This window comes from Carassius gibelio, chromosome B22 (genome assembly GCF_023724105.1).
Source record: "Carassius gibelio isolate Cgi1373 ecotype wild population from Czech Republic chromosome B22, carGib1.2-hapl.c, whole genome shotgun sequence".
In the NCBI taxonomy this organism is placed as follows: domain Eukaryota; kingdom Metazoa; phylum Chordata; class Actinopteri; order Cypriniformes; family Cyprinidae; genus Carassius; species Carassius gibelio.
The window spans coordinates 13,878,089-13,950,177 of NC_068417.1; the positions used below are offsets into that span (position 1 = coordinate 13,878,089).

Genomic DNA, 72,089 nt, shown 5'->3' on the forward strand with positions numbered 1-72,089 from the left:
ACAGACAAACAAACAAACACTCAAATGAACACAACTAACTTTGGTTTATTTCCTGCTATAGGACCTGAAGACAAACCTGATGCTGCAAAAATCAATTAAAAATTATTAAAAATTATTATTATTATTATTATTATTATTATTATTATTATTATTATCATAGATGGACTTAGATTGACAATCGATTGGACCAATATCTTTGACACCTCTCTGCTGTCATCACTTTCATTCACTGTATCAGTGGCGCCATCTGGTGGGTTTTGATTAACAGAAGCAAAAACAACATCACAACATTAAACAACAGGTGATTGGAAGATAACATAATGTTTAAGTAAGAGATTTTAATTTATCTTAAAGTTATGCCTGTGCAGTTCATGGTTATTGTTATCTATAATTTTTACTGATGATCTGTAGTTTTAACTGTCTTGAGTCAGTGGTTCTGGTGATGGTCAGAGATCCAGTCTGTAAATGTAACACATGCAAACAAACAGCTGAAGATCATCACTGGTTTACACATTTACTCATCAGACAAACAGACATGAGTGTTTGCCAACACTTGACATTATACAGATACAGTATTCAGTTACTTTACAGTAAAATCTAAAAAAGAAGAATAATTGCATACTGTTGATAAAATGACGCCTTTAATGATGAAGCACCCTGTCAAAACCGCTACATATCTGATTTTCAGTGTCTGAGTTTCGCCTGTGACCTAGTTTTCCACAGTTTGATTAATTAGTCATTCTGTTCACCTGTTGTCTGTTAACTATCCCATTAGTTCCCTTTGTTTGGTTCATGCTAAAAACGTTTATTCACTGATACAAACAATTCCCTTCTGCTGTAAAGCAGCTCTAAAAATGCAATAAACCATCAATATTCAGTTGAAATCAGTTTAGTGTGAAACTGCTCTGAATGGCAGTGGTAAATATGATCATTGTGTGTTATCTACCTCGATGTGAAAGATTTTAATCATGTTTCTGTAGATTAAACTTCGAAGCAGAACAGGAAGACGCTCTTCACCTTCAAACTCCACTAGCATGCACTGAATCCCCACTCTCACACACAAGATGTTCAGACTGAACCACATTTCTAGAAAAAAAACAACCTGATCGCAACCACATTCAGTTTGAGTCAGAAGCTTATCTTCAGTAAATCTGGTATACTCTCAGAACGAGAGAGAAAAAAAAAAAAATTGTAAACGGAAAACGGAAAACGGAAACGGAAAACGCGTGCATGCTAGAAATAGAACCAACGCCTATTTTTACGTGACACGCACGTGTGTCGGAAGCGTTTCATGGCAAAATATACTAGGAAAATATGTTTATATGTCATTTTGTACACAAATGCATAATTATTCATGATATTTTGATATTTGAAAGTCTATAGGTTGGCATAAATTCAGATATAAATGTAATTAAAAAAATTATTATAGATTTTCAAATATTGCACCTGTCAAACATACTGTCAAAACATACTTTGCTGTCAATACTGTTGACGGTGTTCTATCAGTAGGTGTGTAAAAAAAAGTTTATATTGTTGTCATGAAGACACCTGGTGCGCTGCTGCTACTGTAGGTGACATAGAGGGAGGCCACAGAAAAACCAGGCTCTTGTCTTCATGACAACAATATAAACTTTTTTTTACACACCTACGCCTACTGATAAAGGACACCGTCAACAGTATTGACGGCAAAATAGACTATGTTTGACGGTTGCAATATTTGAAAATCGATAATTATTTATTAATTTTTTTAATTACATTTATATCTGAATTTATGCCAACCTATAGACTTTCAAATATCAGAATGTCATGAATTAATATGTATTTGTGTACAAAATGACATATAAACTTATTTTCCTAGTATAGTTTGCCTGGAAACGCTGCCAACACGCTTGCGTGTCGTGTGAAAAATAGGCGTTGGTTCTATTTCTAGCATGTACGCATTTTCCGTGCACCTCACGCAGGCAGTCTGCAAGCTCTAACCTGTTAACATGGGAGCCGAATTAAAAACGGACACGCCACACAGCTGAGACGCTTGCGCCACGCATCCAGTGTGTCGCCGGCCTCGGTTCTCTTTCTAGCATGCACGCGTTTTCCGCGCGGCTCAAGGCCCGCCTGAGACATATGGCTAAAATTAAATTACAATTATTAAATGATCATAATCTGCATTCAAACTGAAATTCTTATTGTTGGCTGCCTTTGTGTAATTTCTCCTTTTTCTTTCCTTTTCTTTTCTTTCCAGGTCATCAGAGGGCGAGGCTAACCATCCTTTTCAGTGTCAGGCTAAGAGTGAGGAGAAATAGATTAGGTACAGTAGGTGACTAGTTAACATGCACCACAATGTTCAACTGTAAATTCGTTGGCTGTGAGCATGTGTCTGAGAATGTGTGTAACTATGTTCAGCACACAAAACTGCATAGCAATGCCCCCAATTATCACTACCAGTGTGGGGTGCCTGACTGTTCAAGGAGGTACAGAAAACACACAGGACTGCAAATTCATATGTATAGGCAGCATAGGTCCTACCTGCAAGCTGCTGGGCCTATACTGCCTGGTACATCAGCTCTACCACCTGACACATCCTTGAAATGTCTGCTTGAGGCTTGTGCATTTAAGTGTGACACTTTGGCCTCTCTTATTAAGCATTTGAAGACGCACATAAGGGAAGGAATGGTAACTACATGTCCATTTAGAGGTTGTGATTGCACGTTCACACACGTGATGACTTTTGCTTCACATATTTCCAGAAAACATAGGTGTGCAGAGGATTCAATTTTAGATAACCTTGTTTTAGACAAGTCTATTGCTACAGAGCCGTTGCCAGGACCCAGTCAGTCATATTCAGAGGCTGACGAGGAACATAATGAACCACAAATGCCATTAGCTGTCGATGAAAAACCTACTTTTACAGAACCTTACACTTTTTTACCTGAAATTGCAATCTAAGCTACTCTTACCAGGAAGCACCATTCAAACCATTATTGATGGCTTTCAAAGTGCTCATGTACTTGGCCTGTCGAATTCCCTAAACATTCTGAGTGAGAAACAAAAAGAACTCAGAATCCCTCAGGCCACTATAAGCAGCATCACTGAGGAAATGAACAGAGATGATCTACTCACACTCTATAACAGGGGAATGCTCAGTACAGATGCAAAAAGGAAGGCTGCTTTTAAAGATTGTTTTAACTATGTTCATCCCGTTCCTTTGCTATTGGGCAATGATGAAAATGACAAAGAATGTTTTGCTCAGTATGTTCCTATTCATGAGACATTGGTGACACTTTTCAAAAATGAGTCTCTACGCGAACAGTATACCATGACACGTTTGCAGTCATCTACTGATGCTGTCTATCAGGATGTCAAGGATGGAGAAGGCTTTCAAAGTAATCCAATGTTGAAAGCTGACCCTTCTTCACTTGGTTTAATACTGTACCAAGATGCCTTTGAGGTTGTCAACCCCCTGGGCTCAGGGAAAAAAAAGCACAAGGTTTTAGTAGTTTACCTAACTCTTACTGATATCTTGCCTCACAATAGATCTTCTATTGATCAGATGCAACTTGTTCTCTCATGTAGGGAACAGGACTTAAGTATTTTGGGGTAAATAAAGTTTTTGCTCCCCTGATTGAGGACCTCAAAATTCTGGAGCAGAGAGGTGTAGTCACATCTGATGGCATTGTACTAAATGGCTATTTGGTTGCCATTGCAGGAGACAACCTGGGATCCCATTCTATTGGGGGATTCTTGGAGAACTTCAGTCGGTCTACTTATTTATGTCGTTACTGTGAGGTGTGTAGAGATGATTTCCTGACTAATCCTATATCGTGTGGTACCAAAAGAACAGCCCAATCATACGCAAGTAATTTGCAAGAGCAGGAAACTACTGCCACTGACTCCGTATGCGGCATCAAGTTTGACTCTCCTTTCAATCAGCTTTCACATTTTTCATGTTTGCCAGCCTGGCCTTCCACCATGTCTACGCCATGACTTATTTGAGGGAGTCATAGCTTATGACATTCCTTTATATATTCGCCATTTAGTTGAGGATAATCATTTTACATACCTGCAGTTAAACAGGTGCAAGAACCAGTTCCGATATGAAGTTAACGATGGTAAGGACAAACCAGCAGACCTCCCCAGAGGAAAATTTTACTGCTCAAAGCTTGCTTTTCTATAGCTCAGGAGACAAATGTGAGATTCTCATCTAAGCCTTATTTTAATCTATATTTTGTCTAAAATGTTTCTCATATATTTCTCCTAAAATTCACTAGGAGCAATAGGTGAGACAGAATAATCAGAGGGAGTCATACCTGAGACTAAAAGGAGATGCCTTGCTAATCTCAATTCTGTGTTTTTAATGACTCCTTTATTTCTCCTTTGAAAAAGAAAATGAGCAATACTGGAGCTACTATGGAGTAATATCCGAGTCTCTCGCTCACTCTCCCTCTCATGCAGACAAACACACACGCACGCACATGAATTACTAATTCAATCATATGACCTTTTCCTCCTACAAGACTAGATTCACCATTCTAAACAACACAGATCATCCACTTCAGAACATCTTGATGGACCAAAGAAAAAACAGACGGGAATGCTACTCTCTCTTCACTGCAGGACAGACAGAAGATCTATCCACAACCATCAGGCTTTAAAAATCCATAGCAAATGGCAGATTAGCTGATGTAATAAAGAAATAAAGAAATTTGAATTTGAATTTGAATCTTTATTTAAATCAAAATAACATTAACAAATTTAAAGACATTTTGAAGACAGCAAAAACTGTTTAAACATGGTCATTACAAAATATGAACTAAAGTGCTTTTTTTTTTGTAAAATTCTGTTTTTAAAACAGTAACAATTTTAACAATGTTATGAGCAGTGGCAGGCCAGGTTTACAACAATTCACAACAATAAACTTGAGTCTCTGACGCCAATATACATAATTTGAAAACAAGTACTTTTTAAAAGAAAAGAAAGCACAAATTACAGATTGCATTGAGTAACCGCAGTTACCACAACAGTATTAGCAACTTTTTTCATCCTGATACGACAAAATTCACATTGTAATATCTCTATTGATCACACATAAGGAAATGCAGCAAAACTGTGAGGACAGTGAAACAATCATAACATTTAACGTAGTTATTTGATATATGGGTCCAACACCTCTCATTGGGTTCCCACACATTTTTTACCAATGAATTTTCATAACTTTTTCCACAAATTGTTAACAACCACATGAGCAACATACTTACTTAGAATTGCATTGACTTTGAACTTATCCAGGACTCTCTTCCCATCTGGCACCTTTCCGTGTTTCCCAAATGCCACAGCATTCTGGCATTCCTCTGCAGTAAAGAATTCATCAAAAAGAAGATGGAACAAGCGAAGGCAGTCCTTCTTTGCGGTTGCATGGATTGCAGCCAGGTGAGTCGAGGACAAGAAGAGGCCACTTCCTGGATATAGCTCCTGCTGCCGAGATCTGCCTTTTGGAGCCCAAACACCAGCCTGAGGTTGGATCTGTTCCACTTTGTCCAGAAAACTTCTGAATGCCTCGAGGTGCTCACCACCTGTGACACAAAAGATGTATATTACCTTACAGGGACACAGCAGCATGCATAAAGTAAAAAAAAAACAAAACAAAAGACAAGTTTTTAAAAAGTCCAAAAGATTTCATGATTGGATAAGAGTTTTACCAAATTGTTAAAAGCTTTTAAGATTTAGCTTAAGCATCAAATAACTCCCAATGTCCAAAGTAAGACAATGTAGTAGAACTTTAAACATATACCAATACAAAAACATAATTACAATTTTATGTTGCACAATTTAATACACTAGATTATTACCCACTTTTTTTTACACAACTCTTCTGAATAGATATTAGGTGTGTTAGAAAAACTTTGAGAGAAAAAAAAAGAAGTGTTAATAGAACAAGTAATTGCAACAGAGAGACAAAACATACTTACTTATACCACACAGCACATCATGCAGTTTGGCCTTTTCCTCCACTAATTTTTCCACCTCTGTCTTGCATGCTTCGCATGGCTTCCATGATCTGTCTTCTGCTGACTCAGGCGAAATGAAACATGGTTCTCTTTCTGGAATTGGATCACGCTCGATGATTAAAGCATCTGCAGATGAGCTTGAAGTCTCATGTTCAGAGGTGCTTGTCTGGCTCTGGTCCCCAAGAACTGCAGGTTTTTGATGTGTATTAGGACTGTACAACATTTTGAGGAAGCTTTCTTTGGCTGTAGGAGCTGGTGGCTGTCTTCGCTGATCCAAATCTGCCAAAACAGGCTGCTGTTGTGTTTGGTCTGAAGGTGTGGGTAGTGCTGTGTGAGGCTGGTGATGCTTGGAATACTGCGAAAGCCTGGAATTGTGTGGAATTGCAGACAGAGTAGTTCGATACTGGTTGAGCGACTGGAATGTTGAATGCTGGTAATGTTGTGGCGTATTTGGTGATGATTGGGAAACTGGAAGTTGGTACTGTGGCCAGGCAGTTACATGCTGGTGCTGTGGCTGGACAGGTAGAAATGACTCTGTAGGTGGAGGCTGGTACACTGGCCAGGTTGTTGGAGGCTGAATGACATTTTGGTCCACAGTATTTAGGTGATCCTGTGCAGAGGTGGACTGGCCTGCTTGAGGTAGGAATGGAAGGTTGTAGAATCTTTGTGCAGCTGCATCTCTTTTTTTCATGTCCTTCTTTGTCGCCTTCTTGGTATCCACCGTTTTGTCAGCTGTTCCAGTGAAGTCTACTGTAGCTTTGTAGAACTTATTGTCAGACCATCTTGCAAGTACTTCTGCTCCTGGTGTCAGATCTCTAAAGCAAGCGATGGGTTTATCATCTTTGTTTAGTATATCACAGAGATTAAAAATCTTTGCTGTGTATCCATCTTCAAAGGTCAAAAATACAAAAAGTCCTGAAAATGAACACAAAGTAAACAAAAAGGAGATTGTGAGTAAATCAGTGCAGGCTAAAATCAATCTTACTTAAACATGCTACTATATCTTTATTGTCTTATTTCTAACCCTCTTAGCAAAGCAACAAAATTACCTCTTCACTTTAGCCTTCAACTAATATTAACTTTATTCTTTTAGCACTTTCAAATTTATTCGCTCCTGCAACTCTTTGGTTTATGCACTCTTTATTCTATTGTTTCAATGTTTTTAACCCCTTTCATTATTTAATTATCACACATCCCTTTCATTATTTAATTATCACACATCTCTTTCATTATTTAATTATCACAAATTTATTTGTTTATTTATTTATTTTACACATTGTCTATGAAGAGTATGGTGCAGAGCTGCAATTCCTATACAAATTATTTTATCCCTAAAATTTTTAGATGATTCGCAAAATTCAGTCACTAAAATGTACAAATACGTTTCATTCCTTTTTCACGACATTCCATTAAAAACTCCTGTAGGCTATAATCAATATGTGTGCCTCAAGCTACCAATATACAGTATTTATAAAAATTCCAGTAGTAAGAGACCAAATACTGATGAATATTTTGGTTAGTAAAGTGTCCAAAGTACGTTAAAAATAACCACTTAAACCAGTTTTAATACTTAACTAAATTAGCTAAGCCGTAGTATAGTAAAATAACTCAATTACCATCTTGGTTATCTCTGGGGGAGCTGGGGTCTGGTTCATACAAACTCATCTTTTCGGAGGGTTTTGCGCTCTTCTGGGCAGTTTTGTATTAGTTCCTTCTACACTCCTTCTGTAAAATAAACAAAAGTACAACACATTTAATTATTGGGGTCTCACTGCACGAGATCAAATTTTTCCAATCACACAATTTCTGTAACTTCAAGAATGTATAGCTACAAAATACGACCAGTTTCTTCAGAGAGTATCATACGTTAACTAACGCGCGCCTTGCCACCTTAACCTCGTTGATTCAGCAGTGCCCCTCCAATGTGAATTAACCAATGACGATGCAGCATTTGTGACTGATGGCACTCTCTTCTAATGCTGACGTTGGGGCTGCATCATCTACAAGGTTCAAGGTTCACAGTGTTTTTGCGCCAACTGAAGCTCAAAAAAAAAAAAAAAAAAAAAAATAGGTGGCGGTTCAGCATCTATAAGCGGTGAAGCGACTTTTTAATAATATAATTTAATAATATAAAAATCTTTTAGTACTTGATTTTTTGTTTTTACATTTTAAAAAATCAAGTTTTATTTTTATTTCAGTTAACTGAAATAGTTCTTACACGCCCATTATTTCAGTGTCATATAATTTTGTTTTCATTTACTACAATAACCTTATGAAACCCTAATAATGAAATGGTTAGTAAAATTAATAAGTGATTGTCACATGCCAAGAGTTTTCACTTGTGCATTCTGTACCAGCTAATGAATGTTACAACTGCGATCATTTTCATTATGGCCATAATTTAGTTAACTTTATGTTAATCAATTTCTATTTAATAGGAAAGGTTGCACGAGTGTATAATTATTCATTTAATGTGACCCTTTTCAGTCTGAATAAATTTCATATATTTAGTGCCCTTTTATGAACTATCTGTACCTTTTTTTTCTGTCAACCACAGGTTATTTTCCCTGCAGCCCCCGACACCAGTCAATATTGCTCTTCCATAGAGGTTACTGATACATTTGATAGTAGGGGGGGTAAGTGTAACACTATTTAACACTGTGTATTAGACTGCACTGTCTATACCACCATCATCAAAGAAGAGCATCTTCTATATTTGTGTGTGTGTGTCTGTGTATGATACAGTTGGAGCTACATATATTTAAAAAAATAGAATGGCGCAGAAGTACAACTCACGCTGGAGGAGAAAGGTGAAGAGCCAGCAAAATACTTGCAAAAGATACAGAAGAAAGGTTGGGAAATTTACATTTTATTGTTTTTATATTGTCATCTGCAGTGACTGATTATAAGCACATTTACCCAAGTTCTGTATTTACGTACCATTTGAGGTGTTGGTACTTAAATTGACACTTGATATTTCCACTCCACTATATTTTAGGGAAAAATAATATTTTAATGTTTACTACACTACATTTATCTGATAACTACCGGTATAGTTTCCATTTGCTTTACAGATTACATTAAACTTCAGAGTCAAAACAGCACATTTTTAGATTAATTTACATGAATTACTTAACTGATTCAGGTCAATAACAAATCTGATAATTGGCAAGGACATGATCAACCAACCCATACATGTAAATATTATGTAATTTACTTACACTTTTGAAACTGAAGTACATTTACTGTGATATCATATACTTTAATACTTCTACTAAAGTCTTTTTCATGTGGGTAACTAGCTTTTACCAAAGTCATATTTTAACAACTTCCCTTTTACTGAAGTGTTTTACTGAACTCCATTGGTTCTGACAATGTTCCTCAATAATTTTATATAACAATAAAATATTTGTTTGAAATGACAGTTTGCTAAGATCACCTTTATATGTGGAATTAGCAAAATATTAAGAACATGTCTGACCTATGTAGTATGTAGTAGTGTTCAACAGCACTACAAAGTACAGTTTTCAAAATGTCCATCCAAGTAAATAATCACCTCTTTTAAACAGATCCAATAAAATTTTAATATTTTAATCCCCATGAGGGGAGAATTTATAGCAGGATTTCCAACAGTATATACTGCATTGTTGTAACCTAGGTATGCCTTATAAATCTGCATGTGAGTGTTAAATATGGTTAATGTATTATCATTCTCGGTTTTCTGCAGGACACACAAGGACAGGAAAATAGAGGTAAAACATGTGCAAAAATGTAAAACAACTAACTCCATTTCCTTCAGTCTCCAAGATGGCATGTAGTTTATATATTCTGTGGAAATCGCATGTTGCAAAGCTTTAAATTTTGATCGACTGGAGCGTTAATTCAAATTAAAGTTAATGTGTCCAATAAAACACTGTTACTGAAGTGAGACCTTCTAACCTCACTTGGGTTGTCAAGGGTTTACTGACAGCTCAGGTGATTTATTATAACACTTTAATAGTCTAGTAATTAGTAATGTGTTTAGCATAAGTAAAATGAAAAATAAACCTGTTGAGACTAGTAAGCCATAAATTCACCAATCAAGTAAAAGCAAATTAATCAATTGATTTTTTTTTTCTAGAAGCAACAAACTGGAGGTCAGATGATTGCAGCACCGAGCAAGTGACCAGATCTGCTAATTTGGAAGATTCTTCAAACACAAATGTGTGTAACATCCATTACGCCAACCAATCATCCCAATGCTATGGACACACAAGTGAGATGCATCACTCTGGTCTTAATGTTGAATCAGAGCCTGAACAGCCTATTTACATGGATACATTTCCTGAGCACCTACCTGAATTTGTTGAAAAAGGGACTTTAGATGACAATGTGTTATTCGATGAAGACTTTTCAATTGATGATGACCTATCATTTGCAGACAGTTTTGAGCTTAACCAAGAGGAGGGAACAGAACTCGAAAGCTCTACAAACACTGTAGATCATCCACTGTACAGAAATGCACAAATTTCTGTTGCAGAGAGTCTTCTCCTCATAATGACTTTTGCAAACAGACACAAAATAACAGGAAAAGCTCTTAGTGATTTGCTTACATTAATATCTCTGCACTGCCCCTCTGATACACAGACTGAGTGTCTTAAAAATTTACACAAATTTAAACAGTTTTTTGATGACCCCTCCTCTCTGCTTTTGCACACATATTGTAGCTCATGCTTCATGATTGTTGAGAGTACAGACACACAGTGTAAAACCTGTGAAGCCAATGTGTTGATGGAGGGGTCAACCTGAGGTTCCCATTGAGGTTCCCATTGAAGCATAACTGAAGAGATTGTTTGCTCAGGAAGGTTTTGAAGAAAAACTTAAGTTCAGGTTTAATAGACATAAAAAGTGTCATGACAGTATTGAAGAAATATATGATGGAAAAACCTATCAGAAATTAACTACTTGCAATGGGCCTCTCAGTGATTCCAGAAACATTTCGTTAATGTGGAACACAGACGGTATACCTATTGTTAAGTCTTCAAAGTTTTCTGTTTGGCCTTTTTATTGTGTCATAAACTAGTTAAATTTTGTTGAACGCACGAAACGAAAAAACATGATATTTGCAGGTGTTTGGTTTGGGGATTCAAAGCCATCAATGTTGGCATTCCTTGAACCACTGTGTGGCACTCTGAACAAAATTGAAAGAGAAGGGATTTCTCTTCAGTTTGCAGGAGCTCCAGAACCTTTCATATGCAAAGCCTTTACCATTGCAGGAACCTGCGATTTGCCTGCAAAAGCTTTGGTACTTAATACTGTTCAATTCAATGGACATTTTTGGGTGTCTAAAGTGTGAACAGCCAGGTCAAACAGTGAAGACTAGAGAGAGAGGTCATGTCCATGCCTTTCCTTTCCAGAAGACAGATCCAAAAGGCCCGCCTCGTACTCACAAGGAGTTTGTAGATTATGCTAAGATGGCCTATGATTCCAACAGCGTTGTTCGTGGGGTGACGGGACCTACGTTTCTCAGCAGACTAACAAGCTATGATTTGGTCTTGGGCACAGGTATAGACTACATGCATTCTGTACTACTGGGAGTGATGCGTCTATTGATGTTTTTGTGGTTTTCCACAGAGTTCTCTCGATGTGCATTCAGTATGGTCAGATCAATCAAATAAGTTGACAAACGTCTGGAAGAAATAAGGCCACCATTTATGATTCGATTCCCTCGTTCTGTGTCTTCTCACAGGATGTTCTTTAAAGCATCTGAGTATCGGTCCATTTTGCTGTTTTTCGGGCCAGTTGTATTCCGGGGCATTCTTGCAGGACTGTACTACAACCATTTCCTGCTCCTCAGTGAAGCAATCTTTATTCTTCTGATGGAGTCAATAACCCCTGCTCAAATAGATCATGCTGAGAAACTACTCTGGAATTTCTGTTCTCAAATGAGTGGACTCTATGGTGAGCGATACATGACAGCCAATTTGCACTTACTTGTCCATTTAGCTGATAGTGTGAGAGCTCTTGGACCTCTGTGGACACACTCTTGCTTTCACTTTGAAGACAAAAATGGGTACTTGCTCCGTCTTATACATGGAACCCAGAATATACCTTCCCAAATGGTAAATGCTGTAAAGACTATACAATCTCTCCCTAGCATCACACAAAACATAAAGCTGAACATAGTAACTACTGAGTTATTGGCCAGAATGACAAATAGCAATAGTTATCCACCAAGTAATGTTGTCAATATTGTGTCCATGTTAGGGGCATCATTCAATAGATGTCTTGAAACTGATGATATTTTTCTTCTGGACCAGTTTCTTGGTCAGGCTTTACATAGTAATGTCGTCAAGGCATATAACAGAGCTCAAATAGGGAAAATAATTTACACTTCCCAGCAGTATGTCAAAACCAAAAGACAAAACAATTACACAGTGTTATTTTGTGATGGTGCACAGGTCAAATATGGACAGATTAAATTATTGTGTTCCTACAAAGAACCCAATGAAGGTCAGAATGAGATAAAACTTGCATTTTTGAATGAATTTGCAGTTGCAAGCATAAATCTTCTACAAGATACTTTGACAGGTGGAACGTGTTTCCATATTGTTAGCCTCCTGGAAGTTCCTGTGAGAAAGACAGTGGTAGGACTTGAAAGTATTTTGGCCAAGTTGATGTGCATTGATTTGTCCTCGATGCCTGGTATTGTGTTTGCTGCACATTTCCCTAACAAACTTGAAAGGGACTAAAGATATTATAAAGTCAAAGATATGATCTTATTTTGAACCGAAGAGCCCATGATTTTTCCAACTAGTTGAAAATCCTTACTGAAAATGTAAAATATGTTGATGGACAAATAGTTTATAGTGATGCCATCTCAACTGTTGTATATGGGCAAATCTATTGTCATACAAAAAGGTCACTTTGGGGCTAACATGAGAAGATGCATACATCTGAATATACAACATTAAAATGATTAATGATATGAGTTTTTGGCAGTTAAACTGATACATCTGAAATGTTGAAATTTTAATTTCTTTGCTCTCAAGTTACCACTAAATTAATGTTTTTATTTTGCAATGTGTTTTGTGTGGTTAATAAAATTATTTTACTGAATTACATGCAGTGAAATATTTCAAATCATTTATAGAAAATAATATAAAAGAAGAGGGTCTTTGCAGCCTAAAATAAAAGATTTACAATTATTTTATTCATACAGTAATACATTATATTTAAAAAATCATGTGGATTAAGATATCATATATGATATGAAACAACCAAGACAGTGATCCAAGTCTGAGAATTCAATGAGCACTTGTGGAAATCTCTTCCTTTGCTCTGAGTTAAGCATGAGATGCATGAATTGAAGCCGGGATGAGAGTATATTGAGTTCATGGAGAGAACTCTCTGATTTCTCTGTCTGAGATCACAAAGAGACACAGAAGTTGAGAAATATCTGAGCATTATATTAGAGCTTGTTGAGATCTCTTCTGAAACTTAAAAGGAGACTAAATTGAGATTTAGTGCATCTTATTGCTCCAGAGAAAAGCCTGAGAAACATGAGAAATAAACCTTGGTCTCAGTTTGGTGTCATATGGATCTCAAAGTTGTCTAGGAGAAATAAATGAAACATGTTGGAGATCTCTTTTCAGATTTTCTTTTCCTCTGGGCAAACTCACCAGACCTGAACCCCAGAGAGAATATAAGGCAAAAGAGCATCATTCATAGGTGCTTTTGCTTACATTGAAGGTAAAAGAGTTAGTTTAACGTTTAGTTTACACTGAGTGACAATGGACACACACTGATAGTTGTTGTTTGAAGTTCATTGGGCATTTCATAGTCCGTAACAACTCACAATGTGATTGTTGTAATATTTGTTGACATTTTGTTGCATGTAAGATCCCGGTGGGTCTATTTGTTTCTTTGTTACGAGAAACTTAACCTAATTTGTTTTTATTATTATTATTTTTTTTTCCTCATTGTTCTTTCTGTTGGATGACAGTTTTTAATTTTTAGATTAGATCTTATTTCTCTTAATGTTATAGAGGACTAAGGGATATCGATAAAAGGAAGGCACTTTTTATTTTCATTAAACAAAGGGAGGCTCAAATTATTTTGTTTCAAGAAACTCACTCTTGTGATAATGATTTAAAGTTTTGGAAGTCTAAGTGGGGTGATTCTGCTTTTTTTTTTTTTTTTTTTTGTCATGGAACAAACCATTCTGCAGGGGTCGCTATTTTCCTCAATAAATTGAAAGGTGATATAGTGGAGACAATTTATTCTGTTTAAGGGAGATGGATTGTAATACTTTTAAACATTGACAATAATAAACTGCAACTCGTTTATATCACTGTCTTTGTCCATTAAGCTACATTATGTGTTTTATTCATAATGATTTTCCGAGCTGAGCCAGATAAACAGAACTATCCCTTTAACAATGGCATGTATCCAAGTTTTACATACAAATGATGGTAGAAAATGTAAATAAAATATTTATTGTGCAGTAAGAAACTTATTATTATATGTATTTATTATATGTATTTTTATTCTAATTGGTCAATTAAGAGTTTGTTATTATTGTTTAATTATTGTCCTATTGTTACCTTCGTTCAACTTCAGAAAACAAATAAAGATATTTTTGATGAAATCCAAGAGCTTTCTGACCCTGCATAGACAGCAACACAACTGACATTTCTTCTTAGGGTTAGATTTGATTCCTGGGGTATGTATTAATTGCAATTGCATAATTTCTGTCTGTGAAAGTTCTCCTGTGTTGTAATGTTGAGACAGAAGGAGAGAGCAGGCAGTCTGCGATGGAGGGAAATTCTGTCACGCTACTATCTGGTGTTTCTGAAATACACAGCGATGACGTGATCGTATGGAGGTCTGAGCATGGAGACTCTATCATAGCAAAAATCGATAGAGGGAAGGTCTTCACTGCGCTGGACGGAGCCGATGGGAGATACAGCGGCACACTTAAAATCAGGCAGGTTTAGGGAAATCTTTGTATGCTGTAAATTGAAATCAGTGTTTTTACTCATAACTGCTGTAAACTGTGAATTTGTTTGGTGTTAAATGTTTATGATCTGAAATAACGGTGTACTGAGCTTTTGCTGAATTTAACATTTTAGGCTTCTTTGAACACAATGATCTGAAGATTCATAATAGAAACCTGTCTGAGTGACTTCCATCTCTTTTTTTTTGTATTAGGTTTTGTATTTGTTCAGTTCATTTGTAGCTCATTTTATTGGTTACGGACACATTTTATGTCATTGTGTAGCGTCTTTACAAGTAAGGTATGCATGCCTCCTCTTTCATACTTGTTGAATTTATGCAGATCAAGGTCTGTATATTTAAATCTGGTTTTATTTTGATATTTCAGTTTATTTCGAAACACAACTAAATTAACTTAAATGATATTTAATATGTTAATGTGATGAATGCCAATAAAAAACATGTTTGATTCTCTCATAGTGACTGGAATTTGTGAGTTTTTCATGAAAGGATTGAGTTTGTGTACAACTATGTGCAGTTTCCCTGTACGTTCAGATGTGTGATGTAAAAGTAATATTAAATGCTATCTACTTCGTGTTATCGGTTGATGGTTCTGATCTTGCAAAGGTAAATTCCTGGTTTGGACACTAGATAGAGCTTTAACATAACATGCATACAGCTTGTAGGCTATAGGTACTATTTATGAATTATTACCAGTCAGTTATAAAGGGCATAATGTGTGGGATGCTTTTCCAATGCTTTTTAATGTGTGAGATGCACAGTTTTCTATCTGCTGAAGTGGTGAACATTTTAATGTATGCACAGGCCTATAGAGTAAGCAAAAACACATTTCAAGCATAATTTATGTGGAAATATGACCATGCCTCTAGTGGTCAATGCTGTAACAGTTTCACTTTTGAGGGTGTTTACATCTAGCTCATGCAGGAAGGCAGTAGTGTTGTAGATAAAACAAGTAGTAATCTAAGCTATGTATGAACTGACAGAATATGAGATGGAAATGCAGGAGAGTATGTGTGTACAATACAGGTGCATTAGGTGGAAACACACATGAACTTGATGTGGGATTATATAGGCTAAGAAACAAAACCCAGATAGCAAGCACAAGAAGATAATGGGCCAGATCCGTTCCGACTCTACAGAACACTTCCGGCTGCAGGCGGCTTTTTTCTTTCAGTTCTCAAGAGGAATACTTTCAGCTGCTACAGTAGGTAAATTCATGCTCATTCTTGTGTTTATTGGTGTTTTAAATGGTTTCTATCAAACGGTGAACGATTATCAACAGAGGGCAATAGTGTACGCCTTAATAAAAAGTTGTATTACCATGTGGTGCAATTTCGATCCACATTACTTGATTAAAAGTGAATATTTTTTATTGACTCCGGAGAACTCGCACTATTATGGATTAACTGGGATAGTGCGCGTGCATGTGAGTTTATTGAGCTATTTTACTTCCCATTCCAGCAGATTCGCCAAAAGCTACTGTAAAGCTGTAATATAAAGACATTTATACATTCTTAATGTTCTTAATAAATGTCGATGCCATTATTACGCTGTGTTGTTTCCTCCGTACTCGTTTAATAATCGGTTTTAATGCATGCAACAGTTTAAGTGTAATTTTAACAATATTTCATGTGGTAAAATGTTTATAAACCACGCCCACGCAATCTTGGTGCACATTCCACTCTATGGAAAATGACAATCACTCAAATAAAATGTGTGTTTCAATTGTAATTCACTTCTCTATACATTTAGTGAAAACAGAGTTATTTAATTAGCAATCTATATTTACACTAAATGCTGATTTTATTTATGCTATTTATGGAAAGCAGTATGTTGCAGATAGATGCTACTTTTTTGCATAGTGAAAATAGATACAAAGGCTACAATATATATATATATATATATATATATATATATATACATATATATATATATATATATATATATATATATATATATATATATATATATATATATATATATATATATATATATATATATAAATGCAATAGTCAAAATGAAAATATGTATTAAAGTTATCAAATGGATGCTGCCTTATGAGACAGTCCTCTACCCAGTGTTGTGGGTAACGCGTTACAAAGTAACGCGTTAGAGTACTCTAATTACTTTTTTCCTGAAATTTGTAACTTAACGCGTTAGTTTCGTGCGTAAGTAATCAGTAACTTCGTTATTTTTTTTTTAAAAAGTAATCCGTTATTTTAAGGAAAGGAAAATCCCGACTGCAGCCTGCTTTTTGTCAGACAGTAGTCCTAGGTCTACTGTGCCACCTGCGGATGTACAGTATCAGCGGAGCCGAAGCTCTGTGATCGTAAAGTCAATGGCTGTGATGCGTCTGTGCCCTGCGCCTGACCCTGTGTGTGTGTGGGGTTTTTTTTTTTTTTTTCGAACTCCCGGCAAGATAGCAGAGAGGACAGCGCTTGGTTTATGGAAGTACGCACATTATTTTCAATTTGTCAACGAAAAAGAAAAGAACGTAACGGTAAAATGCTCACTCTGCTTTGGTGAAAAGCTTCTGTCGACCGCCAAAAATTCTACCTCAAATTTAACGCTACGTTTTAATCACTACTTTGAAGAGTAAATGTAAGATGACTGTGTTAAAGCGAATTTAGGCTTGTGACTGTGAGTGACACTTTAATAATAATTAGTTCGGCTATTAAGCGATTTGTCATTTGCCTGTGTGGCAGTGAAGGATTTAATTTGGTTTGTTATCATTTTTGTTTGACAAGCAGCTGTTAATTTCTGTTAGATCATTGGCTGGCTGGTTGTTCATCATTTCTAAATGGATTTAAATCTGCAAGCCTGTTTAAGGTTGTGTTTACAAGTAAGCATACTTGTACTTTGATAACTGCATTATTTAAAGTTAAAGAAAAATCAGGAGTTATCTTGTGGTGTTCATAATATACAGTAGCCTAGGCTACCCGGGCTGGGTAACGTTAGGTGCGAATTTTGATTAATAATATGTTCTGTGATAATAAATAAATAAAACGCCATGTGGAATACCCGATTGCTGACTGTCTATCCTGTTATTGTTATTCTGCAGTGTTAATTTAGTCGGATGACTGATGTTATTCATTGTCGGGAGTCACGACTTCTAGGTGCATTTAAAGGGGCCAGGGGCTGTGTCTGTCGTGTGTGAGCCGCTGCAAACGGCTTTTAATTTTTGGTAACGCATGAGTACTCTAACGCGTTACTTTTATGAATAGGTAACGCTGTATCATAACTGATTACTTTTAATTGATGGTAACGTTGTAACCTAACTAACTACTTTCCAAAGTAACTATACCCAACACTGCCTCTACCACAACCTAAATATGTATCAAATAGCTATTCTGGTGCTTTATATCTTTCCCGCGAATGTTATATTCATTTTATTGAAAATAAATGCCTTTTGGATCAGTAATTTGCTGGGGGAAAATAAGATGAACTAAGTAGTTTTAAACTGGATTTTAACTCGGATCAACCATCTAAAGTTGCTGATGTGCATTTAGTCACTACATCGCTGACGTGGACTAAAGCTTTGTGATTCTGACCCAAATGTTGTAAATAAAGCAAATTGTGCTACTGACGTGGATGTATGTGGTCATAATTGTTGACTCGAATATTGTAATAAATAATACATAACTCAGCTTCAAAAGTTATTTTTTTTATTTTTTATTTTTTAATACCCGCTTTGGCAAGTTTTCCAGTAAACACAATCGATTTATGTATTAAGTGAACATAAACCATAGACAGTAAAAGAAATGGACAGAGCGACCCCATTGGATTCAACGGAGACAAGTGAAGTCAATTAGAAGCACTTACTTCCTGGGGGTCAATCGTACTGCGCAGACTCAAACTGAGCTTGATGACGTAGATGTCACGTGAGCAACCTGTAAGTCTTCTAATCGCTGTGCAAAGAGAAATCTGAATCACCGACAGAATCTTGCAGACGTTGTTGAATAATTTTGTCCCGTTGCTTTTATGGACTCTCTATGGGCTTCTCCCTTGATGTCTTGCCTCCATCTAATCTGTGCAGTGAGCACTATTGTGTTAAATTTATGAACCTAAATACTGATATTTGTAACTGTGATTTGTTGTTTTCATCTATGCTTGTAATTTGTGTAATTGTTCTTTTTTTTTATCTCTAACCTTATTAGTTAAGCTAGTAGGTTTTGCTGTGGTATAGAAGTACTAAAGGTTTTTTTTTTTTTTTTTTTTTTTTGCTGATCCGAAAAATGATCCTATCCGTGACTCAAAATCTGTATTTGATCCGAACCATGAATTAAGTGATCAGTTGTACCACTATTGTTTACTTAGATGGCGCCTTGTCAACAATGTTAAATAAACAATTTAAATATATAAATTCTTATTTAGTTATATATTTAATGTACCATACATCCAATCAAATTTACACATCTCTTGTCTGTTTTAGTGGCGTAGGCATTAGCAACTTTAGATGTTTGATCCGATTACAGTTTTAACCATCTTCGTTCATCTTATTTTTCTCCATCATATAGCTGATCCTAAATGTTTTTATTTTCACAAAAAAAAAGAAAGGGTGATTGTCATTTTCCATAGAAGTGAAAGTGCCAAGTTAACATGGGTGTGGTTTGTGAACCATATCACCATGTGAAATCATGTTAAAATGATACTTAAACTGTGTCGCATGCATTAAAACAGGTACCGAGGAAACAACACAGCATAAAAATTGCACCAACATTATAAAGAACATTAAGAATGTGTCAGTGTGTCTTTTCATTACAGCTTTACCGTCGATTTTGAGGAATCGGAATGACACTTTTCCACAGCACAGTACGTCACGGTACGGTTCACTTTTGGGGGGGGGGGGGGTTTCCACTGGCTACAGTATCTGGTACTTGGTACTTTTTTAATACCACCTCAGTTGAGTTTAGTGATGTGTCATTCGTGAATGATTCATTCATTATGAATGAATCTTTAATGTGACTGGGCAAGAACGAGTCGTCTCAGGGAGTGATTCGTTCGGCCGCGCATGTGCAATATTCTATAGGTTCTGTACTGATAGTTCACCTGTTTCAGGCAATGCAGTCTTATCCGGAAAATGAATTGATTAGTTCATCTCATGAGTCTTTCGGCTTTATCGAGTCATTTGTTCATCATGTGACAGACCCATAAGCTTTCACCTATGCAGTCTCAAAAAGACTTAATAATGATAACCATCTCTTTATTACCTTTGTTACAAAATTCAGTGTACGGAAAATAACGATCATGACAGAAATTCACAAATTTATAAACTGTAAGAAGTAAAAACCTACAAATTGAGACCAGAAACTGTAACATTAAATAATTATAATAATAATGATTATAATAATAATAAATATGCACCTGTTTGTAAGGAAGCTTGTAGGTTAATTTTTCTATCCAATGGTGTGACATCACGTGTCAAAAGTATGAACAATAGGTTAAAGCCTTTTATAAGCTCATGGGGCTGACATGTGATGAAGGAATGACTAAAACCCGAAGAGTTGTCAGATTAGAGATGTGGTGAGCTAATCTTAGACTAAAGCATACTATAGCATTATAGTTTTGTATTGTTTGTAGTGTGGTTAACTAAGTGTGAGTACTAGTCAGAAGTGGACACTCAAGGAGTCGGAAAATAAAAGTCCTGCCATATGTTTATTCCACCCATGGACTCAGCAGCTGATTTTACCAGAGAAGTAATCAAGTCATTCCTTCCAAGTCACCAACAAGTCTTAAGTTAAATCCCAAGTCCTCAAAGAGTTAAAGTTCATGAGATAATTAAGTGACTTATTAAATGATGATTGTGCTTTAGTGATGAACACCTACTGTTATTGAGAATTACAGAGGATCAGATGCCAATGTTTTATTGGTTAAAATGATGCCACCATCATGGAGATCAGTGTTTGATTTAGTTGTGCTCTTGACCCTTGATTTGATGTGCTAGGTCTCTCTCTGTAGCCCTATATGTGGTGTTGTAGAGACTAGAGATCAGTGGTATACAATAAACATACGGGCATGATGCGCTGGGGATTATGTTCAAAATAACGTGTTTTTTCATAGGTTTAGATTTTGAATAACTATCCAAGTGAAACTACAGCATGCAAAAAGGTGCTACAACATTTACAGGGAATATATTTTAAATTTGTTTAACACATACAAAAATTTGACACACACAGTTATCAAGAACCAGCATATGAATCTCTGCAATGGTGACAATCAACAAAATGCTTCTTGTTGCAATACATGAACATCTCACATAATGCACTGCAGTATGAATAATTATTTGTCACCACTGTTGAGGATCATATGATCATGACTAAATGCATAATTCTAAACAGTTTTTTTTCCCCTCTTAATATTGAAGTAATATGGTGGCAAAATATAGTAGAAATCAAAATCACATTTTTTTTTTAAGAATAATAAAAAAAGTTACAAGTTACCTACCAGTATGTTTCTGGATTGCATAAATGCTTGGTGTGAAACAGTAATGCATTTGCTTAGAAGCAGACTTACCAAAACTATTAAAAGGCTCAAGAGCCCAAATGAAGCAAACACTGACCACAATTATAGTGACAAAGTTATTTTTTATTTTCCTTCCAACTGATTTCATCCAAGGCTGTGCTTAAAGTCAGTTATAGCTCTTGTGTTTCTCTTTTCTTCAGTGATGTTGATTGTTAACAGGGGCATGTTCAAGTTCAAAACGGTGCGCAACGTTTTGCTATGGTTTCCGTGTTGAACGTCATGTTTCCTGGAAATGGCGTGCACCGGTGTGCAACGGGGTTTGAGATGCGTTTTCTCTTGTTTGGTGGGTGTTTCAGAACTGCAGTCCAATCAGCAGCAACATGTATATAAAGCACGCGGTATTAAAGTGAACTCGCACAATGGCTTCAAGGAAAATAATGTACTAATGTGTTCGTTGCAGCTCGGTATACGCAACAACTGAGGATATTAGAAGACATGTTTGTCGTAAGTTTTATTGTAAAAATATAGGATATCAACATAATGATGTAGTTGTTTATATTTTAGCTTCATTGCAAGTGTATGACATTTGGTATAGAAATAAACAATGGTAATTAAGTGCTTTTCCTAAAAATGAGAAAGAAAATACAGGGTATTAAAACCGTATGAACAACAAATAAAGTCAGTATGTGAGGCTAAATAGATGGCTCCGAAAATTCTTCACACAGCAAATTCTTCTACTTTGTAGAAAATTAGGCGTTTGAGAGAGCTGGGGCATAGAGGACCTACAATAATGTACAGTATTTTAAAAGTAATGTGTTTTTTGAACATTTAAGCATGTCAACATTTTCTGTTACACCAAATACACAAAATAGTGATCTTTAAAAAAGCATTATATGCTTTGGATATGATGCATATATGATGCACCGTATGCATCACATTTCAACGGCAATAACAACAGATGAACAATGTCTTTTTTTTTTTTCTATCTGAATAAATTGAGATTAATACATATGTGACCCGTCACAGAAACCAGTGACACAGCACAACTTTCGAGCAAAATGAGAAAGAAGCGTTTTTTTTTTTTTTTTTAATTGGTGATTTTCGTTTTTTTGCAGAATCTGTTAGTTGAGATCACAAAGAAGCCTCTCCTTGTTTGAAATAGCAGTATTGGTATATTTAAAAGCGTACATTTTGAGGTTGAAATCAGGTTGTTTGTCGGAGATTCTAGCACGCAGTAGGGGCGTTTCATTGTCTGTCTGTATTTCCATACTGGATAAGCCGGCTTTTGTTTCTTTTATTATTGCCCCCGCCCTCCGAGGGAAGCGTGGCTACTTAGTATGCAGCGCTCTGGCCGGCTGAAGATGGACGCTGCAAAGATGAACGCAGACGAGCTGAACCATGGCTGTTACACCAAAAATGTTTTGAAGTACTTAAAGACAAGCCGGATGCTTATAAACAAGTGCTCACTTATTCTGAAGACGATCTGAGCGATGATGAAAGCGGCATAATAAGACTGTAATATCCCTAATCTACAACTGAGCGAAGATGATGAGCGAAGATGATGACGAGGAAGAATGTATTGGACTGGCGTCAGACGAGTTGGACCGTAAGATATCAGAGGCTATATTGATAGTAACATTTGATGGGGATAAAGACAGAGAAATGTGGAAAATCCGTAACATTTAGAGGCAAACAGACGCACAGTGCAAACTTCGGAGATGGTTACATCCACAAAGAAGACCCCGACAAAGAGAAAGTGTGCCCGAACGACTTATTTCATTGGAGGCATCGAGATCTGCGAGAATACTTTTGTTTCTTATGGGGTGAGTTTCCATAAACATCAAAGTTTGTCGTTTTGTGTTCATTCTAAGAACACGTACACGTTATCTCATGTTTAGTCCATGTTTAGACCTTCCCATATCTACCTATTGTTATTAGCTAGCTCATAGCTCATCGGTTATCACAGAATCCTGTTAAAAAAGTCCTAATGCTACACAATGCAATCAATTCATGAAGTTTTATGTAGAAAACCAGCAAATAACAAATAAAATTAGCATCAATATGTACTTTATGTTAACATAAACATTAAAATAATAACATAAAAAATTATGGCCACATTTTAAAGATTAAAGATTTTTTTGTAAAAAGATAAAACTCACATATTTCAGCCTCTAAATCATTTTTTATAAAAGTCAAAAAAGATAAATTACTGACATTTACAATGCACATTCTCCTTTATTATTAATAGTATGTGGTCCGATTTTTCCCATTGTGTCTGTTGTTGCTATGCAGGGGTTATGACTTATCTAAATGAGATGTAAATGAGCGCCATTGTCACTCGCAGCAGTGAGAACAGGTGAGAACTGCACAATCTTTAAAGGCTATGTTCTGCTTTTTGAGCTTTTTTGAGTGCCTACCTTCAAATGGCCACAACTTCTCCAAATATTATCAGATTTCCATGTGTTACACATCGTTGGAAAGCTTGGAGACTACACTTTCAGAATCTGTGAATAACTCAAAATGCCCCAGAACCGACTTGTGTCCCTACTTTCCGTGATTGGTCACATATTTAATTGTGGAGTTTGTAATCTTTCTGGATATTTGTGCGTTGTGAAATTTTGAGTGAATCCAAAGATGTGTGTAAAATGACGGTGCATTCTACGGATGGATGGATCGATCCTGATCTATAAATTTCATACTGATGTTGTATGGAAAAGATCCTCAAAAAAATAACTAGATAAATAAACACTATGGTATTTTACAATTTTCACTTATTTAGCACTACGTGTAATGCATAAAATAAGCTTTGAAGTGCAAAAATAAACTACTTTAGAAAATAATTGTGTGAGATAGAACTGATTCGCAAATACGGAAAGATATGTGATCAATCAAAGAGTGTTCGCTGCTGTTACTGCGCTTATTCAAACCATAGACTGTGATTCAAACTGCAGTTTTTGCCAAAAGCATCACAAGTATTAGCAGATCATAAAAAGTAATTAAATGCGATCAATGGGGCAGTGTAAACTAAAATATAGTTAAGACTTTACAGTTAATGTCTATTAAATGGTCTATTAAATGTTAAAAAAGATTTAATATAATATATATATTAGTGGTGGGCATAGATTATTTTTTTTTAATCTAGATTAATCTCACTGTGATCTTGAAATTAATCTAGATTAATCTAGATTAAAATGATTTATTCGAATTCTGCCGAAGGCATTAAGAATATGTTTGTTACCCAAATAAAATTGACAAACAGTAAGTCTTTGAGAAGAGGTTTATCAAGCTAGGTGGTGCATTAGAAAAGGGGCTCATCTCCTGTTTCCAAAATGCATCACAAAGTGCTTGAAAAAGCTGTAAACTAATTCCAGATTGCACTTTCTCTTCGCAGATGAGAGCTAGGTTCAGTCTCGCTGTCCGTGATACGCGGCTCTCTCTCTCTCTCTCTCTCCACACCGAACACAGCGCGCGAGTAACCAGCTACTCCGTTCAGCTTTTCCGCGTCTTGTATTTGGATGCTTTAATGTAGGGCTGGGCGATATATCTAACGATATGATCATGCGCATCTAATCAGTAAAGCTGCTTCCGTGATCACCGCTAAAATCTCCATCACATAATTGGAGTGGCATTTAATAGACAGCAGAGGTGGGACTTTCAAGTCACAAACAAGTCTTCAAGTCATATCCAAGTCCTCAAAGGGTTAAAGTTAATGAGATAATTAAGTGACTAATTAAATGATGATTGTGTATTAGTGATGAACTTCTGCTGTTAACAATCAACATCACTGAAGTAAAGCGAAACACAAGAACTACAAATGAATTTAGCCACAGCCTTCAAACTGAAAGAAAACAGTAAAAGAAAAAAAAAAACACTATGCCACCATAATTGTGGTCAGGGTTTGCTTTAGGTAGTCTCTTGACCCTTTTACTAATTCAAAGCAATTTGATTCAAAACAATTTCAATATTGTTTTTGCAACAAACATGTATGAATTGCTGAATCAAACCTTGTAGTGACAGATGATCTTATGCTTTTTGTGCTTATAACTCATGTTGACTTGGACATCAGGAGATAGTCTTCTTTGGATTGTTGACTGACATTCAGCTTCCAGAGTTGGGACTTTCAAGTCACAAGCAAGTCTTCAAGTCATATCCCAAGTCCTCAAAGGGTTAAAGTTAATTAGATAATTAAGTGACTAATTAAATGATTGTGCATTAATGATGAACACCTGCTGTTCTTGAGAATTACAGAGGATCAGATGTTGATGTTTTATTGGTTAAAGTGATGCAACCATAATGGAGATCAGTGTTTGCTTTAGTGGGGCACTTGAACCTTGACTGTCATGTTAGATCTCTTTATGTAGCATTGCATGAGGTGCTGTAAAGCAGCGAGAAGAAATTAATCTGTATGTGATAGGTGGTCAGATTACAATCAAGTTAACATTAGCTCTATTTAAGTTTAGCATAATCAACCCAGTAAAACTACACTATGAAAAAAAAATTAAAGTGAATTTTAAATCTGCTAAGTACATACAAAATTTGAAAAACTATACTCTGTAGACACACACAGACATCAAGAACCAGCATATGACTCTCAACAGTGGTGACAATCAACAAAATGTTGCATGCTGGGTAAAACCTTAGTAAAAACTCCCATCATGCACTGCAGTATGAAAAATTGTCACCACTGTTGAGGATCGTGTGATAAGTGTGTTTGTCTAAAAACCTTTTGTGTCTTTCAACATTGAAGCATTGTGATTTTTTTTTTTACTTCAGTTCAGTAATAGCTGTGTGTCAGTCTACTATCTAAAGATAAACACAATTTCATGATGTTCAGTCATCATGAGTTATAAGGAGAAAAAGCATAAGATCATCTGTTACTGCAAGGTTCAACTCAGCAATGCATACATGTTTGTTGCGAAAACAATATTGAAATTGTTTTGAATCAAATTGTTTTGAATTAGTAAAAGGGTCAAGACACTACTTTAAGCAAACCTTGACCACAATTATGGTGGCATAGTGTTTTTTTTCTTTTACTTTTTTTTCAGTTGAAGGCTGTGGCTAAATTCAGTTGTAGTTCTTGTGTTTCTCTTTACTTCAGTGATGTTGATTGTTAACAGCAGATGTTCATCACTAATGCACAATCATCATTTAATTAGTCACTTAATTATCTCTTTAGCTTTAACCCTTTGAGGACTTGAATATGACTTTAAGACTGGCTTGTGACTTGAAAGTCCCACCTCTGATAGACGGAGCCGTAGATCAGTGGTTCCCAAACCTGTCCTGGAGTACCCCCAACACTGCACGTTTTCTTTATCTCCCTAATTAAACACATCTGATTCAACTCATCCGCTCATTATCACATGGGTTAATGAGCTGATGAGTTGAATCAGATGTGTTTACTTAGGGAGACAAAGCAAACGTGCAGTGTTGGGGGTACTCCAGGACAGGTTTGGGAACCACTGCCGTAGATCGCTGACAAGCCATGCCATATCGCGTTCATATCGAAGGCGATTCATCTGCGATAATGAACGCGATATGGCGTGGCTTGTCAGCGATCTACGGCTCTGTCTATTAAATGCCACTCCAATTATAAGCAGGTGATGGAGATTTTAGCGGTGATCACGGAAGCAGCTTTACTGATTAGATGCGCATGATCATATCGTTCGATATATCGCCCAGCCCTACTTTAATGTTTAAATCAACAAGCGGTAAGGTGTAAAAACATATGAAAAATATGAGCTTTCATGACGATGCGCAGCAGTGGCCCGTCAACTGTCTTCAGCATCTTTTTAGGCTCGCCTCAGCCAGTCGGTTATATAAAATACCAAGGTGAAAGTCATCATAGCTCGCCTAGACCCAGCTCCCAACCAGAGGTGGGAAGTCCAGGTGCCAAAGAGTAAAAGTCCTGCCATATTTTTGTTCCACCCATGAACTCAGCAGTCGATTTCATCAGTGGAGGAACCAAGTCATTCCTTCCAAGTAGGGCTGGGCGATATATCTAACGATATGATCATGCGCATCTAATCAGTAAAGCTGCTTCCGTGATCACCGCTAAAATCTCCATCACCTGCTTATAATTGGAGTGGCATTTAATAGACAGAGCCGTAGATCGCTGACAAGCCACGCCATATCGCGTTCATTATCGCAGATGAATCGCCTTCGATAATGAACGCGATATGGCGTGGCTTGTCAGCGATCTACGGCTCCGTCTATCAGAGGTGGGACTTTCAACCCAGCCGGCATTTCAACGTTGATTCAACGTTGAAACAACGTCAGGTACCATGGTTGAATCAACGTTGAATAACCTTTCGATTTTGCAAATTGAATCAACGTTGAAATCCCAACGTTGAATCAACGTTGAATTACCTTTCGATTTTGCAAATTGGATCAACGTTGAAATCACGACGTGGATTCACCCTTGAAATCGCGACGCTGTTTCACTGTCTTACCTGCATTACGGATGAATTAGGGTCGTGCTGCAGACCTGGGATGAAAGCTGAATGAGGTGTTGATTTTGAAAAGTTAATCAACGTTGTTTCCCCGTCGTACCTTGCACCGTGTATAAATACACCTAGATCCTAGTGGGCATTTAGATCAACACGGTACATGCAAGGCTAAAAATCTGACTGGCAGCAATGGCTTTACAAACAACTTCAATAAACTACCACATGCTCAAAATTGTCAAACAGCAGTTTAATTTTGGAAACATACGGTATAAAACAGATGAAAATAATCCCACACTTTATTATGCAGAGTAGCCTATGCATGGAGGTAATGCTAAAAACATGGAGTAGAACAATCCAAATACAATAATATTTAAAGGTTTTTGTAAAAAAAAAATTGGCACATAAATGCATCTTTTTTTCAGCACTTACAAGACAAACCCTTGTACCTTTATGACTGAAACCAGTGGATCTTTTATTTGGGTGGAAAACTACAGTTTCTGTCAAAAACATGTTTTAGTAATGTGTCTCATTACAAGAGTTGTGTACATTTGTGCAGTGAAAATGTGTTGAACAGTACGAGCAGGGAACCTTCAACCAGTTGATTTCTAACGGGAAATGTGTCTTCTTTACCGTGTGGAATGCAGAATGAGATTTCTACCGCAGGGCACTCTAAAATGTTAGAACCAGCAGCCTTAGTGTATACAGTGTGGTTCGGGTGATCCTTGAAAGTGTCCCAGCGCTAGGTCCTTTCTGATGCCATCCCCTCCACTCTCTCCCACTTGTGCACTTTCTGTACCGTCCTGTATAAACATTTACATTTAATCATTTAACAGACGATTTTATCCCAAGCGACTTACAAATGAGAACAACAGAAGCAGTCAAGTGTACAAGCGAACAACAACAGTAAACAAGTGCCATGACAAGTCTCAGTTAGTCTAGTACAGAACGCATAGCCAGGTTTTTTTAATATTTTTTTTTAATATGAAAGACAAGAAAAGAAGGAAAAGTGCTAGCATTAGTTGGTTAAGTTCCGGTGAAAAAGATGAGTCTTAAGATGTTTCTTGAAAATGAGTAAAGACTCAGCAGTTCGGATTGAGATTGGGAGGTCATTCCACCAGCTGGGCACAGTCCAGGAAAAGATCCGTGAGAGTGATTTTGAACTTCTTTGGGATGGCACCACAAGGAGTCGTTCACTTGCAGAGCACAAACTTCTGGAGGGAACATAAGATTTAACCAGTGAGTTTAGGTATGTTCACAATGTTTCACAATAACTTTGATATTGTGAAATATATTTAACTGAAAACTGAATGCAAAATAAATTACACAATATTTTCACTTTACAGTTCAGTAACAGTGATGTTGGAAACAAAGTGGACAACACTATTCATTAAACACTTATTTAATGTATTCAGATGAAAATGTACAATATTAACAAATTATTCACAAGCAGTGTTTTCAGAGCCCCCAGTTACACTGTTTTAATCAGAACACTAGCAATACAGTGTAGTAAAATAAGTAAAATCTAATTCAGTAAATTTTTATTAAACTAAGTACAATCAAAACCTATCACAAAAGGTCAAAGCATCTCTAGCAGAAGTGACAGTGCCATGTAGCAGAAGAACAATTTCTTACCAATGATTCCAGAACAAGCTGGATCCTCGATGACTCTACAAGGGGAAAGAAGAAAGAGTTTACTGAAAAGTTCTTAAAAAGCAGGATTTCATATTATACCATTTCTTTAAACCACTGGTTCTCAAACTTTTTATACCAAGTACCACTTCAGAAAATATTTGTTATTAAATATTAAGTTCCACCATAATGACCAACATTACATTTCAGCAGCGTAGTAGGCCAAACTATTCAGCTACAGGTCTACAGTTAAAAAAATGAGGCAGTTTTATTCTAATAAGAATATTTATTGTTGTCAGACACTTTACCATGTTTGAACATTAACATTACAACTGTGCTTACATACACAGGTAAATAAAAATAAAAAGTTTAAATTAAAATGTAATTTTAAATGTAATTATGTAACAAAAGTTACAAAACTGTACTGTACTTTAACTGTAACATACTTAAAAGTGCAAAAAAAAAAAACTTACTCAAAGATTAAGTTAAAATGTATTAACATTAATTAGTTTAATTTAGTGTTTCACCTGCATAACAACTAGAGGGGGCCTGACACTTTGAGAACCATGGCTTTAACAATCCTTTTATTATTAATTCATTAAAATTATATTATTTAAACAGAGGTGGAGAGTCCAGGGGTCAGAAAGTAAAAGTCCTGCCACATTTTTGCTCCACCCATGAACTCAGCAGCTGATTTCACCAGAGGAGGAAACAAGTCATTCCTTCCAAGTCACAAACTAGTCTCAACTCAAATCCCAAGTCCTCAAAGAGTTAAAGTCAATGAGATAATTAAGAGACTAATTAAATGATGATTGTGCATTGGTGATGAACACCTGCTGTTATTGTGCGTTACAGAGGATCAGATGCTGATGTTTTATTGGTTAAAATTATGCCACCATCATGGAGATCAGTGTTTGCTTTAGTTGGGCTCTTGACCCTTTTAATAATTCAAAGTAATTTGCTTTTAAACGCTTGCGGTTGTGTTACGTAGTAAACATTAACACATTGCTGAATTAAAAGCTTGAAGTAGAAAATTTAATTGCCCTTTTTTCATCTAAAACATTTTAATTAACTTCATGAAGGTGTCTCTCTTTGGTTTGTTAAATTATGTTCAGCAATTACTGAACTACAAAAAAAGTCCTATTAAACAAATATTATTGTAATGCTTAAATATTGGGGGAAAAAATTGTACAGGCTCGGGATTTTAGACATGAGCACTTATCATATGATCCTCAACAGTGGTTACAATAATTATTCATGCTACAGTGCATAATCAGAGTTTTTACTATGGTGTTACCCAGCATGCACTTCAGCTTGAAGCGTTTTGTTGATTGTCACCATTGTTGAGATTCATATGCTGGGTCATGATGTCTGTGCGTCTTATTAGGAAAAGATTTCGAAAAATGTATATTTATTACATACATTAGGAAATGTATTCATTATAGTGATTAAACCAACGGTTCCACAAAGTAGGTTATTTAAAAACTGAACATTTGTTAATAATAAATACATAAAATCGTTTTGGAAATAAACAGGCTGATGCCTAATAATTACTTCATCATGTAAAACCGGCTAGTAACGGTTTTCTGCACAGCACTGATCACACTGTTTTATAACAGCACATGTACTTTTACAGAAAAATATCTAACATAAGAAACCAAAGGTCAAGAGCCCAACTGAAGCAAACACTGATCTCCATGATGGTGGCATAATTTTAACCAATAAAACATCAGCATCTGATCCTCTGTAACGCACAATAACAGCAGGTGTTCATCACCAATGCACAATCATCATTTAATTAGTCTCTTAATTATCTCATTGACTTTAACTCTTTGAGGACTTGGGATTTGAGTTGAGACTAGTTTGTGACTTGGAAGGAATGACTTGTTTCCTCCTCTGGTGAAATCAGCTGCTGAGTTCATGGGTGGAGCAAAAATGTGGCAGGACTTTTACTTTCTGACCCCTGGACTCTCCACCTCTGTATTTAAATACCGACATTTGCACTTATATGTTTCAGAAAACACTTTGAAACTATTATAAGAATACAAACATATATAACACACCTAATGCATGGGATTCATATCAGGAAAATATGGGAAAATCTCTAAAAGACAGACATTACCACATAACTTACCAGCAACACAGTGGGTGAGCATCTAACTTGATCAGCTGTGATAAAGCAATGCAAAAATAGACACACGGCTATTTATTTATCTGCAGGTTACATGTCATTTAAGCTACCCATTTGTAAACTCTGGTAATACTTTACTATTTTCAAAAGATAATAAAGATAACGTTAGCGATTTTCTTACCTCATTTTGCCAGTATGTTTTCAGGACCTCGCAGAACACCTGACCCTTCTTGTGTTCACAGTTTTTGTTCTCCATTGACATGTCACGACTCAAATTCGCTCAAAATAAATAAAAAAAATGTACAGGCAAATATGAAATAATTCGGGACCGACCGAGCAGTCAGTTATAACGAGCAGCAGCTCACAGTTATCCGCCTCACTCACAGAAAGACGACAATAACGGTCATATTTTTAAATGTAGAAAGGCGCGAACCGATTCATTGTCCAGTTTCCTGAATGACAGCCAGATAAACCAATCATGATAGAAGTAATAAAATAAAACTACCAATGGGAGTTGTTTCAGTTTGATAAAGCAGCGAAATGTATATAGTTTTATTTTTGTTAATGATGATAATATTTAACATATACCTTTAGATTTTAGAATAGGTATCATGACTAAAATATTTTAAAATGCTATTAAAATAATAAATTAATTAATTTAAATAATTTAATATAAATAATGTAAAAGCTTGTTAACCTTTTTCTACCATTTAGCATTAAACATTTTTAACGTTGTTTCATTAAAACAACTGACCTTATTTCAACCATATTTCAATGTTGAAAGTTGGTCATGTGCTGGAAGTTTTTCAACCGTTCATCTTTAAACGTTGAATCAACGTTGTTTCAACGTTGAAACCACAACTGACCTTATTTCAACCATATTTCAACATTGAAAGTTGGTCATGTGCTGGAAGTTTTTCAACCGTTCATCTTTAAACGTTGAATCAACGTTGTTTCAACGTTGAAACCACAACTGACCTTATTTCAACGATATTTCAACATTGAAAGTTGGTCATGTGCTGGATGTTTTTCAACCATTCAGCTTTAAACGTTGAATCAACGTTGTTTCAACGTTGAAACCCCAACTGACCTTATTTCAACCATATTTCAACGTTGAAGGTCGGTCATGTGCCGGCTGGGAAGTCACAAGCAAGTCTTCAAGTCATATTCAAGTCCTCAAAGGGTTAAAGCTAAAGAGATAATTAAGTGACTAATTAAATGATGATTGTGCATTAGTGATGAACACCTGCTGTCAACAATCAACATCACTGAAGTAAAGAGAAACACAAGAACTACAACTGAATTTAGCCACAGCCTTCAACTGAAAAAAAAGTAAACGAAAAAAAAACAAACACTATGTCACCATAATTGTGGTCAAGATTTGCTTTAAGTAGTCTTGATCCTTTTACTAATTCAAACCAATTTGATTCAAAACAATTGCAATATTGTTTTCGCAACAAACATGTATGCATTGCTGAGTCGAACCTTGCAGTAACAGATGGTCTTATGTGTTTTCTGATTATAACTCATGTTGACTGAACATCATGAAATTGTGTTTATCTTTGGATAGTAGACTGACACTCAGCTATTACTGAACTGAAGTAAAAAAAAAAAAAAAAATCTAAATGTTGAAAGACACAAAAGGAGACAATCAGTTCAGGTTTTTAGACAAACACACTTATCACACGATCCTCAACAGTGGTGACAATTTTTCATACTGCAGTGCATGACGGGAGTTTTTACTAAGGTTTTACCCAGCATGCAACATTTTGTTGATTGTCACCACTGTTGAGAGTCATATGCTGGTTCTTGATGTCTGTGTGTGTCTACAGAGTATAGTTTTTCAAATTTTGTATGCACTTAGTAGATTTAAAATTCAATTACTTTAATTTTTTTTCCATAGTGTAGTTTTACTGGGTTGATTATGCTAAACTTAAATAGAGCTAATGTTAATTTGATTGTAATCTGACCAACTATCACATACAGATTAATTTCTTCTCGCTGCTTTACAACAACACATGCAATGCTACATAAAGAGATCTAACATGACAGTCAAGGTTCAAGAGCCCCACTAAAGCACACGCTGATCTCCATTATGGTTGCATCACTTTAACCAATAAAACATCAACATATGATCCTCTGTAATTCTCAAGAACAGCAGGTGTTCATCATTAATGCACAATCATCATTTAATTAGTCACTTAATTATCTCATTAACTTTAACCCTTTGAGGACTTGGGATATGACTTGAAGACTTGCTTGTGACTTGAAAGTCCCACCTCTGCTGTCTATTAAATGCCACTCCAATTATAAGCAGGTGATGGCGACTTTAGCGGTGATCACGGAAGCAGCTTTACTGATTAGATGCGCATGATCATATCGTTAGATATATCGCCCAGCCCTACTTCCAAGTCACAAACGAGTCTTGAGTCAAATCCCAAGTCCTCAAAGAGTTAAAGTTAATGAGATAATTAAGTGACTAGGGGTACAATAGCTTTTCACTGGTGCTGTACCCTTGTGATTTGTACCTTAAGAGACCAGTTTTGTACAGAGGTGGGAAGTCCAGGGGCCAAAGAGTAAAAGTCCAGCAGCTGATTTCACCAGAGGAACCAAGTCATTCCTTCCAAGTCACAAACGACTCTCAAGTTAAATCCCAAGTCCTCAAAGAGTTAAAGTTAATGAGATAATTAAGTGACTATTGAATGTGCATTAGTGATGATTACAGAGGATCAGATGTGGATGTTTTATTGGTTAAAAAGATGCCACCATCATGGAGATCAGTGTTTGGTTTAATTGTGCTCTTGACCCTTGACTTGTTGTACTAGATCTTTCTCTGTAGCTCTGCATGGGGTGTTGTGGAGAAGACAGAACTGTGACATGTGAAAAACATATAGTTACAATGAGCTGGTTTAACTATATCTCAAATATTTTTGTTTTCTTTCTTATCACATGTCTAGGTTTTGAATAATTCCAGTGAAACTACAGCATGCACACAAAAAAAAGCATTGCTCTAATATTTACAGAATATGGATTTTTTATTTATTTGTAACACATATAAAAGTTTGAACTCCAGTGCTTTTTAGACACACACAGATATCAAGAACCAGCATATGAATCTCTACAATGGTTACAATCAACAAAATGCTTCATGTTGCAATACATGAATTACTCCCACAATGCACTGCAGTATGAATAATAATTTTCACCACTGTTGAGGATCACATGATAAATGTTCATGGCTAAATGCCTAAATACATTTTTTTTTCTTAATATTGAAGTGTTATAAAACATTATATGGTGGCATTTGCATAATGAGATTTCTCTCTTTTTTGTGAAAGTGACATACAGTTAAGTGTGGAGACCCGTACTCAGAAATCATATTCTGTATTTAACCCATCCAAAGTGCACAGACAGAGCAGTGAATTCACAGCAGTTCTCTCTAACAACTAAGCCACAAACTCTTCTCTTATAATCAAGAAATTTAATCAAGATCATACAATCATCAAAAGCACAAGTCACCTGCTAGATCAAGAGTTGTATCAGCATTGCACAAATGTTTGCTGCAAAACAATAATGCAATTGCATAGAAGCTAATTTGTGAAAACCGCTTAAAGGCTCAAGATATCAACTGAAGCAAATACTCACCACAAATATGGTGGCATAGTGTTTTTTTTTTTTTCTTTTTTTTTCAGTTGAAGGCTGTGGCTAAATTCAGTTGTAGTTCTTGTGTTTCTTTTTTCTTCAGTGATGTTGATTGTAAACAGCAGGTGTTCATCACTAATGCATCTTCATTTAATTAGTCACTTAATTATCTCATTAACTTTAATTCTTTGAGGACTTGGGATTTGACTCAAGACTTGTTTGTGACTTGGAAGGAATGATTTGGTTCCTCCTCTGGTGAAATCGGCTGGTGAGTTCATGGGTGGAACAAAAATATGGCAGGACTTTTACTCTTTGGCACCTGGACTTCCCACCTCTGCTCCCAACCCAACTTTGAGAATAGATTAAGGGCAATATTTTTTTTTAATTGCCCGGTAAGAGTCTTGCGTTAACGCTATATATATATCTTTAAAAGTATAATGCTAATTGAGTATAATTCCTGACTATTGTTACAGTTGCTCTATAATACAAATAAGTTATTTTAATGCTCACAGCAGAGTAAGGGCACATCTGACAAAAATAGCACAACATTACATTTTTTTTTTTTGTGGACAAGGTGGAACTAAACAGACGGTATTTAAACGCAAGCAAAATAATCAGGGGAATGGAAACAGGTGGGCATTAATCAATTAACCTAACAAGAAACTGGACATGACCAAAATAGGGAAACACACAAGGAACAGAAAGTCCATGATCGTAACAGTTCGCCCCCTCCCAGAACGGTGTGTCCTCGCACCGAAATAGACTGTCCAGCGGATGGAGAGTGGGAGTTCAGGAGGCAGGCATGGGGCAGGCAAGGGGCAAGCAATTAGGGAGCATGGAGCACTGAACCAGGGTAGAGTGGATGGAGGGAGGAGCCAGGGAGGAGCCCGGAGCAGGAGGAGCCAGATGGAGCTCCAAAGACCAGCCAGGATTCAGGGATTCTCTCCCCAAACCAGTCTATAAGGTCCATATGAAAAATGTCCATTATTTCCTCCATATAATTTCCAGAAACCAGTTGCAGCTCACCCTCAGTCACAGTTGCACTGCACTCGATCTCCACCAGTACGTCCACCAAAAACTTATTTTTTGACGTCTTCTGTATGTCTGATTTAGACGTTCACAGAACCTCCTTACAAGGTTAAAAACTACTAACTAGCAATTTAATAAAAAAACATTTTCTGCACTGTATGTGCTTTTACTGCTTTTCTCACTTCTCAACTTCTCACGCAACATGTTTTGGACATTGATAAGAGGACATTGACAACGTGCCATCAGGCAAGAGAGTAGTTTACTTTTGATATGAAACAAAATCTCAGCTTTTAATGTATAATATATTTGTATAGTTTACAGTGATTTTAATGTTATTATTATTTTTATTTATCTTTCCAGCACTGATGGGCATTTCACAGTAAACCTATTCTGTGTAAAGCATAAGGCTTTAAAAAAGCTGTGAATATCATATGTCTACAACGGAAAAAAACGCCCTTAAACCTCACGCTATTGACACATCAAGACAAACACGCACTGACGTTAACCACACATGTCCATTAATAGACTCATGTTTGTGAAGAGTGTTTGTCTGTCCAACAGATCAAACCACACCTCTGAACAGATGGAAATATATTAGACCACAGCAGGTCTTTTGACTTTTGACTTATTGTACAAAGCTGCTATGCTGGAGCTCAATAACAAGTTTTATAATCAAAATCAAAAAATGTGCAGTTATATTTCCATCTGTATGTATATATATATATATATATATATATATATATGGGTATGCTTATTTCTTAATGTTTTCAAGGACTGTCACTGAACATATTACCTCAGATAGAACAGTTAGACATTCTTACCTGAAAAAAAAAAAACAACAAAAAAAAAAAAACATGACAAACGCTATCTTCCTTCACGTTTATGACTTCCTCATGTTGTCTTTTGAATAATTTATGGTTGGTTGCATATAATTCTAGGTATTTCCCCTCATCGTTGATTAGTTTTTCGTCTTTTGCAGTCCACTAATCCGCTATTTAAATTACATGAAGTGTGTTGTGATGATTGTGACCTGGTAAATCCACTAGGTGGCTCCCGATGACATTGAATGTAATCACAACAGGCACATATTTTAATATTTTATATTATGTAAAAATGTCTCAAGAGAAAATTAAAAGATTAAAAGGACTACGTTTATTATACAAACCCGATTCCAAAAATCTGGAATCTGGAACAATCTATGAAGTTCAAAGCCGGAAAACCATACTGGATGCCTGTGTAGGAATGCTACTGTAATGGAAATCACAACATGGTCACAGGAATACTTCCAGAAAACATTGTCGGTGAACACAATACAGTTTGCCATTCGGCGTTGCCAACTAAAACTTAGGTCAATAAAGAAGCCATATCTAAACATGATCCAGAAGCGCAGGCGTATTCTCTGGGCCAAGGATCATTTAAAGTGGACTGTGGGAAAGTGGAAAACTGTTCTATGGTCAGACGAATCAAAATTTGAAGTTATTTTAGGAAAACTTGGACGCCATGCCATCCAGACTAAAGAGGACAAGGTACACCCAAGTTGTTGTCAGTGCTCAGTTCAGAAGCCTGCATCTCTGATTGTATGGGGTTGCATGAGTGTGTGTGGCATGGGCAGCTTACACATCTGGAAAGGCACCATCAATGCTGAAAGGTATATCCAAGTTCTAGAACAGCATGTGCTCCCATCCAGACGTCGTCTCTTTCAGGGAAGACCTTGCATTTTCCAACATGCTAATGGCAGACCACATACTGCATCAATTACAACATCATGGCTGTTTAGAAGAAGGATCCAGGTACTGAAATGGCCAGACTGCAGTCCAGATCTTTCACCCATAGAAAACATTGGTGCATTATAAAGAGGAAGATACGGCGAAGAAGACCTAAGACAGTTGAGCAACTAGAAGCCTGTATTAGACAAAAATGAGACAGCATTCCTTTTCCTAAACTTGAGCAACTTGTCTCCTCAGTCCCCAGACGTTTGCAGACTGTTATAAAAAGAAGAGGGGATGCCTACACAGTGGTAAACATGGCCTTGTCCCAACTTTTTTGAGATGTGTTGATGCCATGAAGTTTAAAATCAACTTATTTTCCCCTTAAAATTATACATTTTCTCAGTTTAAACATTTTATATGTCATCTATTTTGTATTCTGAATAAAATATTGAAATTTGAAACTTCCACATCATTGCATTTTGTTTTTATTCACAATTTGTGCAGTGTCCCAACTCTTTTGGAATCAGGTTTGTACATTTAATTATAGTCGTGGCCTAGGGGTTGGAGAGTTTGACTCCTAACCCTAGGGCTGTTGGTTCGAACCTCAGGCTGGGAAAAACATAACTTAGGTGTCCTTGGGCAAGGCACTGAACCCCCAACTGATCCCTGCGTGCCACAGCGTAACTGTTTTTCCACTGCTCCGGGTGTGTGTGCACTTTGGATGGGTTAAATGCAGAGCATGAATTCTGAGTATGGGTCACCATACTTGGCTGAATGTCATGTCACATGTTAGTATATATGTTTACATTTTATGGAAGCTGTGCAGCTAATGTAAGTAGTGTTTTGTAGCAGTGGATCTTGGTATAATGTATGAACAACAGTTTGAAACAAATATGATGTTATTTAAAATAAAACTATGGAGATGGCGCTCTGTGGCGCGGCAGGAATTTGAACAATATACAATACTTATCCTGCTTGATCTGCCCGCTGCTTTTGACATGGTTAACCTCCAGGTCCTCCTATCAACCCTACTGGCAAATGGCATCTCAGGAACCACACATCAATGGTTTGAGTCTTACCTATCAGATAGGTCCTTCAAAGTATCTTGGAGAGGTGAGGTGTCCAAGTCTCAACATCTAACTACTGGGGGGCCTCAAGGCTCAGTTCTTGGACCACTTCTCTTCTCTGTCTACATGGCATCATTAGGTTCTGTCATTCAGAAACATGGCTTTTCATACCACAGCTATGTTGATGACACTCAACTCTACCTCTCATTCCATACCTCTCTGATGATCCGACGGTAGCTGCTCACATCTCAGCTTGTCTAACAGACATTTCTTGCTGGATGAAGGACCATCAACTTCAACGCAACCTAGCAAGACAGAACTGCTTGTGATTCCAGCAAACTCATTGTTTCATCACAATTTGAACCATCAAGTTAGGCACATCAACCATAACTCCTTCAAAAACAGCTAGAAGCCTTGGAGTTATGATTGATGATCAGCTGACTTTCTCAGACCACATTACTAAAACTGTCCATTCTTGCAGATTTGCTTTATTCAACATCAGTATAATCAGGCCCTTTCTTTCAGAACATGCTACACAACTTCTTGTTCAAGCTCTTGTTCTGTCCAGGCTGGACTATTGCAATGCTCTCTTGGCAGGTCTTCCAGCCAGTTCTATCAAACCTTTACAATTAATCCAGAACTCAGCGGCAAGGTTCATTTTTAATGAGCCGAAAAGAATACATGTCACACCTCTGTTTATCAATTTGCACAGTGAAACTGCACATATTTAATTGAGACCCTATATTTTTTTCCATATTTGTAGGAAGTACACTAAAACATCAGTCAGTAAGGGTTTTAGAGCTTTATAAATGTAAACCTTTCTTACTGGGATTAAACGGTTTAAATGCCCTATACACTCTCAGAAAATAAAGTACATAATTGTACCTTTAGGGGTACAATAGCTTGTCACTGCGGCTGTACCCTCAAGGGTACAGCTTTTGTACCCTTGGCATAGGGTACAAATTTGTACCCTTGTGATTTGTACCTTAAGAGACCAGTTTTGTACATTTATTTAACAGTACAAAAACTCACCCTTCAAAAGGGGTGAAAAAAGGGTATATTAACACACACGCTGAATAAAAATCTGAATTTATTAAATCCTTTTCATTTTAAAAACAATGTCTAACTATAACATAGAAATGATCATCTACTGAGTGAGTGTAATTTGCCTGAAAATCAGCAGAGGAGGAACCAAGTCAATCCTTCCAAGTCACAAATGACTCTCAAGTTAAATCCCAAGTCCTCAAAGAGTTAAAGTTAATGAAATAATTAAGTGACTATTGAATGTGCATTAATGATGAACACCTGCTGTTATTGAGAATTACAGAGGATCAGATGTTGATGTTTTATTGGTTAAAATGATGCCACCATCATGGAGATCAGTGTTTGGTTTAATTGTGCTCTTGACCCTTAACTTGTTGTGCTAGATCTTTCTATGTAGCTCTGCATAGGGTGTTGTGGAGAAGACAGAACTGTGACATCTGAAAAAACATATAGTCATAATGAGGTGGTTTAACTATATCTCAAATATTTTTGTATTTTTTTTTTATCATATTACTAGGTTTTGAATAATTCCAGTGAAACTACGGCTTGCACACAAAAAATGTTTTCCTCTAATATTTACATGGTATGGATTTTTTATTTGTAACACATATAGAAGTTTGAACTCCAGTGCTTCTAAGACACACACAGAGATATCAAGAACCAGCATATGAATCTCTACAATGGTGACAATCAACAAAATGCTTCATGTTGCAATACATGAATTACTCCGATAATGCACTGCAGTATGAATCAGAGGTGGACACTCCAGGAGTCAGAAAGTAAAAGTCCTGCTATATGTTTATTCCACCCATGAACTCAGCAAATGATTTCATCAGAGGAGGAACCAAGTCATTCCTTCCAAGTCACAAACAAGCCTTGAGTCAAATCCCAAGTCCTCAAAGAGTTAAAGTTAATGAGATAATTAAGTGACTAATTAAATGATGATCGTGCCTTATTAATGAACACCTACTGTTAACAATCAACATCACTGAAGAAAAGAGAAACACAAGAACTACAACTGAATTTAGCCACAGCCTTGGATGAAATCAGTTGGAAGGAAAATAAAAAAATAACTTTGTCACCATGGCTGTGGTCAGTATTTGCTACACTTGAGCCTTTTGCAGTTTTGACAAGTTTGTTTTTAAGCAAATGCATTACTGTTTTACAGCAATGCAGAAACAAACTAGCATGTAACTTATGCTTTTTATTATTATTATTATTCTCAAAAACCAGTGATATTTTATTATATTGTGCCACCATATTTCTTCAATATTCAGAGGAAAGAAGCTGTTTAGGATTATGCATTTAGTCATGATCATTTATCATATGATACTCAACAGTGGGGACAAGTAATTATTGATATTGCAGTGCATTATGGGAGTAATTCATGTATTGCAACATGAAGCATTTTGTTGATTGTCACCATTGCAGAAATTCATATGCTGGTTCTTGATATGTGTGTGTGTGTCTAAAAAGCACTGGAGTTCAAATTCCAAATTCAATGTCATTAACTTTCTCAACTTTGCCCAAGAACAAAACAATATCACCGTTTATCCTAGATGCTGATCAGGTAATATCGTGGCCCACCACTTCTCCTACCTGGTGAGTTGCTCAAAGCTAGCCGTTTCTGCCATCGTCTTAGCCGCTAGCTAAAAACGATGGACGACACGACCTTCTAAACTGCTATTAATACTTTTAGTAGTGTGACAGTACACAGAGAAAGGTGAAATAGAAAACTGTAAATGAGAAAAACACTCAAAAAAGGCAGACCTTCAGATGAAAAGGAAAACCGCAGTCACTCTCTGAGTCACACTCCACTCACTCAACAGACTTTCACGCTCACATCCACGCATGCGCAGAGAGAGAGAGAAAAGTGTGTGTGTGTGTGAGAGAGAGAGGGAGAGAGAGAGAGAGAAGAGAGTGTGTGTGTGTGTGTGTGTGTGTGAGTGTGTGTGTGAGAGAGAGAGAGAGAGAGAGAGAGAGAGATGCTCCCTTGCACATCTTACACGTCTTAACATCCATAAAGGGTGTTGTTTGATCTCTGAGAACTTTGATTGGACGCTCGGGACATCCTGTATGTTGCTGTATGAGTATAAATCTGACCCATCTTCTCTCTCTGCATCAGCTTGATTCTCCGGGGATCCTGCGCTGCGACTGCTCTACACCACAGCATCAAGACTCTGAACAACTTACTGCAAAGACTACTGTTAAAACAACCTGTTCATTTACTCAGAACAACAAGGTAAGAACTACTCAGCAAGTATAATATATACAAGACATTTGGGGAAAGATATGTACTGATTAAAACACTTTGACAGAAAGTTGCACAGCTGGGTTAAAGTAAAGCAACTAATATATCTTAAAATCAAATCAAACTGCTTTAGTAAGTGAAACATCAGTAGAAGGTGTGTTGATGTGTGTGTTCTTCACCAGGTGATGGAGATCCACGCGTCTGCTGTGATTCTGCTGCTGATCTTGGCTGCTTCTTTCACTGCTTATGGAGATGAACAACCACCACCAGACATAAATCCTCGTTATCAAAAATTCCTCAGTCAGCATGTGGGTCTTCGAGTGAGTGAGCATGCTTGTGACAGAGAAATCAGAAAGAGAGATATCACTGCCTCTGGAACTGAAAATGGCTGCAAAGAAGTCAACACTTTCATAAAAGCAAAGAAGGATATTATTAGAGTAGTTTGTGGCAAAGGAGGAACTCCACAGGGCAAAAATCTGTTTAAGAGCAACAAGCCTTTTCCTGTGGTCACATGTAAATTAAAAAGTGGGCAGAGACACCCAAATTGCCAATATAGAGGGAAGAAGTCCACTCGTTACATTGTTTTGGGGTGTGATAGAGGATGGCCTGTACATTACGAGGAAGGCATAATTTAATGCATAGATGACAGGCGAAATAGAGCCTCACAAAGCTTAATAATATTTTGCTAATCGTTTGTTCACCATTTTTTTTCTGTCAAAAAAGTGCAGTGGCTTTTAACGATATTTTCAGATGTGCTGTTAATATGCAAACCACTGCTTGATACAGTTTAAAGTAAACCAATGAGGCACAGCTGTGAACAATAGATTTATAACATTGTGTGTTGTGCCTTAAAAAGCTATATTACATTGCTTATTATATTGGAGTAATAGATAATTGACCTCTATCATTATAGTACTCTGTAGGATGGGGAATAAAGTCTCTCATATCATTGCGAACCAGTCTGTTTTTACATTCATTAAGCATAATGTTAAAATTGTATTTAACTTTAATTATATATTCTTCATAACCTTTCTGAGGTCTTCACTTCTTCATGCAAGTCTCTGTTTGTAATTGTGCATTTGTGTGCAAATCATGTACATGATTCAGCTAGTCTAACACAATTTTAAGCACTCGGTTAACAATTTTTTGGCATTTAAAAATAATAATAATAACAATAATAGGGAGTAGTGGATGTGCAAAAATATATGAGGATAAGAAAGATAAAGATGTTCAACACATGTCTCTAATCTTCAAATAAAAGGTCTCTACTACCCTTAAACTCAACTGCTTGGTTGTCTTGCATCTCAACAACACCAGATTAGAGATAGTAAATATCCAAAAACTAATATTTAGAGAATAGAAGAGAAATAAAGATAAAACAACTGGAGTTAGACTGAGATCCAGATCAAGACCATGACTCAAAGTTTTGAATCAAAATCCAATGTGGCCTCAAGATTAAGACCACATGATCAAGACTATAATGGCTAACAAATTCCAGATTCCAGATATATATTTTAACCATTAATTAATAAGAAAACAAAGTTGCAGTAGTTGCAAGCATCAATGACGCGCCCAAGCACTACAGTGCCATCGGCATATAGAGGCTCAAAACAAATTACTGTGGGCATTTGCATTTAATCAGGAAAATAAGAGGACTACTTTCAAAATCTGTTGTAAATGCAACTATGAATGTGAATCATGTGATCAGCCCCAGGACCAAAAAAAGTGCTGCTCAACTGACCCTCTTATTTTTATTTTATTCCTTTTTGTGATTTGTTCCCATTTTATTTTAGTGGTTGATATTATGTTATGTATTAATATATATATATATATATATATATATATATATATATATATATATATATATATATATATATATATATAATGTTTCTGTTCTCTGCAACAACAACAACAACAATAATAATAATAATAATAATAATAATAATAATAATAATAATAATAATAATAATAATAATAATAATAATGATGTTGGACGAAAAGCAGCACAAAAGCTGTATATTTAGTATAAATAAGTATGTTTACCATACCACTCCGTTACTAATCGTATTTATACTGTATTAGGTTTATTACATAGCGTGCACGTGCACAGTGAAACCACCATAGAATATAGTTATGATTTATATTGTTACATTCTAAAATGATGTGTTCTACTGTGGCTCCCTCTGGTGGGCATCATCAGTATTAAGGGCTTCAAGAAAGTGCTGTAAAGCTGTTTTTAAATCGGATACAAGCCTTAGATGTTCACTCTTTTCTTCAACATTAAATGATGTGATGTCAGAAATGATTGTCAGTTCCTGCTGTATCTCGTTCGGATCATGCATATAAAGCATAAAGCTCCTGATTCAAGTTTTGAAAGCAAGACTGAGACACAGAAAACATTGCATGTTTCCGTTTCTAGGGTCAGTGTCTGTGTTGCAAAAGATCCTCAGACTGGCTCTGATGTAAGAGTGACTGATTCTATTACTTTTAGAAATTATGAGATGAAAGAGAGTGCAGCAGTTCACAGCAGAAAGACAATAGATATTTTCACAGATACTGGAAATGTGAAATGTTCAAACTTGTTTGCTGTTTCTTGATTCCAGACTAGTACAACAATATCCCAGACTTGATCAATCATATGTAAGACTTTATTTTGGACCAAGCAGGCATAGGATTGGGGTAAATGGTTTTCTAATCGGGCCACATAAAGAGATATGAGGAAAGACTATGACAACATTAAATGTCACCTAATAAAATTTCACAGATGTCCACAGCTTTAGGTAAGATAAGTGACTCATTTTTGTGCATTTCAAAAATGAAGGTAAAAATATCTACCAAATGTATTACGACTTATTTTAATTTAATAGCATTGTTTTATCAAGTATTGTCAGAGTTTAATTAATTAAAGTATGTAAAGTGTATGAAAAATGTGGTTTCATTTGTATTTTTAAAAACAATAAAGGCATAATCTGAAAAAACAATTATTGTAAATTAGGGAATAGCATTATGATTATTTTACAGTTGGTTTGATACCTTTATCTCAAATAGTGTCACAGTTTAATTCATTTAATTGGGTAAAGTGTATAAACATAGGGAAATTATGGATTCAGTACTGTATATAAAAACATTAAATGCATAATTTGAAAAAAACAAGTCTTGTGCATCACAGGGAATAATATTCTGAATATTTTACAGTTGGTTTGATTCCTTTAGATCAAATAGTGTTGTCATTTAATGGATTTATATTACTGCATACATTAAAAGTTGTAAAATTATATATATATATATATATATATATATATATAATGGCAATTCCAAAAATGGAGCTTTGTGCAATAACAAGGATGTTTTTCTGAACAGTTATTATTGCTTTAAAATTATAATGTCATGTGATTAAATTGTTTAATTAATTTAAATGGTTATTTTTTTCCCCTAGAAATTAAGCCTTGTTCAACGTAAAGGACATATTTATGACTATCTGAGCCGCAAAGAGTTTAATTGGCCAAAAAAAAAAATATATATATAAAATCAGTGTCCAATGAATGTCAAATTTCAAATTAATGTTAATGTAATTTATGGTACGACTTTGTTTTTGCTTGTTTTTGAACAGTTACTTTTAAAATAGCCTGTCTCAAGCTGCAGTGGTATGTTTCATTCATTTCTGTGCTGTTTTTGCGCTCTCGTCTGAGTGAACGCTTTCAGGTATCTTCTACACTGAAAAAAAAAAAAACAATAAGTACATTTACTTAATTTTTATTTGGCAAGTTTTTGCACAAGCATTTTTCAAGTAAATTTAACACATTTGGAAATTAAGTAAATCTACTTAAGTAAAAAAAGCAAGAACACGTATACACAGAAGGTACAACATATGATTGTGAACAAAATAATAATAATAATAATAATAATAATAATAATTTCTCTAAAATAATTTATCCTGTGGCTCCCTCTGGTGGACATTGGGTGCTGTAAAGTTGTGTTCATATTGGATATGAAAGTGAAAGTTGCAGCTGGTTGACTGCTCTTAGCTGGTTTAAGCTGGAAGTAGCTGTTTTAGCTGTTAGTACAGAGTTGTTGACTTAGAACATAATAACATCATTTCATATATACAGAGGTGGAGAGTCCAGGGGTCAGAAAGTAAAAGTCCTGCCACATTTTTGTTCCACCCATGAACTCAGCAGCTGATTTCACCAGAGGAGGAAACAAGTCATTCCTTCCAAGTCACAAACTAGTCTCAACTCAAATCCCAAGTCCTCAAAGAGTTAAAGTCAATGAGATAATTAAGAGACTAATTAAATGATGATTGTGCATTGGTGATGAACACCTGCTGTTATTGGGCGTTACAGAGGATCAAATGCTGATGTTTTATTGGTTAAAATTATGCCACCATCATGGAGATCAGTGTTTGCTTTAGTTGGGCTCTTGACCTTTGGTTTCTTATGTTAGATATTTCTCTGTAAAAGTACATGTGCTGTTATAAAACAGTGTGATCAGTGCTGTGCAGAAAACCGTTACTAGCCGGTTTTACATGATGAAGTAATTATTAGGCATCAGCCTGTTTATTTCCAAAACAATTTTATGTATTTATTATTAACAAATGTTCAGTTTTTAAATAACCTACCTTGTGGAACCGTTGGTTTAATCACTATAATGAATACATTTCCTAATGTATGTAATAAATATACATTTTTCGAAATCTTATCCTAATAAGACGCACAGACATCATGACCCAGCATATGAATCTCAACAATGGTGACAATCAACAAAACACTTCAAGCTGAAGTGCATGCTGGGTAACACCATAGTAAAAACTCTGATTATGCACTGTAGCATGAATAATTATTGTAACCACTGTTGAGGATCATATGATAAGTGCTCATGTCTAAAATCCCGAGCCTGTACAATTTTTTCCCCCCAATATTTAAGCATTACAATAATATTTGTTTAGTAGGACTTTTTTTGTAGTTCAGTAATTGCTGAACATAATTTAACAAACCAAAGAGAGACACCTTCATGAAGTTAATTAAAATGTTTTAGATGAAAAAAGGGCAATTAAATTTTCTACTTCAAGCTTTTAATTCAGCAATGTGTTAATGTTTACCACGTAACACAACCACAAGTGTTTAGAAGCAAATTACTTTGAATTATTAAAAGGGTCAAGAGCCCAACTAAAGCAAACACTGATCTCCATGATGGTGGCATAATTTTAACCAATAAAACATCAGCATCTGATCCTCTGTAACGCCCAATAACAGCAGGTGTTCATCACCAATGCACAATCATCATTTAATTAGTCTCTTAATTATCTCATTGACTTTAACTCTTTGAGGACTTGGGATTTGAGTTGAGACTAGTTTGTGACTTGGAAGGAATGACTTGTTTCCTCCTCTGGTGAAATCAGCTGCTGAGTTCATGGGTGGAGCAAAAATGTGGCAGGACTTTTACTTTCTGACCCCTGGACTCTCCACCTCTGGCGATAAATAGGCCCAACACCATAGTAGGAGAAACATGCCCATATCATGATGCTTGCACCTCCATGCTTCACTGTCTTCACTGTGTACTGTGGCTTGAATTCAGAGTTTGGGGGTCGTCTCACAAACTGCCTGTGGCCCTTGGACCCAAAAAGAACAATTTTACTCTCATCAGTCCACAAAATGTTCCTCCATTTCTCTTTAGGCCAGTTGATGTGTTCTTTGGCAAATTGTAACCTCTTCTGCACATGCCTTTTTTTTAACAGAGGGACTTTGCGGGGGATTCTTGAAAATAGATTAGCTTCACACAGACGTCTTCTAACTGTCACAGTACTTACAGGTAACTCCAGACTGTCTTTGATCATCCTGGAGGTGATCATTGGCTGAGCCTTTGCCATTCTGGTTATTCTTCTATCCATTTTGATGGTTGTCTTCCGTTTTCTTCCACGTCTCTCTGGTTTTGCTCTCCATTTTAAGGCATTGGAGATCATTTTAGCTGAACAGCCTATCATTTTTTGCACCTTTTTATAGGTTTTCCCCTCCCTAATCAACTTTTTAATCAAAGTACGCTGTTCTTCTGAACAATGTCTTGAACGACCCATTTTCCTCAGCTTTCAAATGCATGTTCAACAAGTGTTGGCTTCATCCTTAAATAGGGGCCACCTGATTCACACCTGTTTCTTCACAAAATTGATGACCTCAGTGATTGAATGCCACACTGCTATTTTTTTGAACACACCCCTTTCAACTAATTCAACTAATTGCCCAATTGCACAGCCTTAAGAGCGTGCATATCATGAATGCTGGGTCTCATTTGTTTTCTGAGAATCTACTGAACCTACTGGTAACTTGTTTGCCACGTAGCAATAAAAAAATATACGAAAAACCTTGATTATTCTGGTTAGTCACATTGTACTGCTATTATTTTGAACAATACTGTATGTAACTATAGATAACATGTATAAACTCATGTGTGTTTACATTAGGAGGGTCAAACTCTGTGAGAGGAGGATTCACTTCAGTTCTGTGGTGTTTGTTTAGATCAGTCGTGCTTTCACTGATAGTCTTAATAGATCAGACATATCACTGAACGACTGAAAATGCTTATTATCCCTCTTTGTTTGTGCAGCTGGCATCTGATCAGTAAGTTATGAAGTTATTTATGTCATTTATTCTCATTTCAGAGTAAGATTCTGCTTCATTTCAAATATCCCATTTTTGAATCTTAATTTAAATGATTGCAAATTCAAATCATGAACAAGCAACTTCTAAAATATATTTTAAAATACTTCTGCAGTGATCATAAACTACTGCACATCAATTCAGTGATACAAAATCTTTGAATATTTCCAGCATATTTGTACTTGTACTTTCAAACTGTAATTCATTAATCATGTACCCTTTATTTTGCTCTACTGCAAATCATTTTAATACAAAAGTTCAAATTATTGATTCACTGTTTGCCTGTTGTCTGCCAGTTCATATGTCACCTTTCATTTAGTTTGGTGTCTTTTTGCAGTTAAATGTTACAAACTGACTTTCTAAACCAACAAGAACTTTAATCTGGGTTAAATCTGTTTATTCTCCATGTGTATTTGGTGATTCAGTATCAGTGTTGGAGGAAGATTCTGTCACTCTAAACACTGATCTTACTGAAATACCTGAAAACGATGACATACTGTGGAATGTTGTAGCTGAACACACTCTGATCGCTGAAATCAACAGAGCTGCTGGAATCTTCTACACATATGATGGTCATGATGAGAGATTCAGAGACAGACTGAAGCTGGACAATCAAACTGGATCTCTGACCATCACAGACATCACAACTCAACACGCTGGAGACTATGAAGTAAAGATAAGTGGAGATAAACTGTCATCAAAAACATTCAGTGTTTCTGTCTACGGTGAGTACATTTGTCTTGTGCCTCTTGATGGATGTTTATATTAGTTAAACTGTTGAGTTAAACTGTCATCAAAAACATTCAGTATTTCTGTTTACAGCAAGTAAAATATGTCCTGTGCTTCTTATTTTATTAACTATGTACATAATGAAATGTTTCCCATTTTCTCTTCATTCTCTCATGTTTTCAGCTCATCTGCCTGTTCCTGTCGTCAGCAGTAACTCTTCACAGTGCTCTTCGTTGTTGTCATCATCATCATCATCATCATCATCACAGCAGAATTGTTCATTGTTGTGTTCAGTGGTGAATGTGAGTCATGTGACTCTCTCCTGGTACAAAGGAAACAGTTTATTGTCCAGCATCAGTGTGTCTGATCTCAGCATCAGTCTATCTCTACCTCTGGAGGTGGAATATCAGGAGAAAAACAGCTACAGCTGTGTGATCAACAATCCCATCACAAACCAGACCACACATCTGGACATCACTCAACTCTACATGTTCAGGTACAGCAGCACTGACATATGTCTACAGGTGCTGGTCATATAATTAGAATATCATCAAAATGTTTTTTTTTTTTATTTCACTAATTCCATTCAAAAAGTGAAACTTGTATATTATATTCATTCATTACATACAGACTGATATATTTCAAATGTTTATTTCTTTTAATTTTGATGTTCATAACTGACAACTAAGGAAAATCCCAAATTCAGTATCTCAGAAAATATGAATATTGTGAAAAGGTTCAATATTGAAGACACCTGGTGCCACACTCTAATCAACTAATTAACTCAAAACACCTGAAAAGCCTTTCTCTCAGTCTAGTTCTGTAGGCTACACAATCATGGGGAAGACTGCTGACTTGACAGATGTCCAAAAGACGACCACTGACACCTTTCACAAGGAGGACAAGACACAAAAGGCCATTGCAAAAGAGGCTGGCTGTTCACAGAGCTCTGTGTCCAAGCACATTAATAGAGAGGTGAAGGGAAGGAAAAGATGTGGTAGAAAAAAAAAGTGTACAAGCTATAGGGATAACCACACCCTGGAGAGGATTGTGAAACAAAACCCATTCAAAAATGTGGGGGAGATTCACAAAGAGTGGACTGCAGCTGGAGTCAGTGCTTCAAGGACCACTACACAGAGATGTATGCAAGACATGGGTTTCAGCTTCGCATTCCTTGTGTCAAGCTACTCTTGAACAACAGACAGCGTCAGAAGCGTCAGAAGCGTCTCGCTTCAAAAAGGACTGGACTGCTGCTGAGTGGTCCAAACTAATGCTGTCTGATGTAAGTTAATTTTTCATTTCCTTTGGATATCATGGTCCCAGAGTCTGGAGGAACAGAGGAGAGACACACAATTCACGTTTCTTGAGGTCCAGTGTAAGGTTTCCACAGTCAGTGATGGTTTGGGGTGCCATGTCATCTGCTGGTGTTGGTCCACTGTTTTCTGAGGCCCAAGGTCAACACAGCCGTAGAAAATCTATGGGGTATTGTGAAGAGGAAGATGTGATATGCCAGACCCAAGAATGCAGAAGAGCTGAAAGCCACTATCAGAGCAACCTGGGCTCTCATAACACCTGAGCAGTGCAGCAGACTGATTGACTCCATGCCACGCTGCATTGCTGTAGTAATTCAGACAAAAGGAGCCCCAACTAAATATTGAGTGCTGTACATGCTCATACTTTTCATTTTCATACTTTTCAGTTCGCCAAGATTTCTAAAAATCCTTTCTTTCTATTGGTCTTAAGTTATATTCTAATTTTCTGAGATACTGAATTTTGGGATTTTCCTTAGTTTTCAGTTATAATCAACAAAATTTTCACTTTTTGAATGGAATTAGTTAAATCAATTTTTTGATTATATTCTAATTACATGTCCAGCACCTGCATTTTGTTGTAGATCAGACTCAATAACTTACATCAGTGTCCCTCTTTTCCTCTCCTCCTCCTCCAGACTCAGATTCTCTGACAGTGTTGATCTCTGTTGCTTCTGCTGGATCTCTGTTATTCGTCGCTGGATTTAGGATCTTCTGGATCTGCTGGAAATGTAGAGAAACTGATCAAGAAGGCAAGTGTTTCCTACTGCTGCTATTATAACAAATACTAAGAGTAAAACCTTACTTCATTTTATTTATGTTGGTTACACCATTTAGTTCCTATAATGTGTGGTTATTTGTTTGCAATTATCTACAATGAACAGCTCTTTATTCGTCTCTCACACAAAAACTGATTCTGTAATCATTGTTTTAATCCTCTAGATTAAAATCCTCTAGATTTGTGTGTAAAAAATGTAATATGTAATAATGTGAAATTAAAATGGTTAATGCAGTTTTTAAGCATTAAATATATTTAATCAACTGTGTTCATTAACCCTTCAACTTTGACATGAAAACATTGTTTTAATCTGTTACTGTTGTTCACACAGGTCAGATTTGTGAAGATGAGATCACTATTGTTATGTTTCATGATTCAACGTTCTATGAATGAAACTGTAATTCGGTAAGATCATTTATTTCTCATTTATGTTGTGTGTGTTTCTATCATTTCAGTGAGTCAGGTGTAGATCAGTGTGTGCCTCTGTTTTTACTCTATAATGATCAAGTAAGAGCTGGACACAAAAAAAACAAGATATTATAATATACAATTTGTGGTGGTCAGAGATCCAGTCTGATTGCTGCAGTCTGTAAATCTAACACAAGCCAAACACAAATAAACGATCTTATATAACTTAATGCACACTCATATCCTGATTCATGCTGTGCCAAGAGATGATTTCATGTCTTCATAGACCCTGAGACCCCTGATAAATATCACCTCTTCAGAATACTGTGAAATTAATGTATTCTTATAGCATGTTTTAATATTACATTTAGTTTCTTATTTACAGTTTGGATTATGGTTACAATGTCTTGTGTTTGGCTTCTAAACCTGTTGTTAGTCATACTTACTACACTTTAATGGGAACTTAATAAATATATTTTTATAGCATAAACCACAGTAATAAAAACTAAACTCACATACAGTGGATGACCATTCTCCCCTACAAGATCTCTGTCCATCCAACAGATCAAACCACATAAAAACAAACAAACAAAAAAACAAAACAAATAAAAACGTAAGCAGGTTTTTATTTGACTGACATGCAAAACATAAGTAAAATTGATAATTTGAGATCATATGGTTTCAACTTTGTACTTTATCCATTTTATATATATAATTTATATAATTTATTTAGTTTTCATCCATTTTAGGGAAAATAAACACTGCTGACATACTTAATAGGTATAATATAATATAATATAACATAATATAATAAAACGTAAAACAACTAACTAAATGTTTCTGTGACAGATGGGTTAGGTTCAGAAAACAAATCCAACAAAAAAACAACAACACTGTTTTCAGCTAGTAAAGTGATGGAAGACAAGCCTGTTCCTCAAATGATGTTCAATTATATTATTTTGTTTCAGGACTGGGATTTTTTAGATAAAGAAAATAAATTTGATTTAGGTCTCATAAATGTTTTATTAAATATTCTCTCTGAATAAATTTGAAGTATTAATTGTTTTTAAACTGTTGCTTTAGCCATGCTCCTGGTTGACTGTATTTTTTTCCTTTTAGAAATCAAAGGAGGTTGTGAATGCAATTGTCACCAAAATATCATGATCAGATACTGGATCTACTGGAATAAATGATAGATCTTACAAAGGCCCTGACTCACACTTGATTACATTCATTTTCTGCTAAGATGTTTTGCCTCTGTTGTTGTTTTTTCACTTTTTGTATGACATTGTTTCATTTATTTAAATAAACATAAATGGTATATAAATTGTGTAGATGTGTAGCGTACAGTATCACATGTGATGAGGAAATAATCACCGCTGAAGAGCCACTATAATGAACTAAATAAAACATCTGATCACTTTTGCCAGTTTATAATAAAAACTCGGTTAAACGCAGATTATTTGGATTATTTCCTGAAAGAGGATCTAAAGACATTGACATGATACTTTCATTCACTGTATCAGTGTCACCATCTGATGGGTTTTGAATATCAGCTGCTAAAACATCATCACAGCACTAAACAACAGGTGATTGCAAGATTAACGTAACATAATGTAAAAAAAATATATATATATATATATAATATTTTGAGTCAAAGCTCACATTTTCATTTATTGGATTTATTTAAAATTTGTCTGTTTTAACATTTTTTTCAAAGGAAAATGCTGGGAAAGACTAAATGATGCTCACCAATGACAGAAACAATGAAGCTGCTAAAGCTGATCTAAATGTGATAATTTGGTAAATGTTTACTCTTCCTGTATCAAACATTATCTCATCTTTTTTTTTTTTTTTTTTTTTTTTTTAGTAGCAGAACAGGAAGATATTTTTCGCCTCCAAACTACACACACATGCAGTGAATTCACACTCAGTAAGTACACATACACACTCTACACACTCTCATCTACAAGATGTTTGTCCAGCAACAGATCAAAACACATTTCCAAAAAAACAACCGCAGCAGCTTTCAGTTTGACTCTCAGTAAAACTGCTACTGACCGATCATAAATGCTTTTAACTTTTTTTTACTTTGGTTTTTCCTTAAACTAACATTGAGAACTGAATAAATATATACAACAACTTTAAAAGTTTAAGAGTTTTGCTCCATTTTACCATGAAATAGTTTATAAAATTCACATAATGTTCTTCAATGTTTAGCTACTAAAAGACTCAACTAAAAAGACAGCTTAAAAAGTATGTTAAATGATAAAAAATAAATAATATTTCACCCATTAATAACAGAAAAAGTTTTAATAAGGGCTAAATAAACTATAACAGATCATAACTACAACAAATCATATGCAAATGTAGTTTGTGAACCAGGAGGAGCAAACTCTGCTGTGGGAGGATTCAGTTCTAGTGAATTCAGTGTTTGAGCAGAGGTTTTATTAGATCTGACACTGAACTAATGAAGAAATGTTTCACGTTTGCTTTGCTCTGTTTGTGCTGCTGGAGTCTGATCGGTAAGTTATAAAACATTGTCATGTGTTTCTTTTTCTTTTTTTTTTCAGAGTAATGAACTTGCCGCTACATATACAATTTATACTAAAGTGTATCTTCAAGATACTGATATGAACCTTATGGATAAATAAGGTACAGAAGAGCACCTTTTGAAAGAATACCATTTGTACCATTTTCTGATAGTGGACTGTTTAAATTATATTATTTCCATATGCTGTAATGTATAAAATTAATCATGAATATTTTGAAATGTACTAATTGTGAACTCAGATCTCTGTTAATAATGTTATTGACATTTTCAGAAAATAAATAAAATGTTAAAAATCATGCAAAAATTACGTACATCTGCAGCAAATGTAGAGGTCTCTGTTTATTGTCTGTTTTATTATAATTATATTGTAGCTACAGGATCCAATGTGTTCTTAATTTGATGCTGGTTTTCTGTCATTCTTCTTCTTATTATTAGTATTCATAAACAATGCCATATTACTCCATTATTTGACACTATTTGCTTTAATCCGTTAAGAACTGCTGCTAGGGTGACCACCTGCTAATAAGCCCAAGGGGGGACAAGGGGTATGTTTCTGAGGTACAATGTGGGACACTGCCCCCACCCCATGGGCAGACTCACTGATCGTGGTTTACCCATTTCTAGCACATACCACCTTACATGGTATATTAATAATGCCCTATTCCCCTAAACATGTGTAATTGCTGATGTACTGTATGCTTATGACAGAATCGATAAATGCACTTCCACTTACAATTTACTTTAGCTATTTAATTTAATTTATTTTTCATTACAATTTATTCACTTTAAGAATAAATTACTGCTCATATACAGCATTCGCGTTGAACAAGAGTGAATGATTTGTCCAGTTTTTTTTTTTTAGTTTTTTTTTTTTTTTCATGTTTTTGTAATGTCTGGGAAGCCAGAATGCGCATGCATCAACAGAAAGGTTTTTTTTTGTATTTATTTATTTTTTTTTTTTTTTCAGCGAACCGTGCCATCCCTATTACCTCAATAATCAATCAATTACAGGCCTAAAACAATCATGCCCGAGCAGACGGATATTAGAACATCTCATCACACCGTCACCCGCGTCTAAATCAGTTTGATGGTATGGTTTTCAGTCTAAAACAGTTGCGTCAAGTATAAATGTCTCATCTGTTTCGGGAGGTGCGCGCGCAGTCAGCGGAGGCTCGCACCTGTTTTTCTCAGATTTTGAAAAATCTTCGCGATCGACTTAAAATACTTCCAAGATCGACTTGTCGACCGCGATCGACGGGTTGATGACTCCAGATATAGCCACCAACTTTTTTTGAGCAAGCATTGATTATGCGTGACACAGTCTCAATTTGTGGGATGCATGTATTGGGCTTCAAACGCTGTGCGCGCGCGCGCACGCGCTACGTGGGACGGGTGGTCACCCTAACTGCTGCACTGTTTTCTCAGTCTATTTGATTCTGTTTCTCTGTAAAAGCAGCACTTAACAGTTAGTCTGTCTGAAAGGAAATGGTATAATACATTTTTTGCTTTTTAATAAATTACAGTGGTGAATCCAATAAAATATGGACAATATAATGTGGATGAAAGATTTACAGGTTAGAATTATAATCCCTGATTTGTTCATCTGTGTTTAAAGTTAGATGGTGTAACTCACTCTAAACGCTCTCACACATCTGTCTGTTCATACAGCTCACATTTTTTATTTGTGTTTCTGCTGCTGTATAATTTTCCTTTTTTTTATAAGGGAGGCCTTATAAATTGGTATTTGGTGAATCAGTATCAGTGATGGAGGGAGATTCTGTCACTCTAAACACTGATCTTACTGAAATACCTGAAAACGATGACATACTGTGGAATGTTGTAGCTGAACACACTCTGATAGCTGAAATCAACAGAGCTGCTGGAATCTTCTACACATATGATGGTCATGATGAGAGATTCAGAGACAGACTGAAGCTGGACAGACAGACTGGATCTCTGACCATCACAGACATCACAACTCAACACGCTGGAGACTATGAAGTAAAGATAAGTGGAGATAAACTGTCATCAAAAACATTGTGCTTCCGTCTACAGTAAATTGCACCATGTGCTTCTTTCTTTTATCAGCTATGTACATAATTAAATGCCTAATTGTTTTATAGTTTAAGGTTACAAACACAATATCTTCTCAACATCACAAACACTCATGTTGAATCAAAAATAAGTGTTTTTTTTTTTTTTTTTTTTTTAGATTTACCCATATTTCTCTTTAATCTTTCATGTTTTCAGCTCGTCTGCCTGTTCCTGTCATCATCAGTAACTCTTCACACTGTTCTTCATCATCGTCATCATCTTCATCATCATCCTCATCACAGCATAATTGTTCATTGGTGTGTTCAGTGGTGAATGTGGGTCATGTGACTCTCTCCTGGTACAAAGGAAACAGTTTATTGTCCAGCATCAGTGTGTCTGATCTCAGCATCAGTCTCTCTCTACCTCTGGAGGTGGAATATCAGGAGAAAAACAGCTACAGCTGTGTGATCAACAATCCCATCAGAAATCAGACCACACATCTGGACATCACTCAACACTGTCACACATGTCCAGGTAAAGTGATATGTGTTTATGTACTGACCTGATCTTAAAAAATGTTGTAGATCAGACTCAGTAATTTACATCAATGTCTCTCTTTTCCTCTCCTCCTCCTCCTCCAGACTCAGATTCTCTGACAGTGTTGATCTCTGTTGCTTCTGCTGGATCTCTGTTATTCGTCGCTGGATTTAGGATCTTCTGGATCTGATGGAAATGTTGAAAAACTGATCAAGAAGGCGAGTGTTTCATACTGCTACTGTTATAACAAATACTAACAGTTAACTTTAAAAATCTTCACCAAATACATTAATCAATTGATAGGCAACTTTGTAATTTTATTTATGTAGGTAACACCATTCAGTCTGTGGTTATTGCTTTGCAGTTGAATGAACAGCTTTACAGCTTTGCATTACAATGAACAGCTTTTTATTTCGTCTAATAATTCAGTTATTGTTTTACTCCTCTAGAAGGGACTTTTCATATTAAAATGGTTAATACTGTTTTAAGCAATACATTTATTTAATCAACTGTGTTCATTAACCCTTCAACTTTTACATAAAACATTGTTTTAATCTGTTTCTGTTGTTCACACAGGTCAGATTTGTGAAGATGAGATCACTATTGTTATGTTTCATGATTCAACGTTCTATGAATGAAACATAAATCGGTAAGATCATTTAGTTCTCATTTATGTTGTATCTCAACTAAAAAAAAAGTAATTTTTTAAAATACATTTACACTAAGTAAAGTTCATATTTACTGACAAGTGCTCGAGACTTACTGCTACATATAGAATTACATTACAAGTTCAATTGTAGGGTATTTTATTAAGTACATAAATGTGTAAATGTATTTGTAGGATACTTAGCATGGCATAGATGTATTTCAAATACATTTTAGTACATACAAAAAAAAATAATAATAAATGTTTGTATCATTTCAGTGAGTCAGGTGTAGATCAGTGTGTACTTCTGTTTTTTTCTCTATAATGATCAAGTAAGAACTGGAATACATTTGTAAAGCAACTTTAAATATATAATATATTATATATCATAATAAAAAACTAAATCACAGACAGCAAGGAAAAAATTATTAAAAACAGGAGGATGAAACTCCAACTACAATATTCTGACACAAATTCATTCATGAAATGTATGAACATTTTTATTTTCCTATTACTGTATGTTTCCAATCTAGTTAGGCCTGTGCAGTTCATGCAAGTATTATTACATTTCTATATTACTTTCTCCCCCAAAACCATATATATATATATATATATATATATATATATATATATATATATATATATATATATATATATATATATTGTGTATTTTCTTACTATAAATCATTTTTTTATTATTATTATTTTATTCCTTACATCATGCAGTTATTTTACAGAAAACTGAAGAGGAGAATCAAGTCATAGAGTATGTGTCAGCATGAGTAGAATCTTTTTTTTTTTTTTTTTTTTTTTTTTTTTGTAAGTACCAGATTCAGATAATTTTTAATAGAAAACTCCTGTGAGTTTCTCAGAGTCCATTGTAATAATATTAAGAGGAATATACACCCCTCTCTCAGTGACTAGGGAAACATCTGCTATAATTCTATAAATCAATGTACAAAGAGATATTTTCGCCACACAGTAGTGTAGTTAAGTGTAACAGCAGATGTTATTTTAATAGAAACCATGTACAAGCGCAGCTTAGCGTGCCATCTAGTGTTCAAAAAAAAAAAAAAAAAAAATTGCTTGTTTACAAAAAAGATCAAAACATAACTCTTGGGGTCTGTACCATGATCGTAGCTGAACAAATTCAGAGTTACAGGATTAGTTTTGAGTAGACAAAACCAAACCAGTCCAATCCGGCTTTGTTGGTACCATGATGCTGATCATAAACTTTCTTTGTCAACTCAGGCTTTGATCCTGAGTTTAGGCTTGTTTAAGATGTGCCTCGCCTCGCCTGAAATGTAGGCAAGAGTAGGCGGCGGCAGTAAGGGGAGGGAAGAAAAAAGACCTTTGAAGTCGGACACTTCCTGAATCTCGCTGTTTTGTAGCCTGTGGATGTAATCGAAATACCAGTTTTTACATGAAAATGGTAACAATGATAATCACCAAAGGTACTGTCAAATAAAAAGCTTACACAACAACATGTAAGAATTTTTCAAGGATTATATCAGCAGATAATGAAGTAAATAGCAGGTTGTTTTTGAAAAGACAGAGGTCAGAATAAATGTTTAACCTTTTGTTAAGAATGTCCCTATAATTCGTCATTTTATTGAGCAAGCGGTCCAATTATACAGTGCCTCTGAGTTTCAGAGTCATTTCAGACTTTCTAGAGGGCGTATGGAGGTATGTAGGGGGTGAGACGAAGTACATCATGTAAGAAATATTTTATCACTGTTCTGAGTAAGATTATTTAAGACTCAAACACAACTATTAAAAAAAGTTCAAACATTCACTGATGCTCCAGAAAGAAACACCATGCATTAAAGGGATAGTTCACCCAAAAATTAAAATTATGTCATTAATGACTCACCCTCATGTCATTCCAAACCCGTAAGACCTCCATTTATCTTCGGAACACAGTTTAAGATATTTTAGATTTAATCCAAGAACTTTCTGTTTCTCCATTGAAAACCTATGTACGGTATACTGTCCATGTCCAGAAAGGATATAAAATATCATCAAAGTAGTCCATGTGACATCAGAGGGTCAGTTAGAATTTGTTGAAGCATCGAAAATACATTTTAGTCCAAAAAATTTTTTTCAGCATTCAGCAAGTCTTTATTCAGCATTGTCTTCTCTTCCGGGTCTGTTGTGAGCGCGTTCAAGTGTAGTGATATCCAGTTCGCGAACTAATAATTTGATTTAACCAGTTCTTCTTGAGCCAGTTCACCAAATCGAACTGAATCGTTTTAAACGGTTCGCATCTCTAATACGCATTAATCCACAAATGACTTAAACTGTGAACTTTTTTAATGTGGCTGACACTCCCTCTAAGTTCAAACATACCAATATCCCCGAGTAATTCATGTAGTCAAACAGTAGGTACACTGACTGAACTGCTGTGAAGACCGAACTGAAGATGAACACAGAGCCGAGCCAGATAAAGAATTAAATATTGACTCATTCTCGAGTCAAGAACCGGTTGCATCGGTTTTCGAATCACCAGTAATGATAGGAAGTTCGGTCGGACATTTCGATTCAATAAACCAGTTGAAGAAAACGGTTCACCGGTTCTTTTGCGCTTGACATAAAGATGTCATTGGCAATGGTTTCTCTTGATTTAAGCCTTCGGTTTACCCGCGCTCATAACATTAGCACAGAATCAGTTCAGAATTAATCACCAAAAGAACCAGTTTGGTTCAGACGCGCTTCACAGTCAGTCTGCTTCACACTGAATCACACATGCGCAGTATCATCAGCTCCTTGGTTCTCAAATCGGACACGTCCGACAGAAACGGTTCTTGACTCGAGAATGAGTCGTTCGTTATCTGGCACGGTATCTGGCTCTGCTTCACAGCAGTTCAGTCAGTGTACTATTTGAGTGCACAAATTACTCCGGGATATTGGTTTGTTTTAACTCAGAGGGAGTGTCAGCCACATTAAAAAAGTTCACAGTTTAAGTCATTTGTGGATTAATGCTTATCGGAGACGCGAACCGTTTAAAACGATTCAGTTCGATTTGGTGAACTGGTTCAAGAAGAACCGGTTAATCGAATGATTTGTTGGCGAACCGGATATAACTACACTTGAACGCGTTCACAACAGACCCGGAAGAGAACACAATGCTAAAAAGTCGTAGTTTTTGTTATGTCACTGTCCCCTGTGTGGGGAGAAAAGTTTTGTGATGTTATTGTTATGATGGTGTGATGAACAATAAAAAAAAAAAAAACATGATATGCATGGGAATGGACTGTATATAGTTATATAGATTAACATTTCTTAGGATTTACTTTTTTGAGTTGTTCAAGTATTTCTCCAAGGCAGGTTAGAGCTTTCATTTCAAACCCCCTTCTGAGTTTCTCTTTGAGCCTTCTTCAGCGATCCAAGTCAGGCCGCACTAATGATTCTAAAGCAGCTGTTCTCCTTTCTAAATGTGCCTCAAAAACATCATAGATAGTTGATCTCATTGGTCTTCTTTGTGTTTCTGTGAAGGGGAGATCAGGAGGGACCTGGTTGCTCTTCTGAGAGAAGCTGTTAATGGGAGCTTGATGCCGGTGCCATTGAAGGCTGCGGAGCTGTAGTCTGGGATGAGGTGGTGTTGAATAGAGGAGTTGAGCATATTGTGCCCGATGGTGCATTCCCAACTACACATTTCCCAAATACACATTTTTTTTAATTTTCTTTTTTGGTTATCAGTTTTATGTCACCGCTTTAACTGATAAATGGCAGCATCATTTTAACAACAGCAGTTTGATCAAAACTATAGTTTTTTTTTTATTCCTCAGAAAAATGAATGACACTCACCAATGACTGTAACACTGAATCTCTTCAAGTTGGTGATACTACAGCTGCTGTCACTGATGGTGATCTATATAGTTTATAACCTCTTAAGACCAGAGAAAAAAAAAAACATTTTAGGATTTTTTTTTAATGTCTTTACATGGTTTCGAACATAATAAATAAATAAATAAATAAATATTCTATGTCCTCGTTAGAGGACACCAGGACTAAATTTCTTAAAAAAATAAATAAAATCATGAATAATCATGTATAATCATGCATGGCCAAGAACACTTGATTTTTTAAATCACCAATACATTTTTTTTTTTTTTTTACCAAACTTTATATAACGATGATTCTAAACTATGTTATAACAGAATGATTCAATATACAATTTTTCTTTCTGCAAAATGTGTGTAAAATGGCCATAAACAGGTTTTCTCATTATATACAATGTATTTATAAACTAAATCTAATTTGCATACTAATGTGTTTTTGGTTCAACATGTAATGAAAAAAGAACTGTACTAATGGGAGTAATAATTAACAGGATTTTCATAATAATATATATATAATATTGAAATATAATTTCTTTCCCACTTTATTTGTTATGTCTCCCAAAATGCGTAATAAACATACTTTTAGTCCTGGTGCCCTCATATGACATACAGTTTAAAAATCGGATAGATTTAAATGATAATTACAAAATATTATAATATTTCCATAAGAGTGTCACTAAATTATTTTCAGACATATTTGAAGACCAAGGAGAGGGAGTGTTCAAGGTGATACATCCAAACATGATATCTCTGAAATGTGTGAATGTGTTCTGTACAGGACATCCAGACTTAAAACTGTGGCATGTACAGTCTCAGAGAAATTCACTAAAATATAATTATTAAGAGGTTAATCTCTGGTTAAGTCTGTGTTTTTGATGGTCAGAGATCCTGTCTGATGATCCAGCTTCAGTCTGTCTCTGAATCTATCTTTACACTGAACATCTGAACAGATCTTACTCTGATCTCCACTGATTTCAGTGATGTGAATCTCATTAAAATAGGAAAAAAAGAAAAAAAAAAAAGGAGAAGAGTTTATTGAATAATTTCAAACATTTCAATGCTTAGACTTCATCTGATGAACACAAAATCACCAAATTATTATACCACAAGCCATAGCAATGGAAAATGACTGCTTCACAACATTATCCTGTGACATTAAAAACCTTGAAATGGAGACATTGTCTGATCTCTTACGAAGGTAAATATCCCTTAAAAACCACACAATCATAAGACTAAACAACAAGGGAAAAAAAATAGAAAAATAATAGCATCATATAAGTTTGTAAATTATATAAGGAATTAAATTATTATATACATAAAAGGTTTCCAAAGATTATTATAGGTCATAAGTAAATGGAATAATAACATGTTTAAATGATAATACATGAAGTATAAATGAAAATAAAAAAGTAAAACACAACACAAATGTATGGTTGCTGTCTTGGAGAAACACACAGTTGGTTACGAATAATCCTTAGATTCTTCAAAAAATATTTTTATGAGAAAATATTCTTTGGAATTTTTCAGATTCTGGTTTAAGTCAGATCAAATATTCACCCCAAAAAACATACACACACAAAAAAAAAAAATTCAAAGAAATTAATCTTATAATAGTAATTAATCGAGAACAAAACCCTGAAGCTATTATCAACAGCACTATGTTATTAGTAAAAAAAAATAAAAAAAAATAGCAGTATATAATACAGAAGAGATCATACACACATACATAATATACAGGCCTCATACACACCAATTGTTTGTCTCAGTACGTTTTACACATTGAAATAGTTTTCTGAAAAAACCTTATTCTTTATCACCTGTCAACTAAACTCAAAGACAAATCTGCAGGGTATTTTGCAAGTCTGACTGATGGTATATTTATATCTGGTCTCGGTCACCCCTGAACACTTTTCTCTCCCTCTTTCTCATTTCTTCCGAAGTTGCACGTGTTTTTTTTATTTCCTCTAAAACATTGAAGAGATCTTTGTGTGTTTTCCTTATCTCTGCAGTAGCCTTGAGTACACTGGATGAGACCTTTTCTGGATCATCTGTTTTCCACTGATTTCTCATCTGGTGAATCTCTTGGGAATCTTTTGCTATGAAGACAGCATCAGCAATAACTAAGAGTCCACCGAACACACCTGCTGCTGCTGCTGCTGCTGCTGCTCGCCCCATTTTGGCAGACTGAAGAGCAATTCTGATAAAATTTCCCAACACACCAAGACTCGATAGTCCTGTGACAAAAACTATTGTACCTTTTCCTATCTCCCATGACAATCTCACATTATCAGAAGTTGAGGTACTGGCAAAATCACGGAACTTAAAATTTGTTTCTATTAACCTTCTCAATTCAAGTGAACAGCGAATCAGTTCTCTTCCTTTTTCAATGGAAGGTTTCAATTGTTTAAGTTTCTCATGGTATTTTTTTTGTTCTACTGCATCTGCAATATTGGCGCCAGCACCGATTACACCACCTGCAGCACCGACTCCAGCACCTACAGCTGAAACAATCAGAGATGCTCCGAGAGTGAAAGGTGCTAATATTGCACCAGCTAATACAGCTATCCCTCCAGCTGCTCCAATCACAGCCCCTGACAGACTTGCTGCTGTGGCATTATAATGTGCTTCCTCTAGTACATCTGCGGTTTTTCCCCACTTACTAACTAAGATCTCAAATTCTTTATAATGCTTGTTGTAGGCCTCATCAAAGGCACTGGTGGACTCAGTAAATCTTTGTTCTAGTGCTTCTGGAATTCTCTTGTTTCTCTTTACTGCATCTTCCAGGAATGGTTTTTCTAGAATCTCCTCAGCTGATGGTCTGTCTTTAGGGTCACAACTGAGCATTTGTCTGATTAATTCCTGAAGTTCCCATGAGTATCTCTCTGAGATGTGAGGCAGGGTTCCTTCCATGCTGTTAGTAAATGCACACAAACGTTTTATGTTGTTTGACTGTGAAGAAAAATAAATAAATAAATAAATAAAAATCTGGTAAGCCTCAAGATCCTACTCACTGAGAAAGCAAGGTTTAATGTGTTAATATTAGCTTATAAATTAGGTAATAAGCAATTTATTTACATCTTTTTTTTTTATCTAGGCTTGGGCATAGGTTTACTTTTGACATTGCACTGTAAAAAATGATTCACTTTATTTACTCAATAAAATTGTTTAAAATGTTACATTCAATATTATTAATTAAATTTAACACTTTATAATTAATTATTAATAATCAAATTAGATGGTTACAACCAACCATTCAAAATGAGTAGAATAACATGAAAAAATTAATTAAAATTTTCACAAAAATATTGATTTTATTGAAAACAAAGAAACAAAAAACACTATGCTAAAGAATACTATGTTATACATGCCAGGCCAGTAGTTGGGGATCATGAAACACTATACATGTTCACATTTTTGTTGCTTAAATAGATATGATACAGGCATCATGTTCAGAAGTTTGTGTCTTCAGTCCCCCAAAAGTTATTGAAGACACCTAAGGTTCACAAACAGAATCACTGAAGGAAAAAAAAGGTACATTTATAGGGTTACCATTATAGTGGTCAGTGTTTGCTTTAGTAGGGCTCTTGACCCTTGACTTTTTAATGTTACATTTTGTACTGCTGTTGTAACTGAATTATAACAGCTAGATTTGGTGACAGAATTGCGGTGGTCCTGGTTATAATCTAGCACAATCTTTGTTTGGCCTGAGCATTATAAATTGAGTCTGTTCTCGGAGACAAATTGACATTCATTAAAGCAACATCTGTAATTCTGCAATAGAAGACCTGGATTTTTATGTGAAATCCAGAGTTTAAGAATTCTGATTAAGAAAAAAAAATGCGATGGAGAAGGGAAACTTTCTCTTTGGCACTAAGTGACATCAAGAACCAGCATATGATTCTCAAGAATGGTGACAGACAGCATGATGGGATCCATAAATTAGTTTTGATTGGTGGCACCCAGAATGCAGTGCAGCAAGATTTTTGATGGTCACCATTGTTGAGATTCTCAGGCTGATTCTTGATGTTTGTGTGCCTAAATAATTTTTTTTTTTTTTTTTTTTTTTTAAATGTCCAGACCTTATGCTGTTCAAACATAGGACAACTGAAATCCAGACCAAATGCTGTCAAAACAAACAACACCACCTGATCTTACTCTTTATTGGCTTATCTAGCGGCAATCTCACAATTACAGCAACCAAAAAAAGTTTTGTTTGAAAGGTTAAGGGTAAAGTTCCCAACTACAGCAAACACTGACCACCGTAATGGTAACCAAAATTTAGATTATTCTCCTGCAGTGATTTTGTTTGTTAACATCAGGTGTCTCCAGTTTTGGTAGCTTGAAAACATGAGCTTTTGAACATGATGCCTGTATCATCTCCATGTAATCAACTAAAACATGACTTTGTAAATTACATTTTTGGGCTGTGTTTCTTAGTCGCCAACTACTGGCCTGGTATGCATAACATAATGTTCATAGTGTGTTGTTTTTCTTAAAGAAATTTTATTTTTTTTGTTGTTGTTTCTATTTGTTTAAACTTAGCTTATTTTTTGTGCTATTTAACTCATTTTGAATGGTTAATTTCTAAGTATCTCATTTGATTAATTCTAATGAATTCTTATGTGTTAAATTTAATTAATAATATTGCTTGTAATCTGTTGCCACAATTTTATTAACTAAATATAATGTATTATTTTTAACAGTGTACACCAACTACACACGCATTTCCTATCATGTATGCCTATGAAAGATGGTCAAACCAATCACAGTAGGTATGGGGCGGGTTAATTTGTGCCACCCCGCCTCTATATACAGGCTGCAGCTGGGTGCTTCTCGTTTTATCCAACAAAACCGATATTTTTAAATATATTTTAATTATTTTTTCCATGTTATTTTACTCATTTTGAATAATTTCTTTCAAGCATCTCATTTGATTAATTCCAATTAATTCTAATGTGTTAAATGTAATTAACAATATTGCTTGTAATCTGTTGCCACAATTTAATTGAGTAAATATAGAGTATCACTTTTTACAGTGTGGTGGGGACATAAACCCAAGCACCGACCCCCATATTCATAATTCATAAACAGAGTTTATTATGTTATGCTAAACAGACAAAAATCATGTGCATCAACAGCCATTAGTTCGGTGAAATTGAACATCAGAATGGACAAATTGGTTTTTAAGGAAGAAAAAAAAGGAAATGTGGAATATGCCAGCAAATGAACACATAGAAAAAATAATAGTTTCAGTATCAGTAGTGAAGGAGAGTGCTGGATTTTCGGTTTGCCCCGCAACTCACTTGGAAACACCATATATTACGTAGCAATCATCCTTAATTGAAGAAATGTGGCAAAACATCTCTGGAGAGAACCTCATATTATTAAATTCGAAAGTGCTTTCCATATTTGGATCAACATAGGCTACATTTGTTTACGCACATTTTCTGCAATGTCGCGCGTCAAGTCATGCTCCCGTGCGCGTCTTACAGACTGCATCTTAAGCCTATGTAAAACTTTCCGCTTCCGCGGGGAGTCCGTTATGGACCGCTAGGTAGGCGTGAAGTAAACATCGTCATGGTGCGGAGGCTCTGAGAGGACGAACATGTGTCTCCCATTTTTTATAACCGCGCGGACAGGTGCGCGTGGTCAGTATATATATATATATATATTATGGAATTAATGAAATGAGTTGCCACGCATATAGCCTAGCCTGTAGTACATAAAAGAAGAACAGTGTGTAGAAGACAGCATCTGTCTTCTACATTTCCATCGAAAACTAATAAATTATAGTTTTTTATTTAAAATAAAATCGATTACAAAGGAAATGTTTACGGTTCATGTTTTTTATTGTATGGAAAAATCCCACTTAAAAAAACAGACCGCCATTACATTTTTCCTTACGAGCACCCACTGGTGGTAGCTCGCGTACCCCTGGGGGTGCGCGCACCACACTTTGGGAATCCCTGATATAAAACATTGCTTTATTGAAAAGGAAAAACACTCACCCACACATCCAGCATGCAGAGATCATGGAGTAACCATCCCAATGACCAAATGTCACTACAAAGACATGGATTAAAAAAAAAAAAAAACGCTGTAAAGTTAGTTGATGAAGTAGTATTCATGTATTAGATTTGTATTAGACAAATAAAATAATCAGGTAAGTTTACTTTGGTTATACTAACTTTAACAATAATGCATATGAGAATGTAATGTGTACTCGGTGTACCTTTTGGAATTATATTGTTTCTTCTGATAAACTTCTGGACTAGAATAGTTCCGTAAAACCACAGCTGATTCTGCATATACTTCATCCCTGAAAAAGAAAAATCAATGTAGCCTATTCAAAATGATAAAAAAAAAAAATGTTTCCCTAACAAAAATGTCACTTTCAGTCTTCAACCTGAAAAAGGACTGAATTTATGAATAGAAACCATTACTTTAAAATATAGTAAATTAGATGCTCACAAACAGCAGGGTTCATGTGACATTATCATGGTTTAAAATCATTTAATGTAATTATGACTGTTGGACTATATATTGATGGTCTCTCGCTAGAAATAGCAGTCCGGGGGCATATAGACCAGACCGAAAGGGCACTTTATGATGTTTTTCCACTGCATGGTCCAACTCGACTTGGCTCGGCATGGCTCAGTACGGCACAGCACAGCTCAGTTTGAGTTTACACTGCAGTTTAGAAAAACTGTGTCATGTTTGGATGCATCATTAGATCTCATTACTGTTTTTACCTTTCCAGCATTTTTGAGCATCCAAAATCTCCTAGATTGATGAAGCCATCTTCAGTCAGAAAAACATTCTACAATAAATGCAGAGAACTCGTAAGTCATACGTGTGGTGTTAAATTATTTATTGAGATTTGTCAATATCTACCTCTGGTCTTATGTCTCTGTGAAGCACATTGTTTTTATGAATATACTGCAGGGCAAGACAAATCTGAACAAACCAGTCTAGAATCTGCAAACAGATGACACACAAGAAGAAAGTAGTGAGTTAATTTATGATATATGGCTTTGAAACAATGCCAAGTTGATTAATTACACTCAAAAAAATAACTCTTTGAACGAACATAAAGAAATCATGGAAAGGATTTCCACATGATTAATTTACTTTATTTCAGCATTATGCAATTCTGTTACTCCAATTTAATGTACTTACATTGGGTCAACTTAATTTATTAAGGTTGATTCAACTTATTTACTATGGTTGGGCAAAGCTTAATTTAATAGTGTCAGCTCAACTAATCTGCAATGTTTTGGACAATGTTTTTAATAATTAAGTTCATTTTACAAAATAAGTTTAAGTAAACTTAACAAAACTTAATAGAGTCAACAAACAACAAAAGAGTTAATTGTCCCTGAAAATGTTATATAATGATGACATAAAATTTGAATAATGCCAGTTTAGGAATGCCACCCCCTTGCATTAGGATCATGAGCAGCTGATTAATATTAATTTTCATTCAGACCTTTCTATAATTACAGCTTATCAAGCATACCACAAACATATTTTAAATACAAAACAACATTTCAAACTGTTTGTTTCTTTGTTTGTTTTGTTATAAAACTTATTAGAACTACTCAATTGCTATAAAGTGTATTACTCATCTACCTATTTAATGGTGCTACACTTCTCCAAGAGGGTGACAGAATACTAATCACCCATAATACACTGCAGAAATCCTCAGCCAATGAGATGCAAGTCTGTGTTGGTTTCATTAATCTGTTACTTTTACGCAACAATGTTATGTTGGCTGAACAAATAATTTTTAAGTAAAGCTGACAATACACACTTTTTTGTTGAATGAACTAGACTAAATCAAGTTCACATTGTTAAATACATTTTTTTAAGTAATCATAACATGAACGGATTAAGTAAAATTGGCAAAGCTGAAAGTACATTTTTTTGAGTGTATTTACTAAATTAACACCAAAATATAGACAAGTTGTGAGGGGATAAATTAAGTAAGGTCCACCCCTGTACGTAACTTGAGTCTCAAGGAGGAACCACTAGTGAATATTTTCCACACTCTGTGTGAAACATCATTCTTTCTTCATATTTATTTTATTAATTGTTTTTATATATGTTTACATAAAGATTACGTAAATATGTTCAAGGTGAATCATATTTTAATCGTGATCATGATTTCTGGTTCTTTTGATTTATTAAGCATTATAGTCTGTGACACTTTTTTAATCCAAAGGTTTCATTTTAATTTGGAAATGTAATCTCGAATCGGTAATGTTTCCTACACAAGATGTAATTATTGCAGTTGCCAGAGTTTAATCCTCAAACAGAGCTTGACTCTGAAATCGATACATGAAATGTAAACTAATCATAATAATACTAATAATAATAATAATAATTATTATTATTATTATTATTATTATAAATAAATAGTTTAACATGTGGCAATAATCCTAATTAATAATAATGATTATATTTTTGAGCAAAATAATTTTTATAAATCATTTAAATGTTATTGTGCAGCCCTAATTATCTCTCAGTCTAGACTTCTGGGGACAAAAAGGATTAACCTGAGGACACAATTTTCTAACCAATATATTTTCTCACTGCGTAGACAGCTGTACTATTAGTAGGAAATATGTATAACCTTTAGATTAAAATTTATGTTCATTAAAATTAATGTATGTGCATTGGTCTAAAATGTCTACACAAAACACCCACCTGTTGTTCTTCAAAAAACCCTTTCTCTTTCTGTGTTTCCATTTTCTTTTTAAGATCTCCTCCTGCACAATACTCCATCACAATACAATAGAGTCCAGATTGTTCATCTAAAAAAAAAAAAAAAAGAAGAAGACAAAAAAAGTAGTCAGAGAAGACTCTAATATTACATATATGTATAAGGGCAATAGATTTATTTCACAGCTGACAACTATTTTGTTTAGTTCTTGTTGTGGTCTAAAATGTAACCTGTTAACCGTGAACATACCTTCAAATGAATCCACATAAGAAACGATATATCCATGAATCATTTCTTTCAAGATCTTCATTTCTTTTGTAACTGTATCCAGCTCATTCCTCTGAGGGGAACAATTTTATTTTTTGGTTGTTATAGCAAAAAAAAAAAAGTCATTTAATAGCAAACAAAAGATATGATTAACACGATACTTCAGTAAAATCATCGGTTATATAAATGCTTAATTGTACTTACATCTCTTGAATTCATCTGTTTGACCACAACATGATTTCCCTCTCCCTCATCCACCAGAAACACAATTCCTGTTGCCCCTCGTCCAAGTTCTTCTTTAAAGGTGTATCCATGTTTTTGTAACACTTCTATAATCAAAATATGGAATCATTTCTACAAAATACTACTACCATGATACTAGTACAAAATAGTGACCACACTACCATGTTCATAAAAAAATAAAAAATAAATTAAATGCTGTGACTGTGACTTGACAGTGATCAGGAAATAACTGTTGTCAAATTGAAATGATTATCTGTGCCTGCATTTGTCAACAACTAACATTCAGAACTGACTAAAATATAAAACAAGAAAACAGAATTCTGATAGAAACAAACTTCTCTCTATCACCTTCTCCACTGTCCCATTTTCCAGCCACTATCATTGTGTTAGAGGATTTCATGTTGTTTAAATACATCTTAAACTAAATAAAAAATCTAATTGTATTTTAGTAACATAACTTTCTTTAAAAATAAGGATGTTGATGTTTTTTACATGAACACACTAAACACTCATTGCTGCATTGTGTAAATGTAACAGTTTGAAACAGTTTAATGTTTAAACAGCTGTTTATTTATCTATTTGGCAACGTAATTTCAAATTTTTATATTATTACTATTACTATATTATTTGTGACATCAGATTGTGATTTCAGAGGGTGATTTGCTGCATTATGCTGCTTAAAAACTGATTTTGATCAAATTCATCATGAAATTTACTCACCACTGAATGAAGGAGGCTGTTCAATGCTCCTATTTGAGTAACCGCTGTCATCACTTTCTCCAGAAAGTTTCTTTGCTTCTGTGACAAAATAATTCATGATATGTTTACAATCAGAATAAAATGTGATTGGATACAAAAACTGTGCTGTGAAAAAAGACAATTAACCATGTATTTCAAATAAGATGTTATTGCAAGATGCATATAAGCAAACAAACTTTCATGAGCAAATAGCTATAT

At 35.4% G+C, this 72,089-nt stretch overlaps 2 protein-coding genes across 10 annotated transcripts in view; one reads left to right on the top strand and one right to left on the bottom strand.

Moving 5' to 3' along the window:
* Window positions 1–15,921: 15,921 nt before the first annotated feature.
* On the top strand, window positions 15,922–43,693 carry LOC127987122 (ribonuclease-like 3). Its single transcript, XM_052589420.1, has 3 exons — window positions 15,922–16,203; window positions 42,284–42,400; window positions 42,592–43,693. Exons 1-3 carry the CDS (start codon window positions 16,111–16,113, stop codon window positions 43,042–43,044), a joined length of 663 nt encoding a protein of 220 aa, XP_052445380.1. The 5' UTR covers window positions 15,922–16,110; the 3' UTR covers window positions 43,045–43,693.
* Window positions 43,694–62,913: 19,220 nt separating this feature from the next.
* Window positions 62,914–72,089, bottom strand: part of LOC127987068 (uncharacterized) — a 15,023-nt gene continuing 5,847 nt past the window's right edge. For 3 of the 9 annotated variants that reach the window (XM_052589358.1, XM_052589357.1, XM_052589355.1), the window contains 9 exons: window positions 71,853–71,996; window positions 71,094–71,218; window positions 70,872–70,962; window positions 70,607–70,713; window positions 68,792–68,875; window positions 68,650–68,717; window positions 68,130–68,216; window positions 67,906–67,960; window positions 62,914–64,846 (listed from right to left, as the gene is read on the bottom strand). In XM_052589358.1, coding sequence (XP_052445318.1) covers window positions 63,776–64,846; window positions 67,906–67,960; window positions 68,130–68,216; window positions 68,650–68,717; window positions 68,792–68,875; window positions 70,607–70,713; window positions 70,872–70,962; window positions 71,094–71,218; window positions 71,853–71,996 — 1,832 coding nt within the window. In that variant the 3' untranslated portion in view covers window positions 62,914–63,775. The remainder of the gene's footprint in view (window positions 64,847–67,905; window positions 67,961–68,129; window positions 68,217–68,649; window positions 68,718–68,791; window positions 68,876–70,606; window positions 70,714–70,871; window positions 70,963–71,093; window positions 71,219–71,852; window positions 71,997–72,089) is intronic. The other 6 variants (XM_052589361.1, XM_052589356.1, XM_052589363.1 and 3 more) reach the window with 3 other exon arrangements.

Bases quoted from the DNA above. Each gene is read 5' to 3' on its own strand.
- LOC127987122 (XM_052589420.1), top strand. From the start codon at position 16,111: ATGGGCCAGATCCGTTCCGACTCTACAGAACACTTCCGGCTGCAGGCG. The intron at 16,204-42,283 runs GTAGGTAAATTC...TCTCTGCATCAG, and splicing joins GAATACTTTCAGCTGCTACA to CTTGATTCTCCGGGGATCCT. The intron at 42,401-42,591 runs GTAAGAACTACT...GTTCTTCACCAG, and splicing joins CATTTACTCAGAACAACAAG to GTGATGGAGATCCACGCGTC.